This window comes from Protopterus annectens, chromosome 8.part0 (genome assembly GCF_019279795.1).
Source record: "Protopterus annectens isolate FY-2018-M chromosome 8.part0, PAN1.0, whole genome shotgun sequence".
Lineage (NCBI taxonomy): Eukaryota > Metazoa > Chordata > Ceratodontiformes > Protopteridae > Protopterus > Protopterus annectens.
Genome location: NC_056741.1, coordinates 1,591,479,810 through 1,591,551,898, shown reverse-complemented (window position 1 = coordinate 1,591,551,898; position 72,089 = coordinate 1,591,479,810).

The following is a 72,089-nucleotide window of genomic DNA, read 5'->3' as shown; positions in this document are numbered from 1 at the left end:
CATACCAGAACCAATATCCCCACATTCAAAGTGACATACTGGTAAGCCACAGGAACAGTAGTATATGGACTGTGTGAACAAAATCATCAGCATGTTTGCCACTCACACACTACCCCTATATATATATTGGCCCAATTCACAGTGTAGTCTTGACGCCTGACTGTGGTATGGGACATGTCTCAGTCTGCCCCTACAAACATATACAGCTGATAGAGCATCAGAAGCTGGAGCAGCATGCAAAGTCAGATAGAAAAGGACCGTCAACACTTACATCTACTCCCCTACACAGGTCAAATAACAGTCACAATACACTGCTACACAATCCTGACAGTCTGTCAACAATTTCCAGAAATACACAGTCCTCTCAACTGTATAGAGTCCCACAGAACGTCCAGGCTTCGTCCTCATATATAAGGCCTTCTACACGTAACATGTCTGGCAGTCTGATACATCACTGGGATGATATCTGGAATGAAGTCACTATATAATGATCTACTACACCTATACACCTCTTATAGCATGACATCTACACGAAGTCCGACATATTTGGGGGCAGAGGCCCAAACACAGGGTCATTACTGACATATTGCTGTCATAGACTGAGAAAGTTGCTGGTGTAACAGGGCTGTTGTAACATATCTGTTCTGAGGGATATGAAGTCAGAAACACACATGGATGTTACCATTTACTGACTCCAATCCTCAGAGTATGCTACTGAATTTCCAAGGCCAAATAATATGTGAGTAGCACACCAAATATGAGTCCAATCTCAGGCCAGTCTGTGGATAGCCCTCCATTTGGAAGTTATGTCAGCCTTATAACACTATCAGACTTAAATTCCTGCAGAGCAGCCATATCCACACAAACCCTGTCAAACTAGCATTAGTTCAACTGTATAACAGCAATACTTAAATTCAGTCTGTATGTCTGGAACATTCTCTCCCAGTATATTGGGCTGTCTCCACAGTGTTTGTCGTAAGAGGTATTCCCAACTACACTTGGTGATGCTGTTTCTCACATACACCTACATGAGGTACTCCTCTAAGGCAAGAAAAAGGGACAACGCCCACATGAAGTACTCAGTTATAGGAGTGTGTTTCCATGCTATTGGGTATGGGAATGATACCACAGCTGTTCCACATGCAGTTAGTAAGTGGGAGACTCCAAGTGGTGCACAGGCCATCAGCTGCTTTTGAGCATCACCTGAAAAAGGCAAGATGCTGCCTATACAAAACAGATGTATATCCTACATCTGTCTCAGAGAGAGAGAGAGAGAGAGAGAGACACACACACACACACACACACACACACACACACACACACACACACACACACACACACACACACACACACACACACACACACACACACACACACACACACACACACACACACACACACACACACACACACACACACACACACACACTGAGACTGATGGAGTATACCAACTGAACTGAAAATAAACACAGCTATGTCAAACAATCAAGCCTGTAATTGAATGTAGTAGGGGCATGTAAACATGGAAAATAGGAAGTTCAAACAATATTATGTCTCAACAACACATGCTGTACTGATATATTGCTGAGCAGAACCTATGGCCATAGAAACTGTGCCAATCTGCAGTGACACAGAACACAGCTCAGGGCCCTGAGTCATCCCAGGAAAGGATGGCTCACATATGACCACTACTGGAGCATGTGTTGCACAGTACTGACTGTGACACTGCTAGGCCACACACAGTGCAAATCATACCACCAGTAATTATGCTACGTCCAGCTCTGACTTGCGTCTCTTTTTTCAATGCCAATGTCTCCAACCCATATAACATAGCTGGTCTCACTACTCTCCTGTAGACCTTCCCTATCATTCCTAATGGTACTTGTCTGTCACAAATCACACATGACACTCTTTCCCACCACCCACATTCTGCCCATACTCATGTCGTCACTTCTCCCCCACACTCACCATTACTCTGAACTGTTGTTCCCAAGTATTTACACCTATCCACCTTAGCAAACTGTACTCCCTGCATCCTCACCATTCCTCCATCCTCCCTCCCATTCACACACATATATGCCATCTTAGTCCTGCTGACCATCATTTCTCTCCTCTCTAGACCATACCTCCACCTCTCCAAGGTCTCCTCAACCTGTTCCCTACTCTCACTACAGACCACAATATCATCTGCAAACAGCACAGTCTAGGGGGAACTTCTATCTGATCATGTCTGTCAACCTGTCCATCGCCACTGCAAATAAGAAAGGGCTTATAGCTGATCCCTGATGTACTCCCACGTTCACCTTAAACACACCTGTCACTCCCAATGCAAACTCAGTGCTGTCACACTAGCCTTGTACATATCCTGTAGCATTCTTACGGATTCCTCTGCCACTCATGACCAGCTCATACAATACCACAACTCTTCTATAGGCATCCTGTCATATGCTGTCTGAAATCCACCAAGACACAATGCAGCTACATCTGACCTTCTCTGTATGTCCCCATAAACACTCTCAGAGCAAACATCACATCTGTACTGCTCTATCCTGGCATGAAACCATGCTGCTGATCAATAATTCTCACCTCCCTTCTTAGCCTAGCTTCCACCACCCTTTACCATTACCTCATGCTGTGACTGATCAGTGTTATCCCTCTGTAGTTACTACAGCTCTGCACACCACCCTTATTCTCATAATCAGTACCCAAACACATTTCATCCACTCCTCACGCATCCTCTCACTTTCCAAGATTACAATAAACAATCCGGTTAAAAAGGCCACTGCCATTTGTCCTAAACACATCCATGCTTCCACAGGTATGTATCAGGACTAATAGCCTTTCCATTCTTAAACTTCTTCATAGCTATCCTTACTTCCCCCTTGATAATCTGTTGCACATCCTGATTCACCATACCCACATCATCCAACTCTCTCACTCTCTCATTCTTTTCATTCAACAGCCCATCAAAGTACTGTTTCCACCTGCTGGACACACTCTCCTCACTTGTGAGTACATTTCCACCATTATCCTTTCTCAGCCTTATCTGCTGCACATCCTTCCTAGCTACATGCCTCTGTCAAGCCAATTGGTACAGGTCTTATTTTCCATCCTTGGTGTCCAACCTGACATACAACCCTTCAGATGCCCCATCCTCAGCCTTTGCCACCAGTCTCATTGCCATACTCCCCATCTCCCTCTACACCTGTCTACTGCCTGCATCTGTCTGACAATCCCACTTCTCCTTGGCCAACCTCTTTCTCAGTATACTCCCCTGTACTTCCTCATGCCAACACCAGGTCCCCTTGTTCTCCTTCCTCTGTGCAGATGTCACACCAAGCCCCATTCTACTCATCTCCATTACTAGCTTGGATGTAGTTACCCAGATATTTGCTAACTCTTCCCTGCCACCCACTGCCTGTCTTAACTCTTCCCTGAACTCAACCTCACAATCACCCTTTCCCAGTATCCACCATTTGATCCATGGTGCCACCCTCACACTCCTCCCCCTCTTCGTGATCACACACGTTGTCCCACAGACTAACCTTCCATGCTGCCTACCTACACTTTCCCGTCACAACTTTACAGTTACCAGTCCACTTCAAACAGGCCCACCTGCATAGGAGATAACCCACCTGTGTGCATCTTCCTCCACTCTTGTATGTCACCCTATGCCCCTTGGTCTTGTAATACTATGTATTCACCACACCCATGTCCAACCTCTGTTGCAAACTCCACCACCATCTCACCTTTGGCATTCCTTTGCTTAACACCATACCTACACATCACTTCTGCATCCCCTCTGTCCCATTCACCAACATGCCCATTGGAATCTGCTCCAATCACCACTCAGCCACCTTTGGGTACAGGCATCACCACTTCATCCGACCACACCAAAGTACATCTGTCTCATTCATCACACACACAATTAGCGGAGTATATGCACCTACAACTGTCAGCATTACACCATGAATTCCCAGCCTCCACGACACTCTTATCATCTCCACAAACACTCTTGGCATAATGTTCCTTGAGGTTAACCCCCTACACCATTTCCCCTCACATACATACCATGATAGAACTATTTGTACCCAACTCCGATACACACAGCTGTACACCCCTTCCATCTGTTCTCTGGCACACACAATATATCCAGCATTCCTCTGTCCAGCACATCAGCTAGCTCTGTCCCCATACCAGTCATACTCACAACATTAACAGTTCCTACCCTTGCTACCACACACCTAGCCTTTCACCTCTCTGCTTGCCAAATGAGCATCAGACATCCTCCAGGGTATGTCTGTGAATGCAAAGGCTACTGCACTATCAAATGACATATGTGTGTTACAGCAATATGAAGAAAGAATCAGTAATTGCGGCCCATAACCCAGCATGTATGTGCGTTGTCCTACAGCTGTCCTGCCCTAATTGGTTGACATGACTGACTGATCAGCAAGACTGTCATTACATTGTGCCATACTGACATAGAAAAGAAATGTATAGCAGGTATTACCTGTGCATAGGTATGTATGGGTAGGTGTACCTGGCTGCCTCATAACAGCTGACATGGGATGCAAAATGTCAGGTAAATAAGCTGTACATGTTGTACACATGTGTAATCCTAGTTTCTGTGCATCCAACAGAGTTATACCTCTACAGCTACTGGTGGCATCATTGCCCTGACACATACATGGGTAGTATAATAAGCATGAGTATCATGTTGAAATTGTAGAGGTGGCCAACTGCATTCTGACCCCATGTCCATGCCTACTACAAACAGATATATGACCACCCACATAGCTGTATGGTCTCAGCAAAACTATATTTGTAAAACCTGTCTCCATCAAAGTAGAGAAACCCCTTTGCTGGACAGCAGCTAAGCACAATGCACATAATGTGATGCTATACTGGCTGTACAGGGCAAAGTAGGAGCAGGCACCAACTGGGTGGCATGTCAGCCTTTGTCTGAATGAGCATATTAGGTCACAGGTGGATTACTGTAAGGCTAACTATGAGTACAAATTGGACACATCCACTAAGGGCAATCACAAGGTCATCTTCACATATGTCTGCAGTCTCAGAGGCACCAACCCAACCCCCCTGTAATGGTGGTCAATCATAGCACATACACACACACCATAGCTACAGCCAACCTGCTGCAGACAGGTTTAGGCAAATATCATCACCCTGGATCACCATCAGTATAGATGGATATGCATATCACGCGCACCCCTCCCCCTCACCATCATGGATCAGGTGCAAACTGCCTAATTATAGTTCAAAAAAACAAGTCCCCTTGGGGCCTGATAACATTCCTGTCTACATCCTACATGAACCCAGGCATATGCTTCCAGCTCCATTACACACTGTATGCAAGCAAAGCCTGAGCAGCATTGACACGGCCACTGTCATCCCTCTAAACAAATGTGAGTAATGAATGATGGTTTATGCAATGCACTGGCCTCATTGGGGGGAACATGACACATCAGGACCAGGAGTACAATGCATGTTCATATAGTGATACCAGGTACAGGGGTATGATATGTTTGTAAGTGGTGGGTAATGATATTCCATATGCATGTGCTGGCTCTGTAAGGAACTCTGGGCAATGTCTGAGGTCCTGTGATGTGTTTCCCTGTGCATGTCCTCCAGGTGCCTTGCAGTGGCAAACACCTTACACCAATGTGGAGATAGCAGCCATCACAGAAGCCGTAATCTTAAACTGTGCCATCCTTTCTGGCCATAGCTGGCAAAATCTGCAGGAGCGGACTGCCTTGTCAGATGAGATTGTCCACAGAGTGAATGTGTTGGGCCACCATGGATGCACATACGATCAGGTCAGGCATAGAGCAACTGACCTGATATGTCGTGCCCGGCAAATGGCTGCTGCTGTAGTGAGGGACTGTACTGCTACTGGTGGGGGGCCAGCCACACAGACCCCACATATGGCGAAAGAGGAACTCCTTGCCAAACTTCTGGTAGCACCCACACAAACTCAAAGATGGAAAACAGCAGTTGTGTAGGTGGGTGGCACCCAGGCAACAGGCGAGGAGCATCCAGGTAAGGCCAAAGTGCACATCAGTGTAATGAGGTAGCATTTAAACTGACTTCTACAGAGTCTCTAGATGCATATGTCAGTGCAAAATGGATTAGTGGGTGGGGTGTAGTAATGCACGCAAGTGCACATCTACGGTGAAGGACAGCAAACTGTGTAATATCATAGTGTGTACTGTACCTGTGTAGAAACATAGCATTCATCTTGTACCAATGCCTAATGTGAATCTGCTGACAATACCTCTCCCTCACAACTACATAGGTCCCTCTGGTCTGCACATGGGACAGCAGCCTGAACCCAGTAAGTAGGAGTTTCCCTGTTGTGGCCCACCAGTACCTCAGGCATGCTAAAATTAATGCATGTGACCATGCACACAACTGTTACACTCAGCCAACTGGAAATATCTGAATGTTAACCTCTGGTGTTTACTGCATTGCATCATGGTGGTCATGACAGGGGCATATTTGCAGGAGATGTCACATATCTGTAGCATACCTCGCAACCTGTCATTGCAGGACACCTGGACAAAGACCGACAAAATGGGGTGGCAAAGGCCCAAAACTAGGGTCATATCAAATTAGTGGTATACAGTGCATATGAATGGTGTACACACCTGTTAGAATGCCAGGTATGTGTGATATACAAAAATGAGAGCAGAGTAGATAAGTTCAGAATACTGCCAACCTTTCATGTAACCTATGCCTTGTACAATTCAGTTGTAAGCAAACAAATTTGTTAGGGGAACAATAATGACACATAACAGTAGTACAACAATCTAGATGCATATGTATGCACAGGATGAAGCTAGTACTGTTGGGGCAGCTTTCACTACAACTACAGCAGTACATCTTATTGGATTCACAACAGCCATCAATTACAGAGACTCTTTGATTAACAGCAACTAACGGTCAGCTGTTCTACCAAGATTATCCTAACATATACCCAGTTGCCTGCTACAGCAACAGCCATGGTTCACATACAGCTGACAAAGCTGCTCAGGGACCATGTGTTTGAGATGCATTAGCCTGGAGAAGGGTACCCAAACATTTCCACACCATTGCACATACTATGGAACACAGTGCAGACAATATGGGGCTACAGTAACATTGCAAATGGATGGACATCCCACTAACGTCTATGAGAATACAAGACCAAAACTGGCCAGGGAGGCTGCCAGGAGCCCTACAGCAACAGTGAAGGAGTAGTAGGAATCTCCAGCAAGTACTGGGTGTGTACTACATGTCACAACAACCTTCCATGGTCTCCATATGTCCTGCCTACAGGGTAGGGTTGGAAGATGGCAGACGTTCCTCACACCAAACAATATCCAGGCCTGGTGAAAGTCTGACAACAATACATCAGGTCTCCAAAAAGCAAGTGGAAAATATGTTATGGTAATATGGGACCACAGTTGTACTCACTGGCCACAATTCTGACAGGTGTGTTTGGCACAATATCATCACTGCACATCACCATAACAACTCCACCCCCATGGTGTAGCATGGGGATGGAAGTGTCCTGCTTTATGGTTGCTGTTCACAAGCTGGAACTAGGGCTGTAGCCAAGTTAGAGGGGATTATGAACAGTTCCAAACACTGGTCCCTTGTGGCTCCAAAATGTTCTGGTGTCTGCCTCATAGCTGTGGATGGTGAGTAATTCCATCTTTCCACACTACAATGGCCCAAACCGTACATCCATATCAACAAAAGGATGGTGTCATCAGAATACATGCAATGTTCTGCACTGACCGAGTCAGAGCAGAAACCTATGTCCAATAGGATATATGTGGGATGACCTGAAAAGGGCAGTGCACAGGGGATGCCCTTGCAATTTGAGATGGTTGGAGGTGTTTTGCAAGGGAGAGTGTGCAAACATTGGCAAGTCAAGATGTGCCATGCTAATAGACACCTTCCCAAGAGAACTGCATGCTGTGAGTAAATCAGAGTTTGCTTTAACAGAGTATTACCTTAAGGGTATGCACACTCATGCAACCAGCATATTGTACCTATTTCAGTTACCAGATGTTACCTGTAACTGATGTGTATGATCTTCATTTGGATTGCACAGGTCTTATGTCATATCTAATGATGGCAATGCTATGACCTGATTTCTGATGTCTCTTGTGATATATCATGAAAACCTGGCATGTTAACAGGTGTGTGAACAGTTACTATATCCACTGTAAGCTTGGGAAGTTGTTTGAGTAACCGCCTTTGCATTAAAATACATGTATTGCAAGTCATACAGTCTGCACCTCCAATTAGGACATCACTTAGTGGCACCAATCCACAGGCCAACACAGTAATGTATCAGACAAACACAGGAGTTGTGAGGATCAGACCAAACATATGAGCCACACATGTCGACATTCAGAAAAACTCTGTATAGTTGGGGGGTATGCTCTAAACAGTTTTCCACAGTGCTATACAGGTGAACAGCAATAATTTACATGGGTGCAGTATGTGCTAGATGAAGGGCCATCACCTACTAACACCACTCATGTATCCCAGAGGTGTATATTAGTAGTAACTGTAATTGGTAAGGGCCGCACTGCATGATAATGAGGGTCTGTCCAGAGTGTGTATGTTATTGTCTGACTGTGTGTCATGAATGCCCCCCCAGTTGGCTAATGTGAGGTCTGTGTAATGCCTTTGAGGCACCTCACCTGTCTGTGCATGTCTGTGTGTGTGTACCAGCAAACCTTATAGTGCCAGTAGTGATTTACATAGGTTGTTTTTCCCTCACAGGTAGACATGGTGGCTGCAGTCTCTCCCACTCTGATAGTGATGTCAATATCTCTTCAGAATCTGACCATGACGATACTCATATTGAGGCACAGGTGGGGTTGTTTTGGGCTAATACTGTGCCATCAGTTGGCATCCCACTGTCAAACCCATACCTGCACACCATCACAATGGCCACACATACCCCTTCACCAGTGGCCACAGATAATGGGCAGTTGGTGAGTGGTAGCAGGGAACAGGCTACTGTGGTCACTATGGCAAGTGAGGATGCAGGCACTAGCCATAGCCAGAGTGCTGGTGAGGTCCCACACAGGCAGATGGGCAGGGGTGCTCGGAGGAGGATTGTAGCCTGTCATGCCCCTGTTGCAAGTGCCATGGCAGCAGTCACAGGAAGCATGCTTCAGGCTGTCATGGGGGCACAGGCAAATAGTGAATGTAATACCAGACATATATGCAGCATCATGGATGAGCACATTGCTGGTGTCCATGGCAATATGAACTCTCTGCAGTCATCTGTGAGTATACTGGGGTCATGGATAGATGGCGAGGGGAGACCTTGGTACTCCTTGACCATGAAATATCTGTGCTTGAGTATTTGGCAGACACTGGCCAGCAGCCATGTGGCAGAAGGGCAGCACCATGATCAGCCGAGGGTCTACGTGGCATGCACCATCACATTCACCTGCTGGCAGTACCACCAGCACTAATGAAGGGGGTGTGCTGTCCATACCACAATGCAGCAGGCCATGGGCATGTGATCCTGGCTGGTCCCAACAGGAATGTGGATCCAGCAGGCAGCATTCATCAGTGGGAAGTAGTGCTGCATTTGGATTCGGCCCTGGGGGGTCCCATGTCCATGGCCAGAGACGGTGAACTGTACACCCTAACATGTATGGCCCACAGCTGTTCAAAATACCCCTTTGTAGGGCACCCACATGGCTTGACTATGTGCATGCAAACACACACATCACCATCAGAAAAGTCACCTCCACACACACACACACACACACACACACACACACACACACACACACACACACACACACACACACACACACACATGCACACCATCCCTGCACTGCCCATTAATGAACACCCCCAAACACACACATGATGTCAACCATGTGGCCCAGCCTTGGCTTCTGGAAAACTCACACAACACACTGCGCATTTTATGATACTTATGCCACATCCATGCCATCCATACCATCGATGCAGGGACATGCTTATATGGGTCTGATGCACAGGGTGACTTTAGAACTGTGTAGCTATTTAATGCTGTGTAAGGTGCTGTCATCTGGCATTTGTAATGGGTAGACATCAGACTGTGTGTATCTTTTCAGCCATGATGCATTATTTAATGTTAGTAACACTAAGCAAATGTGTTTTCACATGCTCTATTCTGTGTTCCAGGTGTCTGTGTGTCAGCAGGATGTGGCCCTGCAGACATCACCAACAAGGGGTATGGCAGTGTAGTAACACATCGACCATGTCATTGTCGGGGTACAGCTGTATCTGCACACATTTCTCAGGTCTGTGTAACAGTTCTTGCATGTGCCTCACAGATTATAAGGCTGAGGGGTTGTATCTCAGTCTTGGGTGGTTGACATCAGCTCTATTATAGTGGACAATGGTAAGTGTGGGGGGAATGCACCTCTGATTGTTAATGCCCTCAACCCCAGAAGATATTGTATCAACCAAACACACAGTGAATACTGTTAATACACACACACACACACACACACACACACACACACACACACACACACACACACACACACACACACACACACACACACACACACACACACACACACACACAGGATCACAGTTGCCAGTGTTGTGTTTGGAACCCCTACCCATCAAGTTGTGGTACCACACTATTATGTGGTTATTGCAGGCAGCACAGGACTACCAGTGTGATCACTGTTACAAGGTACCTGTAAAGTGAATGTGAATAACATCATGTGGCCTTGTGGGGTATGACAATGGTGGCTGTACTGGGTATGTGAGTACTCATAATAGTTTCACATACAAGTCTACACACAACCACTGCTATACACATCAATGCACACATACAAACACACACACACACACATACACTTGCCAGTACTGACATTAGCAGACCAACCTATCTTGTTATTCATACAATACTAGTCTATACTGTTGCACAGGTCTGAAGAGTGTCTACAGATAGCAAGATGGTTAATGTGAACAGTGGACCTCATACTGTAGACATAGGAATGTGCACTGTGTGTACCATGGCATAAAATATGAATCCATGCCCATCTAATGGATGTCATTCACACACACACACACACACACACACACACACACACACACACACACACACACACACACACACACACACACACACACACACACACAATACTCTTCTCACACACACATTTGCCAGGACTGAGAGTAGAACCCCCACCTATCTATTTATTGTTACTACATTGTTATGCATTTATCACATGCACCATGGAGGTTATGGGGTGCCACTTGTCAAAAGTTACTTCTAAGGTGAGGAACATCACTAGGCCTTGCAAATTATGACAATGGGGATGTACTGGGTGATTGTGGCCTCAAAATGCTGTAACCTATACATATAGACACTTACACACAATAATACACACACACACCCACATTTGCCAGGACTCATATTAGAACCCCTAGCTATGTGGTTATTGGTATTATAGTGTTATGCAGTTAATGCACACACTACAGAGCTTATAGGTTGTAGAGTGTCCCAAGTTACCTATATAGTGAACAACATCTACAGCACTTGTAAGGTATGGCAATGGTAGTTGTACTGGGTGAGACAGGCCACCCACTACTTTCATCCACATGTTTGCACACTCACAAACACTTTCAGACACATTAATGCATACACACACATTTGATAGTACTGAGATCCATGGGTTCAAAGAGTCATAGGTGTATACGTGGCAACTGGCCATGGAGGCTTTACAAGGCTAGCCCATGGGAATACACTGGCATCATGCCACTTGACGATACTCCCCAGTTTGTCTAGTGAGTATAGTCACTGGAGTGATCCCCAGGGTGGGTATTCTATTCCCCATACACTCCTCCTGATTGGCCTATGATTGGCCTACTGAGGGGTGTGTACAGGGAAACAATTCCCTTTTACTTCCTGGATTCAACACCCTGAGTCAGGAGAAGTGACACTTGGAAGGACATTCGGAAGACAGTGGCACTGTGGTGGTCACCATACAGCTCACTGTCAACCTGTGTTCCCAGTTCTATTATAGCAACATCAGTGTTCAGTGGACTGCCATCAATGTATTACTTTATGGGAACCATGTTGTACCCAAAGGGGATGGTGGCACATCATCTGGCACTGAGCTTATCCAGGGTTCTGACAACAGTCATAGATCTGAGAGATGCCTTTGTGAACTATGTCAACATAATGTGGGGTGGTAATAGTAGCACCCACCTTGTAGTCATTTGCAAACATTGTTAGCCAGGGTGCCTTTGTATTGGGCTGGTCCTCAGAGGTGTGGATATCAAACATGAGGGAACCCAGGTCCACAACCTGTGGACTCCACTCATGACTGTTCAGCAGTCTGACATGGAGTTTGCTGCTTTCACACTGTGGGTTCTATCTGTGAGCCAGTTTGCAGACCACCTACTGATGTAGGTGTGGCTACCCACCTGCTTGTGTATGATTTCTGAGTAGGGAGTGATATCCAAGGATTAGATGGGCAGCCTATCTTGTTATCTATTTCATACTGTCAAATAGCTGTTGCACATGGTACAATGCTTATAGGGATGCAGAGAGTCTACAGGTCCCTCTACAGTGGATTACAACTGTTGGCCTTGCAATGTGAACACTGGGACATGTACTGGGTGAGCAACAGCAAAAATTAACAAAACCCACCCCCAATGATATGGTTCTCACACAAACACAACAACCCTCCCACAGACAGGATACTGTTCAAACGCACACACACTTGCCCAGACTGAGATTAGGACCCTTATCTATTTATTGCTACTACGTCTTACGCATTTATCACAATACACCATGGAGCTTACAGGGTGAAGTTTGTCCAAAGGTGCTTCTAAGGTGAGGAACATCACCAGCCCTTGTAAAGCATGGCAGTGGGTGAGAGAGGCCACAAAATACTTTAAACTACACATATGACACTTACACACACACATTTGACAGAATTGGGATTAGAACTCCTACCTAACTAGTTATTTGTACTGTAGTATTATGCACTTATCACATGCACCAAAGAGCCTATTGGGCTGAGGGTTGATGAAAGGCAATTCTAAGGTGACTGATATCTGCAGGACTGCTAATGTAGGGACAGGGGAAGTGTACTGGGTTTGAATGGACCCAAAAACTTTTACTTGTAAACACACACAAACACAAACACACACTTTTACCTTTGACAGGACTGCGATTAGAACTTCTAGCTAACTAGTTATTTTTATTATAGTGTTAAGCAGTTATCACACGTGCCACAGAGCTTATGGGGCTGAGACCTGATGAAAGGCACTTCTAAGGTGACTGATATCTACAGGACTGGTAAAGCAGGGAAAGGTGAAGTGTGCTGGGTTTGAATGGACCCAAAAGCTTTTACTTGTAAACACATACACTTTTACATTTGACAGGACTGAGATTAGAACTCCTACCTAACTAGTTATTTGTATTGTTACACAGTTATCACACAGGCCACAGAGCTTACACAGCTGAGGCTTGATGAAAGGCACTTCTAAGGTGACTGATATCTGCAGGACTGCTAATGTAGAAAAGGGGAAGTGTACTGGGTTTGAATGGACCCAAAAGCTTTTACTTGCAAACACACACACACTTTTACATTTGCCAGGGCTGAGACGAGAACTCCTACCTAACTAGTTATTTGTACTATAATGTTATGCAGTTATCACACATAACTTATGGGGCTAAGGTTTGATGAAAGTGACTTCTGTGGTGACATACATCTTCAGGACTGCTAAGGTGGAGCAATGGGAAGTGCGCTGGGTGGGGAAGGCCTGTTCATTCCTAGATCCTACTGACATTTCTGTAAGTGTATGAGCATGCCCAGTGTGACGTATAGCACATGTGGGACTCCATTCCAGGGATTTTTGTACTCCAGTCTGGTTTGTTTTGTGCTACAGCCATACCTCTCAACTTGTTGGCACAGGATATCTGGAGATAACCTATCAAAATGGAGGGACAATGGGCCATACAGTGATTGTGACTATTTCTCTCAGTAATGCATGGGTTGATAGGATTACAGGGCTTGTTTTAGCAGACATCTGACAAATATGCCATTTGACACTGTCATATATTGTTTCAGTGCCTCATGACATACCTCCTCAGATCATCATAGTGATTTACCAGAGGAATACAGGATGGATGATGCATGCACCAGGATTATGGGCCAAATGCTATGCATTCTTGCACAATCCAGCCTGTTGAGAGGTGTGCCTACAAGCAATTGACTGATGGTGCTGTGGAAACGGTCCAGCACCTTGGTGATATATTACAATGGTGGAATCTCTGTGCATTTCTGTTCTGGCTAGGTCTGATTTCCAGTCCACAGTTGGGTAATATAAGTCAGACAGGATCAGGGTGACAGGCAATTTCCAGATAGATGTGTAGGGGATAAGACATGTGTATGGGGATGTGTGTCCTGGGTCAGATATGTTTTCCTATAGCTACCAGTACTTTGCATTGGGGTCTTCTCAATGTTTGACTGCACTTGGAGGGTCTTGTGTGTGTCAGACTGTTTGACCAGCCTAGAGGTGTGTGTTTGTTTCACATATATGCATGGCCCACCTCATTTTGCTTGGATGGCCACATTTCAGGTCAGGATGTTGCATAGGATGAGTGATCAGGGAAGGGTGTGTTACTCCCCATGGCTGTGGGCCAGGGTGCTGTGGGTGCAGACATGTCACCATCCTCCAGGGTTAGGACTGCCTGTAATGAGTGCATTCCCATATTTGGACTCCTAGCCCTGCCTGTCGACTGTACAGAGAATCACAGAATGTCCACCTCCATGACTCATATATCTTGTTGGTTACCCAAACAGGCATGGTTTTCAAGGACAAGTGTTTTGCAAGTCACTCAGGGTTGAAGTCAGATATTACTGACAGTTGACATTGCAGTTTCAGACTTTGTACCCATCAGACATTCCATGTTACTACAATCATTCCATCAACTTTATAACATAATTAGAGCAGTATTTCAAAGGTGTGCTTCTCTTTGGACCTTTTTCACCCCATTATTTATGGCTTTGTCCAGATTTCTGACTCTCTGACACTGGCAGGTTTTCTCCTAGCAGTTAGCAGCATGGCCTTTCTTTGCATTTTGTAGACTAAGTTATGTTGGTGTTATGGACCCCATGACACTCCCTAACAGGGCACTGTGGGTGAGGCATAGGCATTTGCCAGAGGCCTGTAGGCCAGGTGTGACAAATGCAGGCCATCTGTAGCAAGGCAGTGCATTCTGATGCCCATATGTTCCCAGGCTGCCAGCAGTAGACAACCCTGGGATGGTACCAGTAAGTTGACTGTGGGTGTTATTGACAATTGCTTTCTGTTTGTGTTGAGGCATCACTCTAGTTGATGATTGGATGCTGCTAAAGGCTAGGGACATGTTACTGCTTTTCTATGGAACTATGGGGGGACACATCTGTACACAATACACATTTGCAGAGACTGTGCTGATATTTGCTTAACATTTTGGTTCCATTTAGCATAGTGGTGTGCCCTATCTTTGAGACTACAGGCATAACAGTATCAACCACAGGTCAGATTGTTCTGGCATAAACATTTGTAGTTTCAGACCTCTTACCTTTCAAAGCCATACTGCCACTGCCAGACCTGCTGTGATATCACTGAGTAAACATCTGTAGGTGGGGATTTTATGGATGTCGTCATGTGGGGGCCTTTGCCAGACATTTCTCTATGGTTTTCTACAGCTGATCTGCTGGGTGACAGTGGGGATGGGACCCCCACTTTGACATCCATGCATGTGACCTATGACCCCCCAGTTATTTGGCTCACCACATTTACTGCAGTGATATTTGTCAACTAGGGTGGTACTGCATGGTGTGGGTAAGCCAGTACTGGGGATACACTTCCTGCTGTCCCACAGAGCTGTCAGTTGTCTGCTGCTATCCCAGTTAGCCACCCCATTCCCTTGCTTTCAATAGATATGCTATCAGAGAATTCCACTCCATTAGTTTATTTTGTTAAGGAGACTGGCTTACCTTGTGCCTGAGGCTGTTGTGAGGATGGTGCTTGAGGGCTGACTATGTTGGATGCACGCAGTACACTGCCTATACATGGTAAGGTATAGGTGGTGTGATGTTTGGTATCCATTTTACTGTGTGTGCAAGAGATCAGTCCCTTGGGCCGTACAGTGTCAGTGTATGTGCTATATGTTGCCTCTTTGCCAAGGCCAGGGCATACTGGGCATGCCTCTGTCTGCCTACAGAGGCAGGCTCAGAATGTTCCTCCTCCGAGTCTCCCTGTGCCTGTGGAGACCTTGGCAATGGTGGGGGAGCTGTGTGGCCCTTCCCCATTTTGTTCCTGCTGCAGCTGTTTCCACATGTTCATATTGTGTAGCATGGCACAATACTATGAACATGTGTGCACATGTGGCTGAAGAGTACTGCAAGGCTCTACCAGATATGTCAAGGCAGCGGAACCATGACTTGAGAATCCCAAACAAACACTCCATATTGATCCTGGTTTGTGCACGTGGCTCATTATGACATTCTTGTGTGGGTTTGTGTGCATTTCTGATGGGTGTCATCATCCACGGCTCCAGTGCATAGCCAGCAGCCCCCCACCAGATGGCCAATGGAATGTCCCCACTGGCAAACGACTGGTACAGCTGTGACGAATGCCAGATGTGGGAGTCGTGATAGCCTCCAGGACTGCCAGCACACACACATTCATGATAATGTCCTGGACATCACACATGACCTGGCAGGTGATGGAGTGGAACCCCTTGTGGTTTAGGTAGACTGTACCCTGGTTACCAGTTGGTGCTTTGATGTGGATGTGCGTGCATCTATAGCACCCAGTACCTCTGGGTATTCTGCTACACGGTGAAAGAGACGCATAATGCTAGTCCTCTCCTTATGGGTGCTGGGGAAGTAAATGTGCTCAGAGGCATGTGGTCACATGGCAACCAGGAACTGGTGGAGTATCCTGGACGCAGATGCCTGTGAGACCCCCATGATATTTCCAGTTGCTCTACGGAAAATACCTGTAGATAGTATTCTTAAGGCTACACATACCTTGTTATCCACTGGGATGGGTTCCCCTCTGTTGGTTCTGGCTCTGAGGTGAGGCTGGCACAGCTCAACAAGTTGCTGAAGTATGTCCCTGTCCACCCTGTAGTGGTCTACTATCTCCAGATCATGTAGCACCTGGTAGGTTACCCTGGGTCTGAACACTCTTCTCCTCCTCCTCGGTCTGAGTTGGTTGTCAGCATTTTCCTCCCCACCACCCTCAGTCTCTAGCATATACTGATAGATCAGAGCAACAGCAGCCCCTAACATGTTTTGTTAGATTTGTCAGTTTAAAATTCCTTCGAATGTGTATACCAGTGGTATAGAGTTTGTGGGAAAAGCCAGACTGAAAGGTGCTAGCATAGTTTATAGTAGCGTGTTGGGCTGCTGCCTATGTAATTGGCTGATGCTGATACATTCCACCTGCCAGCTATGCTAGTTCTCCTTGATTGCCTTCCATCTGCTGTTTCCCCTTCCCATTTCCTCCTCATTTAAGCCCTGATGCGCACCACGCATACCTGGTGCTCAACTGTAAACAGTTCTGCTATTTCTTTTGTTTTTTCTTTGTTTTTTTGTTTTAGGCCTGGTGTGCGCTGCGCACATCCATTTAGCTAAAGTAAACAGATGTTCTTCATGTTTCACTGTTGCAGTCATTACATTTGGGTAATCTGCTGGCAGGTTACCCTCAGTCGGCCTGAATTCCAAAGTCTTGGGTCCTGCATCAGCTGCTGTCTCCTCTTCCATGACGTCAGGTCATCAGGGGTATAAAACATGCAGCCAATGCCATTTTCTTTAGTCTTTCTTGCAGCGCGGTGCCCGAAGCAGAAGCATTTCGCAAGTGCTGGTCGGCCGACTACTGAAATATTCGAGTTTGAGATTCAGAACCGAAGTCTTCACTAAAGCTAAGTACCCCATTGGGGAAACTTTTTTCTTGCTTTTTACCAATGTCAGAAAAAGTTAATAATTGTATTACTTGTGGGAAGCAAATACCTCATAAGGATTTCCATTTATACTGTATTCCTTGTCTAGGCCCTGATCACAACATGCCTGGCTGTCGGTTTTGTGCTAGATTTAACCAACGCACTATTAAGTGTCGGTATATTTTTGCATCAAAGTATTTTGGAAACAGATTTAACTACCCAGAAATGTCATTGGATAGCAATCCAACTACTGGAGTACATAAAAAGTGCAAAGAAAAGGACAGAGAAAGGCAGTCGAGATCCAAAACCGATGACAAAGCTTCTCCTAAGCCAGTCGCTAGTTCACCAGTGAGGTGCTTTTGCAGCCCCTGATACCCGCTACCTTCGAGTCGGAGGCCTCTACTGACACCCATGTGGAGTCTGGCATGCCGCAAGATACTCAAGGTATTGGACCGATGGATGTATCTCCCTCGGATGGGTCCAGAGCCGCTGAGCAGGCACTGGCTTCTGAGGGTGTATTCAGACCTCAACATTTGTATATCAAACTGACAACAGCTGCAAGACCAAAGACAAAAGCAACTTCTAAAAATAAAGAAAACGATGCATGAGCCACGTGCACAGGCCTCTATGCCTAAAAAACAGATGATCAAAATGGTTGAAGACCTTATTACCTTGATCAGGGGTACCCATCCCCCTCCTGATAAGAGGCCTAGGCAAGACACCGATTATGAATCTTCAGATCAGGTTTCTATTTCTTCTGATTCCTATTCTGATCAGGAATTATCTATACCTCCCTATGAGGATTCTGATGCTGAGGAGTCTATTCCATCTGCATCTCCTCCTCAGGATTATTCATTTGGAGAAACCTTGCATACTTTGAGGGAGCATTTTCACTGGGAGAGTCAAGACTTCTCAGAATCAAAAAAGAGGCTCAGGGATTTCCTTAATCTCCCTCAGCACAGGCCTTTAGCCATTCCCCCTGTTTTAGACATTGTGGATGATGTGTTTTTGGAGTCAAGCTTTTCCCCTGACTCCTTACCTCCAGCTCCCAGTAAGCCTGACAGATACTACAGGGTCCCTGACTCACATAAATTTTTATTTAGAAACCCTGCTGCTGATCCTAAAACTATTTCACAGGGTCCAAAGGGAGTTAAGGCCTCAACAGCCAAAAATCATACCCCCTCTGACAGAGATTCAAGGGCACTGGACAGATGGGGAAAAAAGGTTTATATATCTGCAACCTTGGCAATCAGGGTCTTAAACTGTCAATTTCATATGCTTAAGTACCAACAACATGTTATGGGATTGCTGAAACAGAAAATTATGTTGATTTCAGAATATGCAGAAAATAAAGAATTGCAGGAATTATTGCATGCAGCTGAACAAGTTGGAAAGCATACTTTGCAATGTGGTTTTGATTTTTTAGAGGCCTTCTGCAGGGCCACAGTTACTGGATCTGTGATTAGAAGGCATACCTGGTTAAAGGAACAAAATTTACCAGATCATGTTAAAGCTAAATTGCTAGATGCACTTTTACAGCATGATTCTCTGTTTGGTATTAAGGCAGAAGAGGTTTTAAAGAAAATGCAAGACAAAGCTAAGTCTATGCAAACTGTTAAAGACTTCTTAGAAGTGCAGCCACCAAGATTCAGTAGACACTGGCTTAACAAAAATTGGTCCTTTCCTGTGTCAGACAGAGCTCAAAGGGGCAAATCCAGATGCCCTAAGGGTTCCAGATACCAGGCACAAGATTCATACAGATGAAAGCAATGGGGCGCTTCCACCTCCAAATCTGGAGGAGATAAAGCGCAGACCTACAGAAAACAATTCCAGTGACTTCCCTTTGCCTGCACCAAGCACTTATCTTTTTGCAGCCCCCATAGGGGGAAAATTAGCACTTTTTGCTCAAAATTGGAAGTTAATAACCCAGGACAAGTCGGTACTAAACATTGTATCACAGGGATACAGATTCCATTTCCACATTCTGCCAATGGCAAATGGTTGGCCAGATCTGCCAAAAAAATCAATGGGCAGAGGCACAGAAACAGGTTACATCCCTCATGGATATGGGGGCCATTCAGATAGTACCAGAACAGGAAAAAGGACAAGGTTTTTATTCAAGACTGTTCTTGGTACCCAGAAAGGACAAGGCCTGCTGGCCAATACTGGATTTATCAATTTTGAACAAATACCTGGACATTCCAAAATTCAAAATGCTGACTTTGCAGCAGCTTCTGCCCATGCTGGACAAGAATGCTTGGCTGGTGACTTTAGACCTAAAAGAGGCATACCTGCATGTCCCAATAAGACAATCATGCAGAAGATACCTCAGATTCAAGGCTGGCTTAATGCATTACCAATTCTCTGCACTGCCCTTTAGCATATCTACTGCGCCTAGGGTCTTTACAAAGTGCCTGGCACCAGTAATTGCATTTTGCAGACAAAGAAGTATACAAATATATCCTTACTTGGACGACTGTCTCATTCAAGCAAAGAACAAGGACACTCTTCTTCGACACCTGTCATTTGTGAAAGGGCTTCTAACATGCCTAGGGTACACAATAAATGAAAAGAAATCACAACTGGTACCCTCTCAAAAGATATCATTCCTGGGTGCAAGCTTGAATACAACTGCCCAGATAGCTCACCTCACGCCAGACAAGCAAAGTCAACTGACTACTTACTTCAACCTGATGGCAACAAAAACCCAGTCTTCTGCAAGACAAATTCTGCAGGCTCTGGGCTTCATGGCATCCTGCATCCTACTGATTTCATATGCAAGACTGCATAAGAGGAAACTTCAATGGTACCTAAAAAGTTTATGGAGTCAACATTCTCACAGTCTGGAAGCAATAATTCCTCTCATTCCCTGCCTGAACAGGAGTTTCTATGGTGGGCAAAGGCATGTCACCAAAACATGGGACGGCCATTCACTCTACCCCCTGCCAGCCAAACCATAACAACAGATGCATCAGATTATGCCTGGGGGGTCCACATGGCAGGAAGATGCATTCAGGGCATATGCTCACCAAAACAAATGCATCTGCATATCAACCAGAAAGAGATGCTAGCTGTTCAAAATGCCCTAACAGCCTTCAAGGACCTACTTCATCCAGGGCAACTACTGAAAAAGACTGACAACACCACAATCATGTGGTATATAAACAAGCAAGGGGGCACACACTCATACCCCCTCTGCATATTAGCCATGGCACTGTGGAACACAGCTTTGACCTACCAAATACATCTTCAAGCTCAATTCCTGCCAGGAAAACAAAACACTCTGGCAGACAATTTAAGCAGAAACCTTATGGACCCTCACGAGTGGAAACTAAATCCACAAGTCTTCAGCATGATAACAGAGAAATGGGGGAGCCCAGACATAGATCTATTTGCCTCTCCTCAAAATTATCAGTTGAAAAGATTCTGCACATGGACTTATCACAGGCAAGCATGGAAAGTGGACGCCCTATCCTTCAGTTGGAAAAACCTATCAGTTTACGCCTTTCCTCCTCTGCCTCGTCTCCCCAAGGTCCTCCTAAAAGTCAGACAAGAGAAACCAATGATGATACTAATTACCCTGGACTGACCCCGCCAATCCCGGTACCCAATCCTAAGGAACTTGTCTCAATACCCAGCTTGGATCTTGCCTCAAAGACCACAACTACTGTCCCAGAAAAACAATCAGATCCTGCACAATCGACTACAGACTCTGAACCTGGCAGCATGGCTGGTCATGTAGTCATACAAACAACACCTCTCAGTAAAGCTGTGATGGATGTCATTTTGGAAGGCCTAGTACTAGAAAATCTTATGCTGACAAATGGAAGAGATTCTGTGCTTGGAATCAAGCACAAGGAACTGATACAGCAGAACCAAATATTCCTCAGATACTGCAATACTTAACTGAGATGTTTGACAAAGGCCTATCTTTCTCATCAATTAAAATCCATGCTTCTGCCATTTCAGCTCATTAAAATACAGAGCCACCAATATTTTCTCATCCTTTGCTAAAACAGTATCTTAGAGGAGCCAAACATTTAAGGCCTCCTAGAAGATCACCATTGCCTGCATGGGACCTCAATTATGTGTTGGAAAAGCTCACCCTGCCTCCATTTGAACCAGCTGCTACCGCTGATATAAAGTTCTTATCATGGAAAACAGCTCTGCTATTAGCTATTACTTCAGCAAGAAATGTTTCAGAGCTACAGGCTCTCATGGTTATAGAGCCTTTCATCATATTTTACCCAGACAGGGTATCTCTGAGGACAAATCCTACTTTTATGCCTAAGGTGGTTTCCAGTGTGGCTCTTAACCAAACAATTCATCTGTCAACCTTTTATCCAAATCCACAGAACAAGGGGGAGAGAATTCTGTATTCCGTGGACGTACACACACAGCAAAGATTATACTTAAGTAGGACTAAAGCTGTAAGAAAAACTGAGCAATTACTAGTGACATATGCTGCAGGATCAGAGGGCAAGGCTATTTCAAAGCAGACAATTTCAAAGTGGATAAGCCACTGCATCCATTTCTGCTACTTACACCATGGTAAACCTGTGCCCAAGGGTATTAGGTCTCATTCCACCAGAGCTGCAGCTACTTCAGCAGCCTTTCTAAGGGGAGTACCAACCAAAGACATTCTAGAGGCTGCTACTTGGAATTCTGTTCACATCTTTACAAAGCATTATCATTTGCCTCTTTACTCTAAATCCAGAGCAGGCTTTGCCACTGCAGTTCTGCAGGGCCTTATAGCCACTCCTAATGCTGTTTAGCTCCAGCTCCCCAATCATAGCTTTGGGATTCTACCCAAATGTAATGACTGCAACAGTGAAACATGAAGAACATAGTACAGTTGTGTACACTTCCCATAAATTTAGATGTTCGAGTGTATTCACTGTTGCAGTCCAGGTTACCTTCCCGCCATCCCCCTGTCATTCTGGAGTTTATCTTTCCTTCTCTATCTTCTACAACCTATGTGGTGTATTTGCTTTTAGATGAAGGTAAAGTTTATATTGATGCATGTATATATATATATATATATATATATATATATATATATATATATATATATATATATATACTTTTTTTTTGCTACCTTTTTGGGGGCACCTGACATCAGGGGCAAGAAAAACTAAAGAAAATGGTGTCGGCTGCATGTTTTATACCCCTGACAACCTGATGTCATGGAAGAGGAGACAGCAACCGACGCAGGACCCAAGACTTTGGAATTCAGACTGACTGAGGGCAACCTGCCAGCAGAATACCCAAATGTAATGACTGCAACAGTGAATACACTCGAACATCTACATTTATTGTAGGTGTGCACAACTGTACTTTTTAAGCAGAACTGGCCCTCCCTGGATGTGAACAAGCTCTGCATTTCATGGAATAAGAAAATACAGCCTCAGAGACACCACCTTCCTTAGCTGTACTTAGCTAAGGGCAAACACGGGCCACTGAGCTCCAATGTGCTTACAGCAAGCATGACACACACCCTTTTCATGTTAGTTGCTCCTCCTGTTTACACAGTGCTGTTGGAGTACCTACACGGTTAGGTGTAGTCTGACACTTAGAAGAAATTTGTGATTCAGTATAACTCCCCTCATTTGCATACACCACTGTCTTACTCCATAGTTATCACACTTACACTGGGCATTTCCCCTTAGCAACCACTATTCCCTGGTATTGTTTTCATTCTGCATACCATTGACTGTAATGGCAAAATGCATATATCTGTAAAAAATGATTTTTCCCTCTTTTCGGCACAATCCTGTTTGCACGTCGCTGCCCTATGCTTAAACAGCTGAGATCAGCCAAAAAAAAGTTTTATTTTAAGAAATTAAAACTATTTTTCATGGCAATGGCCATATATTTTGCCATTGGCATGCCTACTAAATATAATACATGCTTTCTTTCAAGCTGCCATGCCTCCGTTTTCTCACTTGCAGAACTGTATTCAGCTAGTAACTGAATACATTTCTACAGGTTACACTATTCCTGCACGAACACCTGCCTGCTTGCTGAATCGCCAATTCACCTCATTTGCATAGTTTTCACCAGCAGATGAGGTAATTAGCATAAGGCAGTGGTGTCCGTGCAGGAATAGTGTAGGAGCGCTCGTGCATGTCCCGGGAGCCCTTTGCTGAATCAGTCAGCGGCCATGTTCTGTGCAGCAGCTGCTGCACTATTCCAACACTCCGTGTAGGGTTTAATGAATTCTGGGGAGTGGTTTTCCAGGCTTTTTTGCATGGAGCACTAGAGCAGAATCTTGGCAGCTGTTTGTTGAGAGAGGAGGCAAAGAGATCTACTCGACAAACTCTCCACAGCTGGATCAATTCTTGGAATATCCCTACCGTAGTTTTCATTCATGAGGGTCTACACTTGTCCTGCTCAGCTTGTCTGCCACAAAAATTATGCTCTGAGAGATTGTAGGATGCCTGAAGAGAGAGACTGTGTTGTGAAACATGCATCTCAACTGTCCAGCTTTTCGCAGATTGTCCAGATTTTTGCCTCATATTTTTAGTCTTTTCCTCATAAAATTTGTAAAAGTGGGAGTATATACATGCTTAGTTTTCTGCTTCTTTTTGACAGGAAAAATGGGGCCAACTGAGTTACTAATGGCAGCATCTTCCCTACGGATGGGCTCAATATTCTGACAAAACAGGGAAGCCTTTTCTGTTTCCTCTCCCAGGACTGACAAGAGTGACTCTCCCTTGCCCAGTAAAGGGAACCCAACAGATGGAGAGTAAGTGGCTATCTCTCCAGACCATAGTGGCTGTAGGTGCTAAACCAGAGTGATTTGGGGTAAAAGATGAGTGGTCTGAGTACAACAAATGATCACTACAGAGTCTCTCATCTGAGGCAAATTGTTAGCCTGCTGTGGTGGCAAAGCCTGTTTGCTTAACCTTTTCTTTTTGTGACCGGAAGAAGGACCAACCATGGGACAGAGTTTGTTCCATAGTCAAACTGAAATTTTTGTCTCTTTCTTGGGGAAAACAAGCAACAATTGCCGGTAGAAATAAAAAGTCTTTAACAATTACTTTTCCCCCAGACAAACACAGCAAAACACACTTTAGAACATAATGCCAGCCCAAAAAGTAAAAATAAATAGAATTTCTCCACACAAAAATGGTTTGTTACTTTAATCAATTTTTAAACCGATTAGAAAAAAGAACTATTCTGTTTGAAAGTATAGTACAGTCTTGTGACGACAGTCTATTAAAACACATAGTCCTAGCCTTAAAATAACTTTCATGAAGAGGAAAGTATAAATAATATGCAATATGATTATTATTATAGAATTATTATATAATATTATTCAACCACACATTGTATCATATAATGCATTTGCTATATTTATTAGTAAAAATACAGTGTGAGACAACTTGTATAATTTATAGATATTTGCTTTCATCTCATTTTAATAGGATTAATTAAATTTTCCTACACAATAGTGGTTTTATTCAAGGATTTGGAGAGAGTAGGTATAACAGATTTTTTTCCAATATTTGTCGATTGTTTGCCATGCAATAGTTAAAATCACCCAAGAGAAACAAACATTAAATAGGACTAGATATCTGACTATCTGGAGTAATATTTGACCACAGAACTTGGGTAAATGATTGAAATTTGGATGAAAATTCTGTTAACATTCCTGCCAGGTAAATGTATTGCAGTGCATAGAGCCCTGTGATTGCGCACCAGAATCAGAAAAAAAGATAAAGCTGTTATGGGCTACTGTAGCGCGAGACCTGACTATAACAGTACTTTCAGACAGTCAGGTAAAAGATAAGAGATGTTCCTTCGTTCCCTGAATATCTTTCCTCTTACAACTACCGAAGTTTACAGATGTTAGTTTGCAAGAAAATTATTTAAAATAGGGCAGTATTTTAAAAACTATCACCAATTTTTTTCTTTACTTGCTGTCTGTCTGACAGCACTTTTTTTTTGTAACTGGTAGTACATGGAGTAGATAAGACTGTATGCACTTCAAAGATTTATGATCGACTCTCACTGATCATAACCTGTTGCTATGTGTGTTTGACATGGATGCCAAGATTCACCACTTGAGCATTGCTCTCAAGGAAAATTTCTTAGCATCTATGTCTTGAGCAAATAATAATGTGGTTATGTATTACACATTTGGCAACAAGCATTGCCTTTGTTAGGTATTTTTGCAGTTTTTCTGAGAAGTAAGACATGCTGTGTGTATATGTGTTCATGCAAGCATTCTCCAAAACAAAGATGCTAGTCTTTTTTGTAAGTTCCTAAAATGAAGGCCTTATCTATTTTATCGAAATTTGGATAAGTGGATTTGTTTACATAAATCCAGTAAGGATCTAGTATGACTGTTCCTGGTAGTAAATATAATTAACAGAATTTAATTTCACATAACTTCATTTATTAATATGAATTTAATATAATTTAACAAAACTGAGTACAATTTTGTCTCTAATTCTGTCACATTTTTCATCTTTGAACAAGTACCAGCTTATTAGAATCTAAACCATATTTGTATATTTTATCTACTAAAAATAATGGTTTAGTTTATACTGCTGAGCCAATATACAAAGCAATTTATCTAAGATTTAACATTTTTTGTTATATTAAAACCTTCTGTAAAACTTGGCACAAATCTTGTACTCAACATTGTCACATTTTCTGCTGTACATGCATGACAAAGTACAGTTGTGTAAGTTGCACTAACTATAACAGTATAAGCTCAACTGATCACTGCTGCAGCAGCCTTAGCTATCTGTGGTATATCCTGCCAAGGATAAAACAACTGGCCAGCTTCCAAAGCTTCAGGGCCCCTTCCACATGCTCAAACTGACAGGCAGCGCAGGCTAAGATGACTAAATGACAAGTTTGGTGGAGAAGCCCATCAGAGCTTTCCTGCCAGTACAGAGAGATATGTGGAAACCTGAAAGGACAATGCTACGAATAACAAAAAATAAATGTCCACACCCTGGTATAAGAAACACACCAGAAAGCAAGGGGAAGGAGGGAGGGAGCAGCTACTGCAGCAGTAATCATTCAAACATATACTGTTACGATAAGTTCAGCTTATACACTTATATGGGTAGATTACCATAGCTAACTATATTTGGGAGGTGGCAGGAGAAGGATCCTGGAGAATGGTCCTATCAAAGTGTGACCGAGACCTAAAGCCTTCTGTAGCTTATAGTGCTTTGTAATAGCATGTTCAGAGGACTAAGTAGCAGCTTCTAGAAATTTTCTAGAACCCCTTTCCAAAAAGCTGCAGATGAAGCCAAGACTGATAGAGTGGGCCTTGACTCTGCCTAGAACAAATTTGTTATAATGAGAATAACAAACAGTAATAGCCTTAGACAACCATTTTTAAATAGTCTGTTTGACACAGGTTGTCCCCGACCTCTTACCTTCACAAAAAATGAACAATTTATCAGAAGATCTAAAATATTTAGTTCTGTCAAGATGGAACCTGAGCTGCCTGTGGACATCCAAGATATGGAGTATCCTTTCTCCCTCGTTTTTAAGTTCAGGAAAGAAAACAAGGAGATGGATAGTTTGGCTTAAGTTAACTCGGATACCACTTTAGGCATAAAAGGAAGATTAGTTCTCAAAGAAACACTGCCCCTATGGAAAATGAAGAAGGTTTCACTCACCATAGGAGCTTGCAACTCAGATACCCTTCTTGCAGAGGTCAGAGCAATCAGTAAAACTGTTTTACATATTAAGAATCTCAAGTCAGCCAGATTAGCTGGTTCAGATGCAGCAAGGAGGGGCCACTGGTTTGCTTACAGGCCTCTTATGCAAACCCCCTTTCGAGAACACTTTGACACGAGACTGCCTTGAAAGAGGAGGATCCATGGGTAGACATGCTGAAATGGCCGATAAATGAACCTTGATAGAAGAATAAGAAAGGCAATAAGATAGTAACTCACATAAATATTGCAAAACCAGAGATCAACTAGCCCTGATTGGGTGCTGGTTATGTTGTTGGCACCAACTACAAACCTTTTCCATTTGCTAATATCTAATTTTCTAGAAGCAGACATTTTTGCCTCCCTTAATACCTGCTGCACATCCTCTGTAAACAGATGCCTAAAAGGAATTAAGACTCTATCATCCAGGCAGTCAAAAAAAGATGACTGATGTTAGGATGATCAGACACCTCTGTTCTTGTGTGGGTAGATCCATTCTGTAAGGAAGTTTGTGGTAATTGCCCCAGCCTTTTCCAAAAGAAGGGAGAACCACACTTGCCTGTGCCAGCAGGGAGTCACCACAATGATCGTGGGGGATTCTTTTTGAATCTCCAGAGGTATCCTGGATATTAATGGAAAGGGTAAAGGTATACAGGAACATTCCAGTCCAATGAAAAGAAAAGGTGTCTGCCTTCCAGGCCTTCTTGCATGGAGTCCTGGAATAGAATTTTTCCAGATGATTGTTCAGAGAGGAGGCAAAGAGGTCTACTAGAGGATCTCCCCACAGATGGATCAAATCTTGGAAGACCCCCGATATAGTTTCCATTCATGTTGATCTGCCCAGGTCTTGCTGAGTTTATCTGCCACACAGTTTTGCTCTGACTTAATATAGGATGTCTGTAGAATGAGATTGTGCTGTGAAACTATATGTCAAGCTAAATGGCTAGCTTGAAAAGGGGGAATCAGTTTCCCCACTTTCTTGTTGATGTATCACATGACTGTGATACTGTCTGTAAACACTTGTAGAAGTCCCAGGGACCAAATATGGTTCAGAGAGTTGGGTGTTTTGATCAGGGCAAGTAATCCTTGATATTTATGTGCTTGCATTTGTCCATGGTGTCCCATGCCCCCTGCACTTTTATCCCTCCTGAAATTAGTCCCCAAGCAAAGTCTGAAACATCTGTGGTGATTTGGAGCAGGGAGGGAGAAGAAGAGACTTGGATTTAAGGATATCTGTTGATTCTACCAAAATATTTCTGTTCTGACAAACTCCAGTACTGGGATCTGAAGATAAAAAATGTTGATTCTGAGATCAAACAGATTTCAGATACTGCTGCATCTTTCTTATGTGGAGTCTTGTCAGGGATATCATGAGAATCATAGATGCCATGAGAACCATAATCCTGAGATAATCCTGAGATATTCCTTCGCAGTGACTGAAGTCTGAGTTGAAAACAGCAGAAATAGATATAAATAAAGTTGTATTTTTTCCTGTGGAAGAAAAATTCTTTGAACAGAGGTGCCCAGCTCATATCTTTGAAACACAATCCTCTGTGTACAGAACTCATAATACAATTCAGACACACAAAACCTTAAGAAACATCTGAAGTCTGGATGAACAGGGATATGATAAGCATCTTTTAAGTCTAGTGTTACCGGGAAACTACAATCCAGAAAACGAGGTAATAGGTTGTGAAGTGACATCATTGTGAATACAGGCACTATTACAAACAGGTTTAGGAAAGAAAGATCCAAAACTGGTCTCCAAGAATTTTCTTTCTTTGGCACTAAGAACATGCTTGAATAAAACAGCCTTCCTCATCTGGGAAGGAGGAACTAGCTGTATCACTCCTTGGGACAGCATGTGATGAAGTACAGGTGGAAACAAGATCTGATCTGCAGGATGATCCCCCTGGACAGAAAGAATTGCCTCCCATTGCCCTCTGTAACCTTGATGAATGATTTTCAGAAGACATTTGTGTGAAACAATCTGTTGCAAAACAGAAAAACGGAGATTCAGACTTTCTGGAAGAGAAATGGGGCCAGAGTGGGACTGGGTTACATGGTCTCTTGAACAGTGATTAAGAATTTCCGGACTGTCCTTCTTTTTGAGACATTTGAGACTTCTTTAAGGAACGCATTTGCCACGACTTCTTAAATGTTTGTTTACCTGAATTCTGTTGAGACTGTTTATTCTGTCCTTTGTTAAAACTGGAAAAATCTTAGAGATCCCCTGGATCAGCTAGCCCTTTCACTACACTTTCTGATCTTCTCTGCAGCTGAGGATCCAAACACTCAACCTCTGTCCAAGGGAGAATTTAATATTTCAATTTTATGTCTGCAATGTTCTGAGACGGCAGCCAAGCAAACATTGTTAAGACAGAACCAGTGGTCATAGTCCTGGAAGAAGTATCAAAAGAGTCATTCACACTGCAAACGATGAGTACTACCCTTCTTCACAAGAAGAAACTGTTGATAAAACATTTCTCATACTTTCACAATTTGCTAGTGCAAACTTTAACATATGAGCTTGACAATTTAAAATTCTGACAATTAGTGTTGCATAAGCATACACTTTTTTTCCATACCTATCAATAATCTTCCCACCCTTATTAGGAGTAGTAGAATTGGAATTAACTAAGCGCTTAGCAGCAGTGGAGTCAACTAAGGCTATAGCTGCTGGGTCAAGGTTTGGGAATAGTATATAAAAATGTGAAAGACTGAGGAAGTTTATACATCCTATCTGCCTTTTTAGGGACAGCTTTCAGACTATCAGGAAAACTGCAAACAGTATGACACACATCCTCTAAAACAGACAGGACAGCAGGAATGGGTGTAGGTCACACATCTTCTAAAACAGACAGGACAGCAGGAATGGGTGTAGGTTCTGGAAAATCCTTCTGTAACAACTCATGGTATTTTCTGAAGGACTGAGAAACCTCAGTGTTCTCCCACTGAAAACACTGGGACATTCTTGCAATGGTCTAAGAGAAAGAGGAACTCCCACCATGAGAATCAGAAACCGAGCTCTCCTGTGATTCTGAATCAGAAATTTAAGGACAAAATCCTTTTTAGGAAAAAAGGAATCCATCTTTCGTTTACCAGAAACTATTTTGCACGAAGGATCAATAGCCTGAATTAAACCCTGAGCAAGTCTCAGTAAACTACTCCTATCCAAAGAAATTTGAGGAGTGGATAAATGGTTATATGTTTCTTTTAGTCAGGAAAAATGGGGTGAACTGTGTTACTAACGGCAGCAGCAACTTCCCCAGGGATGGGCACAGTATTCTAACACAACAGGAGAACCTTCCCTATTCCCTGTTCCCTCTCTCAGGACTGAGAAGAGTGGCTCTCCCTTGTCTACTTAGAGGACTCCAACAGCTGCAGAGGAAGTGGCTAAGTCCAGGTCCATACTGGCTGTATTTGCTAAACCAGAGGGATCCAGGGTAAAAAAATGAATGGTCTGGGGTACAACAAATGGCCACAGCAGTGTCATCCACCTGTGGTTGAGGCAAATTGCTAGCCTGCTGTGGTAGTAAAGGCTGTTTGATTAACTTTTTCTTTTTGTGGCTGGAGGAAAGACCAACTGTGGAGCTGGCAAACTATTCCATGGTCAAGCCAAAAATGGTACCTCTTTCCCAAGGAAGACAAATAGCAAGTGTTGGTAAAACTACCAGTCCACAAAAATGACTTTTTTCACAGAAAAAAAAAAACACAGTGAAAAGCACTTTAAAACACTATGGCAGCCCCACAATGGAAAAAATAAACAGAATTATCTCAACTGAAAATACGATTCCAGTTAGTTTACACGATTATTAAACTGACAGAAAAAAACAAACAAGTGCACTGATTAAAAGAATGTTACAGTCACGAGACAGTCCATTAGAAGAAAATACTCCTAGCATTAAAATAACTTTCCTGAAGAGGGAAATAATAAAACTACAATAAATTTAAGAAAATGTAAGTTTTTTTCTCCAAAGAAAACTTTTCTTCCTAGCAAAGGAAAGCAGAATCTGATCTTTGATCCTCAAATGCCTCAGAGGAGCATATTGTTTGGCAGCACTAAAGCTCTGCAAGGCTTTGGACCCAAATTTGTCTTTTAGTCAGTTCAGCTAGAGCTGCCTGACAGTTTTGGCAAATAGATGGTACCTTCAAGCTTTGGAAGTTGGCTTTTATATCCTTGGCAAAATATAACCCATATAGTTAAGGCTACTACAGCAGTGATCAATATGAAAAACATTCTATTATCCATTATCACACATTGAATCATATGCAAAAGCCATACTATATAAATATATACTGTGGCTGACCAGTATCACCATGTTTCAGAAGCTATTTTATATACAACCATGGTGAAAGTAAATTTCCACTCAATCATTACACATCTTTCTTCTGTATAATAGCCCAAGCAGTTAAACCTTTGTTCAAAACATAAGCTTTGCATCATTTGCAGCAAAAATTAATTTACTCAATGCATTTGTCCAAATACAAAAAAAAATGTTTCAAGCTGTATTACTTTTCATCAAGTTTTCCACTTGTATGCATTTAATTTTAATAAGACAAAAAAATTCACCGAGATAAGCATGAAAACTATTTCTGTGTAATTCATTAATGGTGGGGGGGGGTCCATCTCTTTATTTCTAACTGAATATAAAATTAATTTGTATCTTCCTTTAATAATGTCTTAAATATGTATTTTTGAATATTTTAGTATTTCAATATTTATAAATATATATTGTATTCTGTTCCAAAAGGAATTCAGTTTGTACCTCCTCTTTTTAATTTGCCCATCACTTTCAGATAATTATATCTCTATGCCCTTACCATGGTTTTTAGCATTTCTTTTTCTTTTTTTTGGAGTTTCCTTGTGCAAAATCCCTTTCAGTGTTGAATTTATTTGTTTTAGTTATTTTTTTTGTAATAAACTATACTAGACAATATCCAAATGGCAATGTATTCTAATGAAGTCCACGACTACCTCTCAATTAGATTTTTGCAGAATGTCCAGATTTTAGCCTCATATTTTGGCCTGTTCCTCATGAAATCTTTGTTTTTCTGTCAAATCACTGAAGATTAAAGTCATTAAATAATGACATGCATTTGAATTTCAGATCTCATATCCTTCAGAAATTGCATGTTAATACAAATCATGTTATTCTAGCAACTTTCTAATTTTATAAGCGCAAATACTTAAAATATGTCCATATTTTTGGGGTTTTGCCCCCCCCCCCCATTATTTTAGACTTTGTCCAGATTTCTTGCACCAAGAGGCTGAGGGGTATGGTCCATGTGTAACTGTGGATGAAACCTCTAAATAAACTTATTGCTTGCCTCAGTCATTTGCTTTAGTAGATGTTGTTTAGTTTAATTTGTTACATCTTACATTCATTCAGGTGGATTGTGAGTTTTTGTTTTCAGTTTTATGGTTTTTGTAATGAAATAACTACTTGTTGAATATATTTTCCTCACCGATATTTATTGCTGAGGAAATTTATAAGTACACATTTCTGACTACAGTAATCCAAACTGATTATTTGAAGAAAAGATAATAAAGTCACAATTGCACGTTTCCAATTTTGGTACGAATTCAGTATAATAAATTTCTTGGAATGATGTCACTCTTTTTTATCTGAGTAATATATCTTTTCTATGTAGGTTTATTAATACTTCAGAGTATTTCAAAAGAGATGCTACTCAGTAGCCATCTTGGATCTTCTTTTACCATTGTTATTTCTAATGGCAGTAGGACTGCTGGCTGTCGGGGTGTGCGACACCAGGGTTTACATCACAGAACTGATGGCTGTGGCAGTGTATGACTTAGACTGGAATTGTTAAAGGTAGGTCACGCTTACTTGGCCTGATGAACTTCTTCAAGAGAGTCAACAAATCAATGGACAATGACAAAATGGTGCATACTGCCTACCTCAACCTGGCCAATACATTTGACAACATGAATATTGGATACTGTAGATATCCACTATCTAAGATATAACATTGGATATTGTAGATAAGTTCACAAAATTAGGTATAAACCCTTATGTCTCCTGCTGGATAGCAAGCTGGTTCTCTGATAGGCCCTAAGAAGTCAAGATAAGGAAGCTCTACCTCCATTAAGTGACAGGTCACTAGTGGGGTCCCTCAGTGCCCAGTGATGGGGCTACTCCTCTTTGGCATCTCCTCCTCTGAAGTCAAGGCTAATATCAAAGGCCTCTCACTGACTAAGTTCACAGATGATTGTAAAGTAGGTGCAATTAGAGAATTCCCCAATGACACAAATATGCCAAGAAGGCCTGACACAGACTAATAACTGCTGCCAAAATTATGGTCTAAAACACAGTGCTAAGAAGTGCGTAATAGTCTCCCTTGGAAGTACAATCACCCCTGAAAATTACTACATCGATAAAATACCTCTAAGAGTAGACCCAGTAGTAAGGAATTTGGAAACTGATGTAGTCAGTGACTTGGCTTTTCACCACTATGAGTTGAATGTAGAAAGAAAATCATTCTATGTTGTACAACTTATAAGCAAAGTTATGGCATCTAAGACCAAAGATGTCATTGTTTCATTGTACTGAGCCCTCATTAAGCCAGTCATTGAGTACAGTGCCCTCTGCAGTATGTACCTGACCAGACATATGCAACAAATGGAGCATCCACAGAGTTCTTCACAAAAAAAAAAAAAAAAAAAAGATGGCGTAGTCAAGATGTCCAATGTGGACCACCTCAAAGCCTTATCCTTAGACTTGGTCTCCTACCGATTGCTAAAAGGTGATCTATGCCTGACCTAAAAGCATCTTCTGATCAAGCCTTAAAGGACTTGTTGCACATTTGCAAAACAAACAGCATTAGAGCACTCAGTCTAGGGAACTCAGCCTCACCTGCAGCATAAATAAGACATGTTAGAGAGACAGTTATGTCTCTCAGAGAATGCCCTTTTTCTAGAACAGTCTTCTCATTCATGTGAAGAGAAGTCAAGTGTAACCCAGATCAGTGGATACTAAATAATAAATTTACCCCTGTCCTGGCACCCATGTCCCTATTAAAAACAGGGAGATTATAAATACTCGACCATCCAAACTCAAATTATATATTTACCCTGCATGTACCCTGCATAAAACCCATGGGATCCAAACTGGTCCATTATATTTGGGTAGTATGGATAGGCTTGAAAAGGCCCTTCTGAGTAGTTAGCCAAGTAATCACTATGATCTTATGTGAGCTCCCAGCGTATACATGAAGCTAAGTTAGACAACTTTGAACACAAAAGTGAATTTGCTGATGACTGTACATTGATGCCAGAAAAAGAATCTGCTTATGGTTTAGAGATTACAGGGTAGTGAATGTCTGAAATTTTTAACCAAACAAACAAAACAATAAGTGAAACTGTGAACCCTAAAACACATGTAACAGAAAACAGGCTTCAACAATAAAGCATTTAATAATTAAAACTCATAAAACTCTAAGCGCTTCCATCTTTACACTCGATAAGATTTTATCAGAGTGTCACAGTTATGAGGTACTGTGACCCTTTTATTGGTAATTAAAAGAAAAAAGTGAAGTGTCTAGGAATTATTCTGAATTTGGATCTAATGTAAAGAATTTAAATTTGAATCCCTAAGGGAGAGAGTGGGTTAAAGTAAGGACTGGAGAAAACTTTCCCCGGGATTCATGAAGCTTGGCACAAGGACATTGTTAGCCTTGCACTGACCGTGCAGCGTAGAGATGGCACAGCAGCACCATATGCATATTAATGAAGGCACGCTGCCGCAACGTCCACGTACATAGGAAACGTAAGCGAGTGCAGGGGGCGTGTCTAAGCGCTGCACAGAGGCGTGAACATGTCGGCTGCAGATGTGCAACCTAAAATGCTGACTACTGCAGCCTGCCTCTAATAGTAATCACTCCTGTCAGTGTCTGTGGATACTGAAATGTATGCAAAGCATACAAGACAGTTTCACGAACACCAAAATAAAAAGTAAACACAAAGGCACATAGCTGAATATTGAGCCCCCATCCCTCGAACAAATGACATTTAAAACCCCATGCCAGTATTCCATTGTAGTGTTGATTGTTATACCAAGTGGAAGCAAAACGCAGCATGTTTGCACGCCGCTGCCCTTTGCTAAGCCTAGCCCAATGGTTAGGGTTACCACCTGTCCCACTCTGTGAGGGACAGTCCCTCTCTGGGCAGTTGTGTCCTTACCAAAAATATTAAAAATGGCAAATGTCCTGCTATTGTAGGACATAATTATGTCCCATATTTTATGTAATAGTTCCATAAAATAGTTATTTCTGTATCTAAAATACCTAAATGTTACAAGAAACAGAATAAGCAACTAAACTGCTACAAGAATAAGATTCCATTTAGGCATAAAAGTTAAGTTCTATCCTTTGTACTGACCGTGGGTATGCGTCAGCCTGTAAAATCTGATGTGTGTCCCGAAAATGCCCCACTTTGGCCAATTGAAAAGGTGGCAACCCTACCAATGGTCAGAGCATTCATTCAATAATTGCCCATTCGTGGTCCAAGTTGTCCTTGTCTGGATGGCCCAAAGATGAATGGGTATTACCCGGGTCTACCTACCATGTTATGAAAGATAACTATTTGCATGTACCTATGTGCGTGAAGTACAGCACGTGGAAGATCAAATATGCTAGGGTTGTCCTCACAACCATATTGGTACCAGAGATATGTAGAGTACGCAATATGTTCTGTTGTCTGTGCCATGGGCCATCAACCAGAAAAGAGATGGATGGTGTGTGTGGAATATGGGGGGGGGGTGACGGGTAATGTAATAATTCGCCAAGGGGAGACTGGGTCGGATGTACAATAGGTGAACTGGAGGTGTACGAGGGAGCAGTGGGTGAATCAGAAAGGAAACCACAGAACATACATTCACATCTGCAATACACCCTGACAGGCCATACTGCAGAACACAATCCCACAAACATATGAACATTAAAATGTGCGATACACATGTACAGAAATGTTACCGGCTCACACCCACATAATGGTCTGGCCTGAACTGAGCCATCCAACCCCAACACACCCAGATACATAACTGAATACCCATCATCCCCTCCACAGCACACCCCACCCCCTTGCTGAATGTCCACCAAAACCACCCATACTTGGGCTGCTAGCTTGCCGGAGCCATATCTGCACATAGTGCCCCCTGCCCATATCTAGTAGGCAGTCTCACCCTAGGCAGTCTCAGGCTTGCAAACTACATATCCCTTGCATGTATAACCCTCCCTCATTTTTGTAAAGCCAAAAGAATTGGAGTCATTGGTGTCCACAATTTTTGGCCATCCCTCATGGGATACACATACATATATATATATATATATATATATATATATATATATATATATATATATATATATATATATATATATATATATATACATATATATATATATATATATATATATATATATATATATATATATATATATATATATATATATCTACAGAACGAACATGGGTACAAGAAAGCATTCATAACGAATGTGAAGGAAAACAGCAGCGGAACACCCGTATTATCTAGTGCTGACATATCAAGCTGGCCAGAGGTGGGCAAAATCCCTGTGTCTCTAACCACAGGTAGGATGCTAACATTAGGGGTAACCTTGTCCACGTGTTAAATCTGACTTTCAAATGGGTACAAGGCAGTCCCACTCCCCAGTCAGACAAGCCTAAACCCGGATGACCATATGAACACCCTGAAAATCACACAAATGTATGTGCCAGAACTATAGGCTTGGGAGGTCTGAATATACTTTGAGTGAGTCAACATGCGGCACGGGTCCAGAGCTGTAGGGAATGGCGCATGTGTAGTAGTGTGGTTTTCCCAACAGGAGAATGGATGCCTGCTGTGTTAGTGAAGTGTTGAGGCATGTGTTTGGGTAACTATGAACCATGGATATACATATAAGTGAAGCAGAACACCAATAGTGTAGTGGTTTGAGCATCCGCCTAACGAACAGGCATTCACGGTTCAAGTTCTACTATAGCACATATCATTTTCCTTGTGGAATGAATGTTGTTCTGCTGTAAAACTGACATTATAACATGTAAAAGTGAACATGAGTATCACATGGGACTATTAACCAGATCCCTTCAATCAAAGTGGTACATATATATATATGTGTGTGTGTGTGTAGACAGCAAGATATAACTATACATGTATGCATACATATGCAGATCTATTTGTATATATTAATATAACTATATATATATATATATATATATATATATATATATATATATATATATATATATATGTTACAGTAAATATACACCTGTATATAGCTAGGATATGATACAGCAGTTACGAGTAACATATGTTCACAGGCCGGGCATATGTCGGTGGGAGGTCCAATAAACAAACGTGTAACACATAGCATCACCCCCACCCCAGCTAGGCCGGTGAAACATACAAACACACAATAAAGGTAAACACACCACTGCTTCCCAGACCACCGGCAGGATACTACCAGTGGGAGAGATCTGCAAGGTCTACACTTGAAACATAGACATCGATGTCCCTTATGGGACACCAAAAATTAATGATCAGAGCCAGTCCCGGTAATGATTTCTCCAACCAGGCTGTAGATGTACACGGACCAGTAGGTTGTGCAAGCCTGATAACACATGGTCGACACAACGTACGACATGTGTCACGACATGAGGAGAGTGGGCAGTGTGTAGTGGTGTGTTCATACCCCACCTGCACCCACAGTAAGGATGAGTGCTGTAGAGGAGTGGCAGGTAGGGGAACTATGGGTATGTGATTATGGGCCTAGGCATGCAGGTGTTGGCTGGCAGAGCCATATTAGGACCGCCCCTTGGATGTAAGTAATATTCCAATGTGGGCATAGTAGACGCCCATACCTCCCAACCGCTAAGAGCACATCCACTGGATAGTCCGTAAACCATTGGGGGAACACATAGGGACCAAACCATTGAACTGTCCCCGATTACCAGGGACGTTCCTGATTATGACTCAGAATCTAACTCTGTCCCACCTAAACCCTTCTAGAACTAGTGATATTAGGAGGAAAGGTGGTGGAATACACGTAATGAATAATGACAACATTTAAGAGTCATAAACAGCATTTACTTCAGACAATTATGAATACATATGCTCTGGGTCTGTCAATGTGTCAGGTTAATAGCACCAAAATTCTAAATGTGTCCCTGATGTTGTTATGCAGTGTCCCTGATTCAGTGTTCATTTTTCCCCATTCATATGAAAGGTCTGATAGTGACAGAAAGTGCATATTCCGTTGACTACCTTCAAGAGATGATAGAATAATATGCTAGGGTTACCACCTGTCCACCTTTGCGAGGGACATTCCCTCTTTGGGCAGTTGTGTTCTGCAAAATAATTGAAAAAATGGCAAATGTCCTGAGATTTTCGGACAAAGATATTCCTATATTTTCTGTAGTAATTGCATAAAACAATTATTTTGTATCTGAAACACCTAAATGTTATAAGAAACAGAATAAGCAACTATAATGCAACAAGAATAAGCTTTTATTTAGGCAAAACAGTGAAATTCCTTCCTTTGTACTGGCTGTGGGTATGTTTTGCCCAGCAAAATCTGATGTTTCTACATAAAAGTCCCACATTGGGCAATTGAAAAGGTGGCAACCCTATAACAGGTATGCGGTAGCATGACTGGGCCGACGGATGTGGGCCCCAAAACCCAATTACCTGTCTGTATTGAAGAGTCTCGGTTCCCATGTATCAGCCAGATGGGTGCAGATTGTAAGAGGAACACACAAATAATATGAATAAAACAGTGGACAGGCCGCCAATTCCGTACAGTCGAACGGCATGCCGTCGCCTAATGGGCAGCCATTCCCGATACTGTAGGCATGTAATCCGATGTAATAGGCATCACAAGGTAATATTTTGGTCCTCGCTCCCACCCAGGGGTGTGAGTGTCAGATGCAAGCACCAATGTCGGTGCATTTGCAAGTGCGGGAGTGAGTGGGTGTAAGCCTGTTTGGTTACCAGTATGCGGGTATTGCACTGGTAAGGCAATGTAGAGGCTAACCGAGTGTAAGAAGCTGTAACCAGAGGTTAGCATTGCTTAACACTGCACAAACCCATGCACATCCACTCACAACTGCTTTAATGTGCCTTACTCCCTCTGTATCCAATGGCCTTGTTCTGCCCTGCAACAAAATAAACAGCCTCTGCAAGGCTCGGAACCAGGACCCAGCACACACAGCTAATGTGATTTACCAATACACCATGGCAGATATACAGACAACAGAGAGTACCACAAACATATCATACAGTGCAGTCATTTGATAGTATAGGAATGTATCCCATCATGTAGATGTATATGTGAGTTTTTATGCCCAGCATAAAGGTACATACATATATAGAGATATATCAGGAACATACCATGTGGCAACAAACATTATAAATTAATGAAAAGGGAAACACCAGCGACACCTGTATTATGTAGTGATGTTGTCCTATGTAATCTCAAGACTCCCTTAGACAGACATGTGTCATTCATACACGCAAACAGTTGTACATTGGCCGTATACATCACTCTGTGCATGTAATGTACATTAACACAACAGTACCTGTCCATTCATTACATGTGAACAGTACTCTTGCAAGGTGCTGTCTGCAACATCATCATCATGATAAAGGTTAATGGGGTAACCATAGAGGGACCGGTAGTGTTGTGTGCACAATGGGGTCATCCTCATCACGTGTACCTGGACCATTTAGGAGTGATGTGCATACCGGGATCATGCACCTGAGGGACAGTGGTGAGGATAACAGGAGTATGTTGTGATGCATATTACAAGGGTTACATGTGTCCAGTGGGCATGTGTGTGAAATGGACAACTATGTATAGGGCAGATGTTGTCCTAGGAGCCGATTGGCCTTATGTTTCCATAGGGTGAGGGTCGGATGTGGGGGAAGGAGAGTAGGTAAGGCCGTGGAGGATAGGTAGGGTAGGATCACAGACAAGACAGCATACAAGGTCAGTATATGACACATGTGGGGGGGGACACCTTGGATGGGGATGGGTGTTCAGCATTCACAAGCCCATGGAAACAGTGGGAAGGAGGTCCCCAGCCATGTGCAGCCGCCACTGCACCTAAACAGCTTCAAAGTAGGCAGTGCTGGGGGCTGTCCAAGAGGGGCAGCATCACCTTGTAAATGTGACACTCCACCCTTGAGCTTGCGTATCTGGCTTTGGAACCCCTTAGTGAGCCCCCAACTTAACATGTCTGTGACCGCACGACAGCAGACATGTTCCTGTCTGGTCCTGCTCCCAGGGGGGACATGCCCCATCCTCAGTGGTGATACCACCAGAAGGTGGTGCAGAGCCAACAACGGTTGAGGTCCAAGGCTGAGCCCCAGATGTGCTAGTGCCCAGTGCCATGGTTATCTGAAGTGGGACAGGAGGTTCTGCCGGGACCTCCCAACCCATACAGCCTATGGTGTTGTGGTTTAAACCCACATATGGCTTAGTGATAGACAACAGCATTCAGGATTACCTACAACAGTATGCATATATATCACCATCAACCCAACACAACAGATGGTATACATTTGCAGAGGGAGCACAGCACATGCATATATACTGCATGACATCTGTACAATGTGTAGTAGACGTGTGACTGCAGCTATGAACAGTTGCCCATTATTGGCTTGTCACTGGGAACCCCAGACAGTGCCTGTCATACCACTGTTTCATGTGACATATGTCCAGTGAGGTATGCGATGGCAATAACACATCTCTATCATCATGTACTGTCTGCAATCCTCACACTATGCTACTACTGTGCACAGATGTCTGCTCAGTGTGTAACACAGGAAACAAATGGTTCCACACACTGACCAGTTCACAGATGGCCCTACAGATGGGGGTCCCTCACGAACAGAGTACTGTCATGTCTGTATTAAAACATGCAGAATAGCCATTACCACACACAACATGTTAAACAGGCAGTAGTCTCAATGCAGCATAACTACACTTACATGCTGTAGTCATGTGTGGCACATCACCCTCCTGTCTTTAGGCCATTTCCCACTGTGTATGATGTTTGAGGTACATCCAGATATCATCTGTGATGCCGTTTCAGAACATCACATCCAGGTACCACTCACAGCGACTGTCATGGCCAAATACCAACATGATGTTTCTAGATAGTGTACTGTGTTTATCATGTGAATGGCTATGGGAACACCATCACAGCTGTTCCACATGCAATCAGCTAGAGGAGGACTGCAATAGGTGCAGAGTCCATCATCTGATCATGTCCATCACTTACAATACACATGCTGCTGTTGAGCAGGTGTACACCACCACATCCACCAGAGAGTGTGTGGGAGGGACAGGCAAAGTACACCGGAGGAGGGCTTGGAGACTAAACCCTAAGCATCATCTGCCACATGCCTAACAATACAGGGGTCAACCCCTGACTGACTAGTCATTACTATTACATGTGCATGAAGTTACTACATGTGCCACAAAGCCGACATGTTGCTGTGGTGTAAGAACATATATGTGTGTAGGTGAGAGACATCTGCAACAGAGATATAGTAGACATACATTAGGTGCAGCACACATGGCTGTCCACGTGAACGGATGCCATTGTCACCACATCCACACTCTCTAATGGACTCACATTGATACTCTTTGCCAGCACCACAAATACACAACCTAACTGCTTAGTTTGCCACACTGCAGTAATGCACAGGACTACATGCACCACAGGGGATATCTGGAGGTTCTATGGGCTAGGGCATGTGAAAGTGTTTGTTGGTATGCCAACGAGGGTTATACTGGGAGTGACTGTGGTTGGGAGCATCATAACCCACATGCAGACACAAGGTGCCAGTACTGACATGCATGTATGCATTGCTTCATGGGTGTGTAGTGGTTGGCTGTGCAAGATGGCTGTAGAAGGCTGGGTGAGGGGTAATCCTTGGGATCACATCACCCGACAATGGTGTGCAGTGCAGTACAGGGGTGTATTGTCTGCAATGTCCCACACAGATGGGTACTGTATGATCTGCCCTAACATCCTGGTTACAAATGTGTATGGCCATAGCTTTGCAATGCATGCCATGTCTATGTTTGATAGTCCTTCACATGGACATTGCCTGGGATGTGCATATCCCACAATACTGTACAGTGACTGGCCTGGTGTGGCGAGACCTGCTTATAGTCAGCAGGTCAACTCTGCATCTGCATTGATAGCATGATACAGGTATTCCCTGGTGTCAGTGGCATTGGTCCGTACAGGGCACATGTGTATGGCATTGTATGGCCTCTGTGGATCACATTTGATGGCGCCACATATGTTGCAGGCACCCAGTGGGGAACATAGTGAAGGTACATTGTCCGCAAATATGTACCTATTGTACCGCTGTACAGGTTGCCATGTCCTCTGCAGCCCACTGCATTCACACCATGCCTACTATCTGTTATCAATGTGCATGGTACTAGTAACATAGCAGGATATCCTAAGCAAGTGTGTTTGTGTATGGCACATGGGTGCAGGACATATACTGGGTACTAGTAGGGTTGCATATTTTGTTCACTAGGCCTTTTGCCAGATGTAGGGGTATGGCTTGTCAACACAGTCCCGTGGCTGACTGACAGCTGTACTCCTCATGAGGTGGCCAATGTGTAATAAGATGGACACCATATAGGAAAACTACAAAATCCACTCCCCAACATGTCCAGTGGTTAGACACTCACAGCCACCGACAGCCAAACACACACACTTGCCATGTCCTGTATTCGAACCCCTACCTACCATATCACACTGCAGCAATACCCTTTTAGGGCACACGCTACGGTGAATACTGGGTTACAGCACTCCTACAGGCATATTCCTAGGTGGGTGACAGCAGCAGGATTGACAAAAGTGGTCATGTGATTTGGACAGAGAATAAATACTCTACAAAGCACTGTACTTGTCTCACGCAAGCAGACACACACACACACAGTTGGTAAGTCTGGGATTAAAACACCGACCTAACTACTTTATCACACTACAGCATTACGCAGTTACAGAATGTGTTACCGAGATTACTTGGTCACAGCACTCCCAGAGGTGTATTTCTAGGTGGGTGACATCATCAGCCTTGCCAAAGGTGGGTATAGGATTTGTAAGGAGTGTGAGCAGTCTAAAAGCATTATTCAGTCCTCAGGCAGATGGAGACACACACACACACACACACACACACACACACACACACACACACACAGTTGGCAAGTCTGGGATTAGAACACTGACCTAACTACTTTATCACACTACAGCATTACGCAGTTACAGAATATACTACTGGGTCACAGCACTCCCAGAGGTGTATTTCTAGGTGGGTGACATCATCAGCCTTGCCAAAGTTGGATATAGGAATTGTATGGAGTGTGAGCAGTCTAAAAGCATTATTCAGTCCTCAGGCAGACGGAGACACACACACACACACAGTTGGCAAGTCTGGGATTAGAACACTGACCTAACTACTTTATCACACTACAGCATTATGCAGTTACAGAATGCGCTACCGAGATTACTGGGTCACAGTACTCCCAGAGGTGTATTTCTAGGTGGGTGACATCATCAGCCTTGCCAAAGGTGGGTATAGCAATTGTATGAAGTGTGAGCAGTCTAAAAGCATTATTCAGTCCACAGGCAGATGGACACACACACACGCACACACACACACACGCACACACACACACACACACACACACACACACACACACACACACACACACACACACACACACACACACAGTTGGCAAGTCTGGGATTAAAACACCAACCTAGCTACTTTATCATACTACAGCATAACGCAGTTACAGAACTCGCTACCGAGATTACTGGGTCACAGCACTCCCAGAGGTGTATTTCTAGGTGGGTGACATCTTCAGCCTTGCCAAAGGTGGGTATAGGAATTGTATGGAGTGTGAGCAGTCTAAAAGCATTATTCTGTCCTCTGGCAGATGGACACACACACACACACACTCACACACACACACACACACACAGTTGGCAAGTTTGGGATTAGAACACCAACCTAACTACTTTATCACATTACAGCATTATGCAGTTACAGAATATACTACTGGGATTACTGGGTCACAGCACTCCCAGAGGTGTATTACTAGGTGGGTGACATCATCAGCCTTGCCAAAGTTGGATATAGGAATTGTATGGAGTGTGAGCAGTCTAAAAGCATTATTCTGTCCTCAGGCAGATGGAGAGACACACACACACACACACACACACACACACACACACACACACACACACACACACACACACACACACACACACACACACACACACACACACACACACACACACACACACACACACACGTGGCAAGTCTGGGATTAGAACACTGACCTAACTACTTTATCATACTACAGCATTACGCAGTTACAGAACACGCTACCGAGATTACTGGGTCACAGCACTCCCAGGGGTGTATTTCTAGGTGGGTGACATCATCAGCCTTGCCAAAAGTAGGTATAGGCATTGTATGGTGTGTGAGCAGTCTAAAAGCATTATTCTGTCCTCAGGCAGATGGTAACACACAAACACACACACACACACACATGCTAGTGGTGGGAACAGAACTCCTGGCTATCTACAGATCACTATTACAATACTAGAGAGTTACGAGTCACACCACAGAGGCTACACATTTCAAGGCTGTCATTTTCACCTTCTAGGAATGCGGACATCAACAGGGATGCTGGCAGTTACGATGTACATACCTGTGAACCTGTGTGTTTAAAGTAGGAATCCATCCTGAACTGGAGTATGCCCATCTGTGGAATGGACAACTACTATCACTATACAGGGTTACAATGGCCATGCCCATACACATAGAGGCACATAACCGACACAAGGTATCACTGGGCATGCTCACACAGTAGCACAGGGCTGTTCGGAATGCACTATGTGTCCATCTACACAAGGTTATACTGGGCATGCTTATACACGTAGTACCACAGGGCTGTTTGGGATGCACTCTGATTCTAAACATGGAAGGTCACAGTGGCCATGCTATTACAGTTAGACATAAAGAACATATTGTAATAGACTCTGGTGTTAGTAGTTGTCATTGTTAGCAGGAACGCTACACTACATATATCTGACACCAGTCTTATACACAATGTCTGCTGCTGTCCGTCACCTTAGATGTACCATACTATACCAAGCGCAATACTACCACTCGCAGTGATGTCTTGCTAGGAGTGGCAATTGCTTGACCAACATAATGAGCCAATGTCCTGCTGCAATTACGAGGTTGCCCAGTGTTTGTCATTCTGGAATGACTTGACTGAAAGTAGACAGGCCTTTGTCACATATCACATGCATCCATGATTCAAGGGAGTGGGGATAATGCCTAGGTCACATTCGCCCATATAGTGTAATTCCAAGGCAAATGTCCTAAACACAGGATAACACCCTGACACCTAGAGGACAACTGCATTGTATGCTTATGCTAACCAATGCTAGATGTGTAGTGTTCGTAATCACAGCTGCTCACTGTAGATCCAACAATGGGGAATACTGACATCTGTGCAGTGAGGAACACCTGGCTGAAGGCTCTGTAGTGCACAATAGCACTACCACCATATACCTCAGAACCAGACATGTAGGCCATAACACAGGTATGGACCGCTCCAGGTGGTGGTGTCCCCACATACATAAAGGCCACTCACATGTACTGGCCAGTACTCCCACAAAAGGCATCACAGATGAGTCAGGTGCATGACACAGTGTCAAAAGCTGCATTCTAGGATGTAACCCTCAGACACCACCATGCCCTTGGACCACCAACACACAGCCATACATGTGGTAGGACATATAATAGTACAACACCATGTGACCCTTGATCAGTGGACTGTACCTCGCTCTACATCAACTGTGCAGAGTACCCATGTACTGACACAGTTGCATCATGTGTTATGCAATGCAATGATACCACTGTTTGTAGCCAGGTCAGCTGTACACATACCAGGGGCCCTGAGTTATTTACAGCATTAACAGGTGACTGTTGCTGTACACCAGTAAACACCCTCATGTTTGGATATGACATACATGTACCTGCCCTGGATATGTACATGCCACACACATACAACATATATGTAAATAGCATAGCTGTTGTTGTCCTTTGTGCAGACAGGTGGCTACAGCCATTACACACATGCACATAGAATGTAGGTCCATGGCTGCTGAATGCTAACAGTACATAAGGTGTGATATCAGTGTTGACAGAGGTAACATTCCCTCTGTACTGGTCACCCATTACACCTATCATATCATACAACAGTCCATGTGTCATGTATGTCATTACACATGTCCACCAATTGCAATGCCTACAAACATGCCCAAATGACAGGAATGTAGGACCTACACACATGTACATGTAGTGGTGTGCATTCAGATACCATGCGTGTGCAGTTGCTGATGTATGCAGGTGACGTGTGTCTTAATACATCATGCAGTTGCAATGCAGCCTCAACACTGCCAACTGTATATGGTGATATGTTGAAAGTATGGAAAGATGTACCTCAGGTATGGACAGATGTGTGGACATAACTAAGTGGTGGGACATCTTTGCAGATGGATGTTTGCTGAGGACAGCTCACAGGTGTGTCACAAGCGGTCCTACAATAACCTGTGTAACCACTAAGCTATGGTTTTGTTAATTGAAGGGGAACACACACAACATAGACAGTGGTCAGGGTGACACCGAAGGTAAATCACTTGACACCTGTAACAGTTAAGACCTCCCGTGTGCATATATCAGCACAGTTGCCAAAGGAAGCGTCAGTATACTTTGTAACGCGTGCAATACTGCTGTAAGTCTGTCATACGTATCATGAGATAGGCAGGTGGGGAATACATCTCAATTGTTACTCACTCTCCTGTACACTGTTGTAGACATCTGTACAGACTGCAATGTAGAAAGCAGGGCATAGGCAGGGGTGTGTATCTCACACATGTGAGGTATCTGTATGTGCGTGATATAGGTGTATTCAATAGTGAATGCCACAGTGTGTGTGTGTGTGTGTGTGTGTGTGTGTGTGTGTGTGTGTGTGTGTGTGTGTGTGTATATATAGCTGTCTGGTCCCTGAAGTGAGGATGTATTTTACCATAGTGAACTGATAAGACCCCTCCCCCCATCCAGGCGATGCAATCTACTATCCGTGTTGATGTCCCCGATCTTAGGCCATACTGACTACCTGTACATGTGTAATCTCTGTGGTGCATCATGTAAGTGCACAGTACTGTAATGATGATTTGCACATAGGCAGGGGTCCTCACCTCAACACTAGCAACTGTGTGTGTGTGTCTGTGTTACTGTGTCGGTGGATATGTGAGTGTGTGGGTGTGTTACTGTGTCTCTGAATACATGTGTGTGAATACCTGAGTGTGTGGGTGCAGTTGTATGTTTGCATCCTGTCATGGGAACGTGTATTACTGCTTCCCAATGAGGCATCATGCTTCCCACTGGCCTCTACCCTTGTCATCAGCTAGACCACTCTCTTACCTCCCCACTCCATGTAACTGTACCTGTGATGTCAGCCAGTATGGATGTCACATCTGTAGCCACAGTAGCTTAATACACAGCTATCATGCTCTTGGATCAGTAGATCTGTAGACGTGTTTGGAACATGGGACTTTCTAACTGTGATGTGGAAGCTACAAGGTGTATGCTGGTATTTTCATGCATACCTGTGAGTAGTCCACATTTACATATGGGACACTAACTGCAAACACTGACATCCACCGGCACATGAAATTAGACCTGAAGGAGGAAAGCAAAACATCATGACCAACATGCAGTTACTGTTGTTATACAAGACACATACTGTTAACAGTACAAAATGCATTGTAAACCTGTACTATATGGTATGTCTGCTGCCTGTCAACAGTACACAACAATTGTAATCTACACTTATCTTCCTAGTCTGTTCACCCTGTGCATTAGACCATATGAGCATGTCCCTGCACCGATGGTGTGGATGACAGGGATGTGGCACAGGCATCATCATATGCACAGGGTGATAATGTTTGCCAGAGGCCTAGGCTGCACCAATGGATGACATCATGTGTGTTGGTTAGGGCCTTTGATCTAATTGTGCATGTGTGGATGTTATGCATGTGTGTGTTGCGGTGCCCAACATATGCATCCAGTGTATGTATGCACACAGTTCTGGCATGTGTCTGGCCTACACAGGGGTATTATTGACAGCTGCAGACTGTACAGGCCAGGTTTTACAGTTGCCACATGACCTGTGCCAGCCAGGGGTTGCACAGGCACTACCAGGCAGAGGTGCAGATTGGGTACTGTCTGATGACACATGTCCACTGGAACCATGTCCCTGTTAGGACCATCCAGGGCCATGTGCACGTGGCCTGCTGTGTCCTGGTGTGGACAGCACAGTGCCATCTGCACTGCTGCTGCTACCGCCACTATGGGAGTGGGCATGTGAGGTAGCATGTTCACATAGACCTGAAACAGGTGATGTAGCAGGCCTACGTCCATGTGCCTGATGCCTCACTTCTACCAGATGTTCCAGCACAGACAGCTCACGCTTGCGGATTGTCATGCCTCGGTCAAGGACTCCAACCATGTCACCCAATCGTCTATCCAAAGCTTCAGCAATCTGCTGTTGAGCATTTACCATTGCCTGGATGTTGTTTTTTAAAGAATGGACAGCAGCTCTCTGAAAACTCTGATCTTCTCTGTTGTGCCATTCAGCACATGCCTGTGCCTCCATTACAGCCTGAAACATGCTTCTGGTGACACCAACTGCTGTGGTCTGTCTTGCAGGGGCATGTTGGCCAGAGGTCCTCTTACGAGCAGCACTTTCCACATGCTTGTGTGGGGCATCACCAGTCAGTTGGCTGACACCATGGTGTGGAGGCACACCTTCCATAGTCTCCACACTTTCCTGTTCCAAGCTACCACACGCCAACTGTCCTTCCTCTATGGTCACTGGTGATGGGGTATGTGTTGGCATAAGAACTGTGTGCGGGCATGAGGGGGATATAGGTGGAATGGCAACCAATGGCACAGATTCAGCCTCTGACAACCCTGCCTGTGCCTCAATCATACGTTCATCATTACTGCTAGAGTCTGTGGGGACACTAACATCAGATGGACCGCAGGAAGGGAATGTACCTACATCACCTGTGAGGGGCAGACAAGAACTGTACATTACAATCTATACAATAGACACACACACACAGACACACACACAGAGACACACACAGACACACACACAGACACATGGTATGGCACCCAACATGCATGTGATATGACAGAAGGCATGAAACATGCATGTGATACGGCAGACGGCATGCAGCTCAGACAATAATAGTGGTAGTTATCATACATCCCTGGGTTGCACACAACAACATGCATGTGTCATAGCAGAAGGCATGCAAATTACACAATCATAGTAGTAGTTAGCATACATCTGTGTGTTACACTATGTAGACCAGCACAGGTTAACAGTACACCTGCCAGATGTGTGGCATATGACCTTGACAATCACAAGTAGTATGGCATGAGATCTGCTGACGTGTGCAATGACATGCATGCATGTTTAACACAATGGTGTCCTGTCAAATATACAGTAGGGTAATGGTGTCCCTACAGGTATACTGCACATTTAGCTGATGTGCATGGCCATTGCAAGGAATCATGAGGCATCTCTATTGCTATACAGTGTGAGTTACAGACACAGTTCATAGCCATAACTGTGTTCAGATACAATACATATATACTGTGGAATGTGACCCACGTCACTGAGGTGTATACACACTAAACTATGATGTGGAATGTGTGACACAGGTCACTGAAGGGTATACGGATGACACCCCTGCACATCTGCAACCATATTGCTGCTGCCTGGCAACTATGGCCAGACATGGCAAACTCGTCAGTACACCATGTCCCACATGACATCTGTGTACCACAAACACACACACACACACACACACACACACACACACACACACACACACACACATGAGGAGCAAGGATGACAGTGATGTCCGACACCAGCAAGGGGAATGTACTGTATCTATGGACTGATGTGGTTGTCTGTGTATGTATGTGGATACTGTACAGGTGACTGCTGTCATGTCGTGACAAACTCAAGATGTTCAACACATCTTATGTGGTGGATTGATGTCACGCCTACATAAGATGTGCACAGGCCTGTAGGATGTCTAGTGTTCCACATCTGCAATATAACCATTACACAAAGGCCATAGTTGGACCATGTGGAGCGAATGTACGACAGGGTGTACACACAAGCACATCACGTCTACTGTGTGTGTTGCTTCATGGCTCTGGCCATCCTCCATGGCCATGTGTGTACATGTGTTGGCCAAATGGTTGTGACGGGTGTCTATTTCACATGTCTGTGTTGTCCCATATGACATACACCCATAGATGTCATATGCTCTACTGACGACAGGGTTATGCAGACAAAGGGTGGTATGTTTGGTATGTGGGATATGTTTTTCAGGATAGTTTGGCAGTGTTGCAGCCGCCCACTAGATGTCATGGACATGTCAGATAGTACATCACATTGTGTGACATTTATAGCAGGGGTATGATCCACACCGGTGAATCCTGTGGGCTAGCCATACTCCAGCTCACTGTGTAGTACTGTTTGTATTCCCCACATGTGTAGTTCTGATCTGTAGTACATGTCCCTACACTGAACAGCACCTCCACCATTGTATGCACAACTGTCCACACATCTGGCAATGACAGTTTGCGAGGTTTCATGGTGTTTCACATAGTTTGCAAGTATTGCACATGGGTAGCCATTGTGATGCATTGCAGGTCTGACCTGTATATTGTGACAGGACCATACATTATGTGTACATGTGGTAAATGGCCACATGGCAGATAGATCTGTGCATTAACATTCCTGATAAATAATAACAGTCTCACCTGCAATGGGCTGCTGTCACAGCGGAACGCCAGAGGTACCTAAATAGGAGTGACACAGCAGTATGATCATTATCCACGCCTGTATGATAGCTACAGGGTGCAGTGTGCATGCTAACACATACGCCAGTACAATAGACTATACTATGGAGTATGCACATGTGTGCATACACAGAGTAGCATACTATAGTATGCGGCATGTGTGTATACATGCCTTGCATATGATGTTACATTACATATTGTACAGTGACACTTGTAACTATATGGAATATAGTTGTTATATGTGCAGTAGTGACTTACCAGGCAACTCCAGGCTCGGTGGTTGAGAGACACCCACCTCCATGATATCAGCTAAGGCTTGTGGATGTTGTTCTGCAGGTGTCCCCAGGTTGGCCAGTAGCTCCTTGGTACGTGTGAGTGGGGGCTGGGTTGGTGGCCCACCACCTGTTGCTCATTGTTCCCTGGTGATTGCATTTGCATGCTGTTTTGCCCATCTAATGAGGTCTGTACAGTGTCTGCGCACCTGCTGGTATGTGTGGTTGTGGCCACCCACATCATTAACCCTTCTGCGAAGTTCCTGCCACAGGGCATCCCGCTGCTGTGCATTCTGTGGCACATGGCTGAACAGGACATCATGATTGTCATGTAGGTATAGGATGAGGACCTCATCCTCCAAGCAGGTGTAAGGTAGTAGCCTTGCATGTGGCATACCTGGAAGACATAATGATGGAGACAGGTCACAGTAACTCACAGAGACATACAGAGCTACAGCTGAACATACATGTGTATCACATTTATTACGATTAAATAGTTGTCTTTGCAAATCTACATGACACTGACACCACTGACATATTTGTGTCACACACATTTGACACTCAATGGTGATTGGATATTATCACCATATATGTGTGTGTGTCACCTGATTACATTGCTCATACTCCATGTGGATACTGTCTTGATGTGGGCATGTCTGTTTGCCTGTACTGGTGTTCTTATCTATCAGCACATGCCTGGATGTGTCCACATTAATGCAGTCGACCTTGATGCTGTGTATATGTCACATATAAAGACTTACACTGCCTTAACAGACATGACCTGTGACCCTGCAGACTTGCTCATGGAAGGTTTTACATGTATGTGTTTTGCCATATACATCTACACGGCACTGTACAGCAGTTCAGCATCCTGCCATGTATCACCTGTGTTGCAAATGTGATACACATGGGACACTGGCTAGCCTGATGGTATTTGCAGGGATGGATATCAACTATAGCATGTACGGTCAAAGTCAACTAGTAGGCTATATGCCCTGGGCCATGTATGAATCTAGGATAAAAGATTACCTAGCTGTAGCCGACAGGCGGGTTTCTGGGGCCAGGTGAAGTAGTGCCACATAACTGATTCACAGGGTTAATAATACATTTACCATGCGGTCATCACACCATGTCTGAGAGGGGGGCAATGTGCAGCTTTGCTGGACAGGGATGCATAGTATGGCAGGAGTATGTAAAGTGTATGGGACAAGGATCTGTCCAGCATGTGGTGATCCTTGTACTAGGAAGGTGGATGTCCATGAAGTATGTGTTTGAGATCAGGATGTGTATGTGTAGCATGTCCATCACTGGGTTGGACATGGCTTTATTCAGGGTAGGCATCATGCTTCATAGTGGAGATGGAGATTGGGAAGGCTGGTGTAGGCCATTTAAACATGGCCAATACCCCTTAAAGGAAATATGTGATCTGATATGGGTCACTTGAGTGTTGAGTATGGTTGGACTATGATCTCTATATTCATGGATGGCACCCTGTCATGATTAGGGTTGCCACATATGACTACCTGACAGGTGTGGTGATGTAACTATCACAGGAAAGACAACTGCCCAGCTGCATCCCTTACACACAGTGTCCATTATGTTGACCGCTGCCTAGGTGGTTGATCAGGGGTACAGGGTTATTAACATAAGGGTGATAATGCAATATGTAGCTGTCAAACTGTGGCCATATGTCACACACCTCACCCACAAAGCCCCTTCTGTATGTTGTCCACAACACTCTGAGTCAGCTATTGCTCCTATGTCATAGTCATTTGCATATTTCAATAGGCAAATGCCTTCTGTTAGTCTGTGTGGTATAGACTACAATGAGGGGGAATACAATGAATTAACCCTGTCTTACTGTAGCTGGCACTGGTGTGATGTGCATGTATTATTCAGACACTTTCTGTAGTGTTGGTTCTGCCAGCAGTCCTATTGCAAAACTCTCCTGTGACATAGGAATATACATCTAGTATACTGAGTGTAGGTGGAACACAGTATGGGTGATGATGTCCTATGACCTGGCAAGGTTATGATATGCAGTGTGAAATCTACCTTACTGTCATCTACATCTGTACTGCTGACATCAAATAAGTTGATCAAGGTTCCTGGCCTTTCAGACCAGACTCAGCAGGGTAGTAGTGCAGTACTTCCCATTATCAGTTGTGTCTCCCCCTTTGTGGGTTGTGATAACTGTTGGTGTGCACCATTCAGTGTGTACACAGCCTGATATGAAGCTATGTTTAACATGATGTGTATGCGGAGAGCAACTTGTTTTGTCATATGTGTATGATACAACCTGGGATGTGGACAGGTCCCATGCAGCCTGAGTGGAGCTCGTACCTGCATAGTTGTGGTTACAGGGCCTGTACCTGTACATATATCTATTTATTTATTCACTATTTAGCGTTATTCCAGCATGCACTACTTGCACTAAGTTCAATTTTTAATTCGTTGAATTATATAAATATAAATATAAACTTATCAGCGAATTTCAAAATACCAGTATAGCTTCAGAAGTTCACCAACCTATTGAAATTCTGTGTCTTACTCATAAACATCTAGAGCAGCTACATCTTATGACACATTTCAGAACTAAGGAATGCTATCATGGATTTTGATGAACTATTGAATATGCTTAGGCTTTTAGCTTTATATCCTGCTTCAAGAACTAATTGTTAAGCCTGCAATGTTCTTAGTAACAAGTTTTTTGTGAAACGTTACATTTAATTTAAACTTTAAATTTATACATATGTACCTTTAATTCTGATTTGAATTCTTTGATGTATATATGATGTGTTTATCCAGATGGTTTTAATATCTTGAATTTTATATATTACAAATTCACCTTCCACTTTCAACATTGAAGGTTTTAGTTTAGTTTTTAAACATGGTCTATCTATATGTGTTTTTAAATGTGACTCTCCCATAATTAATTGAATAATTTAATTCATCTGCCGATAGGCTAAGCCTCCCTATAAAGTCATTGCCTCAAATACTTTTAATTTGTCTGATGAAGCGTATGGTAGCATACGCGAAAGCGCTTACCTTCTGTTTTATTTTATTTTAATTACAATAAAAAGTTAACTATTGGTTACGTGGCAGAGTCGGAAGTTTCTTCTACATATTTATGGCCTCTGTAGTGTACGTGGATATATGATTGTGTACCTGTTGGGGGGGACAGTGTGTTTATGTTATCCAAGACCCTATCCTATATTCATGCTCAGCACTTGTTCAGAACTTATAAGCACTAAGTAAGCTACTAATTACTATAACACTCAATCTTCCTCATTACCTAGAGGTAAACAGTTTTTGTATGTACTTTTCTCACTTGCTTAGAGTAAAACAGCTCTTGTACTCACTTTCCTCACTTATCTAGGGGAAAATAGTTTTATATTCAGGCATGTCCAAGGGTCAGCTCCCAGTGTTCTCTTCTTTCTACCTGATGAATCTGGGCATCTTGAGGCAATGTAGAAATTGCCTCATGTACACAGACAACCCTCTCCATCTACCACCCAACACTACAACCTGTGAGAGATGCACTTATCTAGACATACTGGATGTAAAGCTCTCTCCACCCAAGACTGAACTTGACAGTCATGTAGAGAATGAAAACATTTGCACCACACCACACTCATCACATAGTCTCACTAAATCTGCACCACCAAAATTCCCACATAGTAACACAAAAACATTCACGGAGGCTCTCAATAATAATCTGTCTAAGCAACAGAGACCTCCTAAAGTGGAAATGCAAGCAGCCTCCATCCCCCAAAACAACCCCAATGACACATAGTCCACAGACTCAGTGTGCCACTCAACCACAGCCAATAAGGCAAAACAACGTACCCAACACAGTAGTCATAGGTGACTCTATAGTCAGGCACACTGATGTCCCACTCACCAGGCTAAACAAGGAGAAAGTTACTGTCAGCTGCCTGTCAGGTACCAGGATCTGCCACATAACCCACGTGCTCAGGTCACTCCACAACAAGTACAAATATGACTCTGTCGTCCATGTTGGTGTGAATGACCTGAGACATACCTCCCTGGACCACATGAAAAGAGACATGGAAGAGCTCTCCGATCTTGTAGCCCAGGCAGGTATGATCCTAGCCCTGAGTAGCATTCTGCCATCACCCAGAATGAAACTGCAGTACAAGGACAAAATGATTGACTTCAACAATTGGCTAAGCTTCTGGTGTCATTCTAAGGGGATCCAGTATCTGTCTGCTTGGGATGACATGGTCGACAGACCACAATGCTTTGCCACAGATGGCCTGCACCTGTCGCCCCTGGGATTCTGGATACTGGCTAAGGCTCTTGCTGCCCTTATAGTGCCTTCTTTAGGCAAGGTTCAAATAACATATTCACCACATAACAGGAACAGGCAATTACAAACTGAGGGTAATGCTACTCAATGCTGGAAGTCTAAATCTCAAAATGCACTCACTTGAGGCACTCCTTGTAATGGAGAACATCAATATCTGTGCAGTGACTGAGACCTGGTTCAAGGCTCCAGAGAGCACCCCTGCACTACCAGGCTTTAACTCATATCACACTTTTCGGCCATGTAACCTGGACGGAAACACCCAAGGTGGAGGTGTGTCCATATTCATTAAGGATATCCACCCCTCCAGGCTAGTTGCTTAGCACAATGCATCCAAGGTTATCCAAGTGCAACTACCTCTGGTCTAAACTGCAATCCAAATTGTAGCTTGCTACAGATCCACCACCAGCCCCAAGATTCCCACTCCTCTTTTCTTGATGTACTGGAAATTATTAGGATTTAACCAAACACCCTATTAATGGGTGACTTCAACTACCCCACCATTAACTGGGAAAACTGCTCGTGTACCAACTCATTAGCTCAACTCTTTCTGGAATTCATAAACTCCAATGCCCTGGATCAACTTATCCACACCCCCACCAGGGGCAACAATATCCTAGACCTAGGCATTACCAAAATGAGTGACCGGTGTCCCACACCTGAAGTCAACTCCTTGTTGGTCTGATCCGACCATAAGCTAAACACCCTTGATATCCACATCCCGCTCCCACCCTCCATTAAGAAAACCACAGTATAATAATTCTCCAAAGCCAACTTCATGCTTCTTAAGACAGAAGTGGTGAACTTCATGACACCCATGCAGATGGACAATACAGTTACAACTGCTGAATCCTACACAAATGCACTCTATAAGCACTGACATGAGTGCATGGATCGTGCTATCCCAAACAGAACCAAGACGCTATCCTCCAAAAAAAGGAAGCCAATCTGGTGGTCCCCTGCCATAAACAAACTGTACAACAGAAGGAAGAAACTGTTGAAAAAGAGAGTACAATCCCATGAGTGGAGGAGCTCCCTGGTCAGCCTCAGTAAGAAGCTGAGATCCCTTATAAGATCCTCCAAAGCTAGCTATGAAAACAAAACCACCACTAATTCCAAGGACAACCACAAAGCATTCTATAGCTATGTCAAAAATCTCAATGGCAACACCCAGATCTGCTCTGAGTTACAGCACAAAGGCATGAACATTGCAGAACCAACTGATATTGCCAACATCCTGGCAGATAGGTTCAGTGCTACCTTTCCACCCTCTGAGCCCCTAAAGGGCCCATATCTATACAGGAAGAATGCAGAGTCCCTGTAATCACAACTACGCAGGTAAAAGCTGCACTCTCTAAAGCCAATATCACAGCATCCATGGGACCGGGCAACATCCCAGGCTGCATTTTACACGAACTTCAGAACGAACTGGCTCCCCACTTAAACATCATGTTCAATAATAGCCTCACATCAGGCTTTGTGCTCCCTGAATGGCACAAAGCAACAGTTATCCCACTCCACAAAGGTGGTGCCACAACGGACCATGAGACCTATTGCCCTATAAGCCTGACTAGCCTGGTCTGCAAGGCTATGGACACATCATCATGGATCTCATTCACAGAGACATTGGGTACCTCCAAACTTTTGACCCCACCCAGTTTGGCTTTGTTAAGGGTAGACCATGCCTCCTAAACCTGGTGGACTTCTTTGAGACAGTTACCAAGGCATTAGATGAGTGTAAGGAGGTCCACACAGCCTACCGTGATCTCTCAACGGCTTTCAGCACCATTCCCTATTCTGGTATTATCGACATACCCATCCACCTGAACATTAACCCCTACGTCATGAGATGGTTTGCAAAGTGGATCACGGACAGAACCCACACAGTGGGAGTTGCATACCCTAGGTCCGACTGTAAACCAGTTACAAGTGGCGTCCCCCAGGGCTCAGTCCTAGGACCCCTCATGTTTGGTATATACTTCTCTGAGGTACAGGACTTTGGCTGAAAAGGTTTGCAGACGACTGCAAACTAGGGGCCATAATTGATTCCCCAGCTGATACAGACACCCTCCAGAAGGGTCACACTGAGACGGATACCTGGTGTCAATATCATGGCCTCAAGCTGAATGCCAAAAAGTGCATAGTCATCCCCTTTGGATAAAACTAATTACCCATGGACTACCACATAGGTGCTAGTCTCCTACATACAGAAAAGGTAATAAGGGATCTGGGAACCCAAGTAGATAGCAATATCTTCTTTTATAACCATAATGCCAAGGTGGTTAGAATATCCTTCTACGTGGCCTCCCAATCTCAAATGGGCTCGCATCCAGAACAAAGGAGGCCATTGTGCCTCTACTCATGACTTAGTAGACCCATTAAAGGATACAACACTCCATTTGGGGTGTACCTTACAAGACAACTGCAACAGCTTGAAAGACCACAACAGTGCCACACCAAGAGGATTACTGACCTCAAACAGATGACCTATGCAGCCCAACTAAAAAAACTCCAGCTGTACTCGGTTGCATATCGCGTACTCAGAGGTGATCTCTGCTTGACATCCAAGGCCCATGTCCAACCCAGTATTGCTGGATATGATCCACCTAAACAAAAGCCCCTGAGATCCACATGCTCTAGGTATATACACCTAACCACAATGATAACTAGGACGTGCTGGAGGGATAGATTCCTGACCTGGAGATTCCCCATGCTTTGGAACAAGATTCCAATGTACATCAGGCAGGCGCCCTCACTAGCACTCTTCAAGAGAAACCTTGACGGGTAGATGGGAGACAGACATGTACCCCGGGGATCACTGCAGTGGCTCTGCTGGACAGAGGCACAGGGAACTAATGGCTCTGTTGTTCAGAGGCAAAGGGAACTAACCTAAGGGGGTGGCAGAAGCCAACACACTCTAGCTAGGCTTATAAATACCCTTGGGCAGACAGCCTAGTACCTACCTATGAACCTATTACATGTCTTATGTGCATGGATAGTTAACTAGCTCTTCCATTTTACTTTGCTATCATGCTGATAAACTGTCGTGTGACTACAAGTCATATGTATCCTGTTATTGTGTATTGTAAATACCAATAGACATAACTAATGTTTGCCTAACATAACAGTAATGCTATGTAAAATGTAATACATATCTGCCTACAATACTGTACATTACACAGTTATTGGCACAATATCCCACAATGCAAATCATAATTGCACAGTAGGCCTACCTTCAACATGTTATTTTCAGTAATACACCCATACATATGCCTACTGTTACAATATATCAACATATACTATCCCCTGTTACAGCATGTACTTGTTGGACCAACCTTGCCACTGACAGTGGCTGTACAGGAATTGTTGGGTTCAAAGCCCTTATATAGCATACCTTGTGGTGTATGAGGTGTTTGCCTTGTGACCTACAGCAGTACACACATAAATACTACAAGCATTACTATGCTCAACAATACATCACTACAAGATAACTGTTTCCAATATATGCAATGCGTACACTTTAATTATTACAGAACAGGTACTACATACACAGACATACTGAGTGTTCTACATACCTTATTAGTAACCCGATGTGTCGTTGACTGTTATTTCAATCCTTTTCAGTTTGTGTTTCAATTTTCTTTGTAATGTTCTGCTGGTATATACAGATGGTTTGAATGTGTGACAAGCCATCCTTTTATAGTTAAATATCAGTAGCATGTGCTATCCTAACCTCCAATTGGTGTTCCAAAGTAGTTAATTAGATGCACATCAGCTGTGCAGCTACTCCATTAGCCAATACCATGGCAACAGTGGTGTATAATTGAGTACTCCACTTGGGCGTTGTCCCTTTGCCTTACTTTCGAGGAAGACTGCCTGGATGTGTTGTTTGTAATGTATTGCAACAGCTATATGGAGACAGACAGAGATATATTAGCTTCATGACTCCCGTGGATTGTGTGTAATGGCTAGAAGATGTTATTCTACATGTGAGTACAGCTGTTATATTTCAGAAGATTGCTACTTATGCAGGGTTTGTTTGTATCTGATACTTCTGCAGATGTTTCAGTCTAGCAAGGATGTTTGAGCAGCTCAAGGCTGTATGGCTATGCATGAAATGTTAGGTGGTTTACAGTGTGCTCACCAGACATCTTTGGTTTGGTGTACATGTGTATCGTACTATGCTGTTAATCAGTAATTGGTAACACTTCCTGGTGTACACACAACCCTCTGAAATGGGATTAGTGCAAATAAACCCTGTAACATCAGCAGCTGTTCCATTGTATAACAACAACTATTTCACATAGGGCCATGTTAGTGTGTCTCTGACAAAGTATGTTAAGGCTTCTGCAGATGTTGTACAGTGAGTGAATGATTTGTGATGTTATTACAGTTTGTATTGTAATTGGTTTGGGTGTGGGGGAGATGGTGGGTGTACATAGCAGATGCAGATGTACAGGAACTACTTTTATACATATTCGATATATGTGTGAGGGTTCCTTCCCTATTTGAACACCTATCCTTTAGTGGACTAATACTATGGTAATTGCAGGCTGAGTCATTAAGGCACTGTTATTTGGTTCCTGTATAGCATGCAGGTGATGTTAGTCCTTGAATCCTTTCGGCAATACATCGGAATGTAATAAAGTGTTGCTACATGAAAGCTGTCTGTGTATTTCTGTCATAGGTATTTGCAGTCATTGGAGTTGTGTTGGTGACTGACCTTCTTGACTGTGGCTCATGTCCATAGCACATATTTGTAATAGTGTAGAGGCATATACTCTCCATATCCTTTGTTCATAAAATTTGGTCGTGGAGAAATGTGTGATTGCTATGGTCCATGTTATACTCATATATGAACACTTCAACCGCTGTATATGGGATACCTATGGAATCCCAAACGCACACAATTCCGACGCCCACAGTACCGGGCCCAGACTCCCAACCCCACATTACCGAGCACTCAAACTCGCAACAGTCAAACTTGTGAAAGTAACACAAACACGGAACACACACACGCACACACAGACACACTGCTACCCACCACATCCAAACAAACCATCCTACACTACGTATGAGCAGGTGGGCTAGCCCCCCCTACATCCCCCATGTGGGTGGCTGTGCCCCCCACAACCCCCTACTTTAATATTTTACCTCCAAGATCGTACAAACAGATGCACAAAGCAAACCCACACCCACACATTAAAGTCCCCCAGGAACACACACCGCACTCAGAACACACAGTTACACACACTACAGCCCTCAGAAACACACTTACACACAGTAACCTACCTGAACCGCAACACCAGAAGCACTAACTAAATGTCCCTTAACATCGGGATTTTAAAACTCGTGCTTCTTGTGTTTCTGTACTGTGGTCTTTCGGTCTTTAAGCCTGTTGATTACGCGCATCGGTATGTCAAGCATTCAGTATTTGGTAGGTATCCCATTTATATGTACCTCCATGGTTGTGTAGATGTTGTTAACCTATCTATATATCTACATATATATGTATATCCCTATATATCGACATATATCTCTCTCTCTCTCCCTCTCTCTCACTCTATATATATATATATATATATATATATATATATATATATATATATATATATATATATATATATATATATATATATATATATATATATATATATATATATAGCATACACCTTTCATTGGGTACATGGCGGTTTGTCCTATTTCCACACATTCCTCCATTTTGTGTTTTAACCTGTCAGAATACACAACTGCCGTCGGTACATCTCAGGTAGCTTAGTGGTAGGTTATTGTGAAGATTGAGTACATGGTTGTGTGTTCTAATACTGGCAGTGGTCATTTTACCTCTCAGAGCAGGTACTAGTAGTGCAAGGGTACTTTACGCACGTTTCAGCGGTTGTGGGCGGCTTTGCCCGTGATCTGCGTGATGTTCAGCAAAGGTTAAACCTGTGTGGCGCTTATCCGTGTAGTCATGTTTAAGCACCACTTACCGGCACTTACCGGCGCAATAACCCCCTAACGTCTGCTTAAAAGTGCTTTAATAACCTGCATCCAACATCCCTTATTCGGGACCTCAAAATGTCATAACAGCCCTTGCAGGTCTTGAAACCAGGACCATGAACACCACAGTCAATGGCTTTACCACTGAGGCATCTGAGATATGTACAACTTTTATGGTGTTTAGTATGTACAGTGTACTACAGCCGTTCCTCATTACTGCAAATAAATGTGTACGTCAGCTGGTGTACATATGTATGATACCTGTTAATGTTCATATGTTTGTTGAAGTCAGTTTGCAATGTGACCTGACAGGGTGTATTATGGATGAGAATGGTTCTTGTTTTGTGTCCTTTTTACATTGTGCTCATACTCCATGTGTACCCCTCCAGTTCACGTAATGAACATCCGACACAGGCCCTCCTTGATGCATATTCCATTAGCCAATGGTCCTCTCCCACACCAATCTCCACATACACTGCAACCATTAGGTTTATATTAATAGTTATAATACCAGAGCTGCATGTGTTTTGCGTACACTTCTGTCCATTTGGAATGCTTCTGTGTCACAAAGTGTGTTCATAGATGTATATATATATATATATATATATATATATATATATATATATATATATATATATATATATATATATATATATATATATATATATATATATATATATATATATATATATATTTCTATCTGTGCACACATCAGTGATATATATATATATATATATATATATATATATATATATATATATATACATAGATATATTTAGTATTAATTTGTAACACTTATACATATGTAGACTTGTTTATGTTGATTCACACATTACAGTACATTACAATGTACTGTACATATGTACACAAAGTGACTGTCCCATTTGTGGTCTGTACTGTGAAATGCCTGTAGTATAAGGTGTAGGCTAACGACCACTTACCATGTATACAGATTAGGTGGCTTAGTTTTGGGTCCCGTGACTATGGTATGCATGGTCCAGAGTTCAACACCTGCGATGTATTAGACATGTTTTACTACAGAATAAAACTAATTTAAGCAGTTGTACGCAGATTTAATGGTGTTTGTGAGACATTATACCAGCTGTTGTACACAGTTAAACAAACTTTACTTCCTACAATCTGTGCATGCAAATATGGCCGCTTCTGCTAACTACTCAGGATATATACATTTCAGTGACGTAACATCTCACTATGTGCTTACATAACATTACATTGTCTGTTAACTGTACTCTCCAGCACACATGGGTTTATGTGTGTTCCAAATGTTTATTATTCTGTGGAATACTACCTATATATGCAAGCTGTGGTTAAGGTATATTATGTAACATGTAAATCGCCTCTGACTTTATTGGGATTTGAACCAGGACTGCACAGATATTATGCAAATGCTGTAGCCATTACACTATTGACATTAACGTTCCTTCTGCCCATTTCCTATGACCATGAATCCTATGTGTAAGCTTGGCTACACAACCGGCGGAGCCACCCACACCCAGTGAGCTTCTCAAAATACCAACATAACAAATTAATTGAGAGACTATACATTAACATCCTAACTACATTTGGCATAGCCCCTCACTGACACAATTCAGGGGAAACCTTGATGTGTGACTGGGCAACAGTATATACACCCTTGGGATCATGTGTCCCAGAAACAGACAGCCATGGTGTGGGGGAGTCACTCCAGTTTTATAGATGCAAGACCTGTTGGATTGTCATGTTAACATGCCCTTTTGAGATCACTATGTGCCCCTATCACCCTACAGCATCCCAGTCTTCAACAGCTTCCAGCATGTCTGCCTGGAATCACTTCATTGGCTATGCTTGACAGAGGCCCAGTTACTTTCATCAGTGGTGCAGGTAAAGCCACCACACTGTATCTATGCTTCTAAATGCCCTTGGGCAGATAGCCTAGTACCTATCTGTGAACCTCTACAGTGCAGGCCATCTCCAACATCATATGTGATTATACAGAGTTTTCTGATCACAATATACAGTGTAAAATCACCATGTAGTCAGACAACAGTTAAGTACAGCAATAGCAATCAGACTACTGATACATAATCACTCCAAAAGCCTATCTTGGAAGCTAGTGGACTTGTATAGGTTTCAGTCTTTGTATTGCTTACCAGTAGGTTACCTACAGGAAAGATGAGACACAAGCACAGATGGGAAACATGCCTGCAACAATGCCATACCAACTTGCATGTGTCAGCCTAAGACTTTGGAATGCTGGGCAAGGCTATTGGCGCCCCCATGGTGCCATTTTTAGGCAGGTCTCAGAGATGAATCTCACCTCCATGAACTGCACAATAGCTGAATCAATGAGGGTTAGGCTACTCAACACCAGGGGTAGTACTCACAACATGCATGCACTCACAGCACCCCTCAGTATGGACAACATCTACATCTGTTCTGTGACTGAGACCTGTATAAGACTCCTGTGAGCACACCGGCACTACCAGACTACAACCCATAACACACATTTCAGTCACTGAACATGGACTGGCACAGACATGGAGGGGATGTATCCATATTCATTGGGGATACCTACACCTCCAAGTTAGTGGGGCAGCATGATACCTCTGTAATCATCCATTGTGCAGCTAACATCAGCCACGACTGCAATGCAAACTGTGAGCTGCTACAGATAACCCTCCATGACCCAGGAGTACCACTACAACTATCTGGAGACAGTGGTAAACATGACAGTCCTACCAGACACCCTATTATTGGTCAATGCCGGCTACCCTACACTTAACTGGATAACCTACTCGAGTATTCACTTCCAGGCCCAGCACTTCCTGGGATTTATCACCTCATATGGCCTGTATCAGTTGGTAGATGAACTAACGAGAGGAGAAAACATACTCTAAGTGGTAATCACTGACATGTGCAACAGGTGCACTACAGCAGAGGTAAACCGGTCACTGTTTAGATCTGACCATGAACTATTCACTGATGATTTCCACTCCCAACCATCTCCCCCACCCAAGGAACACACAGTGAATCCCATTCCTACAGCCAAATTCACAGTACTAATGGCAGAGGTGGGAAGGTTCACAGCACCCACGCTCAGGGATGACACTGCTCAAGATACAGACAGAATTACAAATGCACTCTATAAGCACCTACAACGATTTATGGGTTGTGCCATCAATGGTAAACCAGGACTCACTACTCCTACACAAGGACACCAGTCTGCTGAACCCCTGCATTATACAACAGAAGTAGGACAGAAGTCCAGAACAGCAGCAAATCCCAAGACATGCAGATGTCCGTAACCAGTACTAGCAAGATACTTATGTTACTCATGTAATCATCCAAGGCCGACATCCACAGGTAAATAGGCATGGATTCAGAATATGACCACAAAGGCCTCTTTGGCTATGTCAAGGATGTAAGCAGTAACACACAGATTTGCACGGTGCTGGTGCAATATTGCACTGAATATACTGACCCTACTGATATCCCCAAAACACTTGATTATACATTCGGAACAAGCTTCACCCCCTACAGGGCCCACAACAATACACAAAACATACAGTATCCCAGACATCTGAGACATACAGGTGGCAATGGCCCTTTCAAATGACATGACAGAGCATCAATGGAGGCAGATGGTGTCCCAGACTGCATCCTGCAGACACTACAAGACAAAGTGACCCCCCCACCTAATATAGCAATTCAACATCAGCCCCTACACAGGCTACATGGCCATTCACTGGCGCATGGCAACAGCTATTCCACTCCACTAAGGTGGTGACACAACTGACCATGGTAACTACCACCCCATAAGCCTGAGTAGCCTGATCTGCATGGCTATGGAGCGCATCCTCATGGCACTCATTAACATAGACAATGATAAACTCCAGACACTTGCCTAACCCAGGTCAGCTTGACTGAGTGCAAATCATGCCTACTGAACCTATTTGACATCTTATAGTCACCTAGACTTTAGGTGTGGGGGTGTGGTAGTTCACACATACTACCTGTATCTCGCCAAGGGTTTTGACACCATTCCCCACTCAGGTATCATTTCTACACTCACCAGCCAGTACATACACCCATACATCACAGGTTGGTTTGCCAACAAGCTTAAACACAGAACCCACATGATAAGCCTAGCAGCATCCAGGTCCAACACTTGACCAGTCACAACTGGTATCCCACAGGACTCAGTCCTGGGACCCCTACTGTTTGCCATATACTTCTCAGAGGTACGGGCTAACACAGGTGGACTACAGCAGGCCGTGTTTGGTGATTACTGCAGACTGGGAGCCATAACTGATCCTTCAAGGGGCCTCACATAGACCAACACAGGGTGTCAGAGTGATGGCCTCCAGCTAAAAGCCACATACTGCATGGTCATTCCATTTTGGGAAACTACACACACACATATTAACACATGAGTGGCAGACACTATAATTCAGATGACATAATGGGTATGTGGGGACTACATTACATAGTGATCTCTCCTTTGACAATCATATCTGCAAAGTAGTTAGGACATCCGTCTATGTAGGCCATCTGATTACTTAAGGGTTCGCATCTAAACAGACTTAGGTTATTGTGCCCCTTTACTCATCACTCATCAATCCCATCATCGAGTATGATAACCCATTTTGGATGTACCTCAGAAGACACATCCGACAGCTGGAAGGGCCACGAACGTTTCTTGCAAAGAGGGATAATGCCCTCAGACGTGTCCTATGCTGCCAGACTGCATAAACTCTTGCTTTACTCAATGGCATCTCGTTTACTCAGAGATGATATTTGCTGGCCAACAAAGCTGTGTCCAAGTCAGGCTTAATGGATATGCTCCACCTATGGGAATCCATGTCACAGTGAGCCACACACTGTAATGAGCTACACCTTGCCACAACCATAACTGGAAGATGCTGGAGTGACAGATTCCTGTCAGGGGTACTCCCCATGATTTGGAACTACATCCCTGATTACATTATACTGAGCCCCTCACTAACACTCCAGGGAATCCTTGCAGAGTGGGTGGGGAACAGTGGATACACCCCAGGGATCCCGCAACTGGCTCTGCTCCACAGAGGGACAGTTAGTTAATCAATGGGGTGGCGACAGCAGACACATTTTGGCTAGGCTTATGAATGGCCTTGGGCAGTTAGGCATGTACCTACCTATGTACCTATGAACCTATTCATACAGTATCGACACATGCTGATAGCTTAATTTACTGTTCAGGTATTGACTTACCTTGTGCCAATGGCAGGTGGGTGTACAATAGTTGAGAGCTGCCTTTGTAGGATGCACACAGTAGACCACCTATACATGACAATTTACAGGTGGTCGTGTGTGTGTGTGCCATCCATGTTTGCTGTGTGTGGAGGTGGAGAAGGGTGTCAGTCCATAGGTGCCTACTCTGTCAGTGTGTGTGCTATACGTTCCCTTTTTGCCAAGGCATGGGCATACTGGGCACGCCTCCGTCTGCCTACTGGGGCTGGCACAGGGTGTTCGTTGTCTGAGTCCCTCTGTGCCTGTGGGGCCCTTGACAATGGTGGTGGGCTGTGAGGGCCTTCACCATTCTGTCCCTACTGCAGCTATTTCTGCAGAATTATATTGTGTAGCATGGCACATACTATGAAGATGTGGGTGCACATGCCTGGAGAGTACTGCAAGCCTCCACCAGATATGTCCAAGCAACGGAACCATGATTTCAGCATCCCAAACACACGCTCTATGATGATTCTGGTTTCTGCATGTGCCTCATTAAGGTGTTCTTGCATGGGTGTGTGTGCATTTCTGATGGGAGTCATCATCCACGGTTCCAGTGCATAGCCAGCATCCCCCATCAGGTGGCCATATGGGATGTCCCCCCTGGCAAATACCTGATACAGCTGTGAGGCATGCCAAATGTGGGAGTTGTGATAGCTTCCAGGGCTGCCAGCACGCACATCCATGATAATGTCCTGGGCATTGCACATGACCTGGCAGTTGATGGAGTGGCATCCCTTGTGGTTTATGTAGCGCCTACCCTGCTCAACGGGTGGTGTCTTGATGTGTATGTATGTGCAATCTATTGCATCCAGTACCTCCATGTAGTCTGCCACACGGTGGAAGAGATGCACATTGCTGGCCAACTCCTCCTGCGTTCAGGGGCAGTATATGTGCTCATTGGCATGTGGGAACATGGCATCCAGGAACTGGTGGAGTACCCTGTATGCTGATGTCTGTGAGATCCCCATGATATCCCCAGTTGGCCTTTGAAATGTACCTGTGGCTAGTATTCTCAAGCTTACACATACCTTTGTGTCCACTGGGATGGGTTCCCTTCTGTTATTTTTGGCTCAGAGGTGTGGCCGGCACAGCTCAAAAAGTTGCTGTATGGTGTCCCTGTCTACCCTGTAATGCTTTACTATCTCCAGATCATGTAGCCCCTGGCAGGTTACCCTGGGTCTGAACACTCTTCTCCTCCGGTGCCTGAGATGGTTGTCAGCATCATCCTCTACACCACTGTTAGTCTCCAACACATGCTGGTGAATAAAAGCTATGGCAGCCCCTAACATGTACATATTAAAAGTTCCCCGTCTATATACACCAATGGTGCAGAGTGTCTGGGAATACACAAGTGTGTGTGAGGTGCTTTCACACTTTATACTATTGTGCAATGGATGCTGCTGGTGTAATTGGGTGTGTATGTGCAATTCCAGCTGCAGGGTATCTTAATTATGGGTTTTACAGCAGGTACTGCTATTGTGGGGCCTTTAGTGTTGAATTATGCTTGGCTGCTGTGATTCATCTATTGCCCTTTACTTCACTTTTCAACCCGATTCCCCTCCCATTTTCAGGCATGCATCCAGCTGCCGGCTTTCTTGTTTTGTACTTTCCCAACCCAGGATTGTGTAGTGAAATGTGTTATGTAGCTGATCTGCTGCAAGTTTGCTTTGTTCTGCTGTGACAGTTCTCTTTTCTTTGCAGTACGGCACCTCCCCTTTCCTGTTCTGCAGTTAGCTGCTAGCAGCCTTGTCAGCTGTTGTCAATGGCCCACTGTGGGTTCCTAGATGTTAATTACTCATTTGCACTCCAATTACCATGCTGCAGCATTTCATTATTGTCTTCCCGTATCCTTCCTGTTTCAGCTGTGGTGTGCGCCGCGCACAGCCGTTTACCGGGTTTCAAGCGCGTTTTCATCCACGTTCACATGCACTTTCGGTTAACTTGTGTGCTCTTAGCTAAGCAAAACTACGGTTACTTCCACACCCCTATCCTGCAGCTTTGCTTAGCAACAGGCAAACCGGATTAGCAATGCTCCAATGTCTTACAGCTAAGGTGGTGCACCCCTCTCTTGATGACATCTTTATCTCCAGGCCACACCTCGGTGTTGTACCGCTATGCTGTGAGGTACATCCTTTCGCCGGCGGGGATTTTGTGATTCAGTATTACTTGTCTCATTTGCATGGCACTGACTACTAATTCCTAGTTATCACGCAGAACACTGTCACAGACCCTTAGCAACCCTTGCACCATGGTTGTGGTGTAGCATGCGTGCCATTGACTGTTATGGGGAATTCATGAAATGTGTTACATTGTAGTTTTATTACATATAAATATATTTTCATTGTGATCCCGTTTGCGCACCGATGTACTGCGATTTTATTTTGCGTTAGTGTGACCATGACATTAAATGTTCTTTTTTATGTGTTGTGCATTTTTTTATGCCAGTGGCTATATATTTAGCCATTGGTATATATTAACAGTATAATACATGAGTTTGGTCGCTGTCATGCCTCCAATTTTATGTTTGAAAAAATGTTTTTTCGGTTTACATTTCTGCATGCTTATGCTACGCCTGCACCCCTCCATGAATCGCTATATACCTTCATTTGCATGCTACACTGCTGTGCATGGGGTAATTAGCATACATGCGCCGGGAGCTGCGCAGCTGTGGCATACGCAGGTAGTGCACATGGAAACAGCTCGTACCTGAATCGCTCGGCTGCCATATTTGGTGTTAAATCGCCGACACTACGCTTGCACCTGGCGCAAGCTTCATGAATCCCGGGGCATGTCTTTTTGTGTATGGAATAAATGCAACAGCAAAAGTGATGTTGTTTCCCAGTTTTCTACATTATATGTAATCTTCTTATGTTGCATTTCTTATCTTATCCATGTGTAAGAAGGCAGCAAATTAGTTCATTTGGAAAAATAAAAAAAAAATTCCTAGTGAAAGTGACGACAACGTGGAGGTCAGACTATGTTGTTGTCGGCCTCTCAGATGTTAAAAGATGCAGGGAGCAACAGATTTGCATATTGTTTTTTATGTTTTATCACTTTGTTGACTGGGCTAAATGACAGCTTTAACAGCTGGTGTTGCTGAACATGGATTGGGAAATCCAGAAGAGTACTTATAGTGGTCTTGGGGAGAATTTATAAATGTGCTATAATAGGTTCATAGGGTCTATATTATATCATCGAATACTTAAAAAGATGAACGATGAATAATCGAACCCATGTAAGCAAAAGCTTTACAATCTCGAAAGCTCAGAACAACAATTTTTTTCCAAGGGAAAATAAAATCGCTGTTCCAAAAAAAAAAAAAAAAAAAAATATATATATATATATATATATATATATATATATATATATATATATATATATATACCAACTCTGAGATTGCACTACAGTGCTGAAAATGGAAAAGTAAAAAAGCCGCTTCACTATTTTGCCTTTTTGTTTTTTAAGTTTGACCAAGATGCATTTGATAGAATGCGTCATCTAATAGGAACCCGTTCATAGGTACTAGACTTACAGTCCAGTGGACTACTGAGGAGCCTATATCAAATTCCCAGTTTCCTTAAAGCACTGTAAGTTACTTGTCACACAGTAGGCAAATGAATTTGAGAGAATCAAACCCTGTACCACAGGAGCTACAGCTCACAGCCTTAACTGTGCACCAACTGCTAACCTATTACAGAATAAGATGTGAGCTTCTGTATATTCTCTAGGATTAATATACACAGACTAGAAAAAATACAAAGATATTTTACAAGAGTGTTAAAAGGATTGGATGGATGGAATTCTGAAGCAAGACTTAAAAGTTTAAACTTTGATTTGTTTCAGACTGCTGACTGATGAACTAATCTGGGTGAATAAATGCTCAGAGTGTACTTTGGTCATTTTACTTTTGAACCATGGCAGAGAAACAGGGAATAATCACTTACTGGTAAATTTAGTGAATGTGAAAACAAAGGTGGAAAGGGAGTTTCTAAGGTTTATGGTTAGACTGAAATGGAATTCTCTTCCTATTAAGATCATCTGCTATCTTTAAGAAATTCTTAGATCAGTGGCATGGAGAAAATGTTTTCCGGGATTTATTTACCCGGGGAATGGCTGGTAATACTGTCTCTCTCGAGATCTTGTGGCCACTTTTAATATTTTATCAAACATAGATGGAATGCAATTTAGTTAACCAAAACCATTCAAAGACTGAATTTGTTTCTAGTGCATGTACCTCTCTTCATCTGACAATGGACAGTAGATCATGTCATGTGTGTGGAAACTTGACACTGAATGACAGGGGTCAACTGTTGTCAGATCCATGTTAAAGCACTTAAGTTTAGCCTCAGTCCTTGCCACTGGAATTCATACACTAGTGTCTTCCTCCTTAGATTACTGCAGCCTGCCTTACCTTGGGCTTACTGATACTGACTTTGGGTGCTTTAAACAGGTGGAGAATTCCATATGCACAGCATTGTC